Genomic DNA, 70,522 nt, shown 5'->3' with positions numbered 1-70,522 from the left:
GGAGGTACCGCTCCAGCATGCGCACAAGGTTCAACGGCAGGGCAATCTTGTTTGGTCCCCCGTGGTAGCACACGTTCCCACGCCATGAGTCCATGAGGTAGTCGGGGATCAGTGCGCGGCACAGCATGGCGGCATATGGCCCAGGCCTCTGCATGCATTCACGCAGCATCCTTCCCCTCTCGGTCTCCGAGATCCTCATGAGGGTTATGTCACACATGACGCCCTGCTTTAAATTAGGGAGGGGAATGTTAGTATTTGGACTGCTTTACAGCCACGCGGTGGAGGCGGCAGAGGGGCAGCATACAGGGATCTTTCCCGGGGACAGCCGCGAGGTGGTGGGACAGGGGCAGAGCTCATGCTTCCCTGATTGCTGCCAGCAGAGAGTGGCCTTGCATTCAGTGCGAAAGGAGCCCAGTGCTACTATTACATGTTTAAGCTGCCACAAGTCTACGGCTTACCATGTTTTCCCGCAGCAGAAGTAGAGGTGTCCTGCAACGCTTCTCTGATCGCAACTGCAGGACCCCAGACACATAAGGCGAGGGCCGAAAATTCGACCTTGTCCTGAGTGCGCATGTGAAAGGTGCAGTGCATGGTGTTGTTCACAGAGAAAGACTATGCTCTTTGTTAGCAACTTCATTTATCTGTCTCAGGAATTTACTCCCTTTTTCCCATTCCCACAGACACATCTGCGACTGTCTCCCAACCCAGCCTGGCATCACACTCCCAGAGGCTAGCGCAGATTAGAAGAAGGAAGAGAAAAACTCGTGAAGACATGTTTTATGAACTTATGGAGTGCTCACGAGAGCAGGCAGCCCAGACGACACAGTGGAGGGAGAACTTGTCACAAATGCACAGAGCAGTCATGGAACGGGAGGAGAGGTGGCGCCAGGAGGACCAGCAGGCTACTCAAACCCTGCTTGGACTAATGAGGGAGCAAACGGAGACGCTCCGGCGCCTAGTGGATGTTCTGCAAGACCGGAGGCAGGAGGACAGAGCACTGCTGCTGTCTATCTCTAACCGCCCTCCCCCGCCACCAAGTCCCACACCCCCCTCACCAAAAGTACAAAGAAGGAGGGGCGGCAAGGGCCGTTAAAACTGTCAGTCGGCCACTGCACACTGCTGCAGCAATGGAAGGCTCTCGTTCCAAACTTTGAAAAGTCCTTTCCTACCCATCTCACACTAGCCCATGTCCAAGTTTCCTTCCCCCCCCCCTTTTCATGTGCGGTTCGTAATAAAACATCTGTTTCTGTTAAGTACTGTTTCCGAGAGTGTCTTTTGGAGGGGATTCTGTCTGAAGGGGGGGAAGGGGTTTGTTACTTGGACAGGACAGTCACCTGTAGCAGGCTACAGAGGCGGGGGCAGGTCCAGCATCAGGACACATACACAGCACAGTCACCAGTTACCCTGGTCAGTCTGGGAGGCGGTTTTCTTGTTCTGGGGTGCGAGGGGGTTGATCTGTGACTTTGTGTCGGGGGAGGGCAGTTAGAGATCCTATGCCGCGGTCCTTATCCTGGATCACAGAGCCACGCAGCAGGGGATCTGTTACCCTCCGCCCCCTGCCAGAAAGTCACTTGGCAGACACATACATCCAGTCCCGCCCAGGACTGCTGGCAGGCTGCGTTGAAACAACCAATGCAGCACTGCGGAGCCTGTCATTCCCGGACTTTAGAAGCATCATTTGCATCAAAACAGTAAGCCCGCCCCCCGCCACAGTCTGCGTCCCCGGTTTAAAACATTCCCGCGAAAACAGTAAAAAAGAGAACCTTGTTCATTAACAGAACAGAACAGATTTTATTTGTTGGGAAGGTGGGGAAGGGGGTATGTAACTTGGAAGGATAGTCAACAGTAACTGGGTAAAGAAACGGGGGCAGGTTCAGCATCTGTGTCCACAAAGTAAAAAGTCACTGGAGACCCTGTTCAGTCAGGAACCTGGCTTTCAAAGCCTCCCTGATGCACAGTGCGTCCCGCTGTGATCTTCTAATCGCCCTGCTGTCTGGCTGGACGTAATCAGAAGCCAGGCTATTTGCCTCAACCTCCCACCCTGACATATAGGTCTCCCCCTTGCTCTCACACAAATTGTGGAGCACACAGCAAGCAGCTATCACAATGGGGATATTGGTCTCGCTGAGATCACAGCGAGTGAGTAGGCTTCTCCATCTGCCCTTGAGACGGCCAAAAGCACACTCCACCACCATTCTGCACTTGCTGAGCCGGTAGTTGAATAGTTCTTTCCCTGAGTCCAGTGCGCCAGTGTAGGGCTTCATGAGCCAGGGCATTAGCGGGTATGCAGGGTCCCCGAGGATGACTGTAGGCATCTCCACATCCCCAACAGTTACTTTGTGGTCCGGGAAGTAAAGACCTTCCTGCAGCCGTCTACACAGACCAGAGTTCCTGAACACCCTAGCGTCATGAACCTTGCCAGGCCATCCAACGTAGATATTGGTAAAACGTCCCCGATGGTCCACCAGTGCTTGCAGCACCATGGAAAAGTATCCCTTTCTGTTTATGTACTGGCTGGCCTGGTAGTCCGGTCCCAGGATAGGGATGTGAGTCCCATCTATAGCCCCACCGCAGTTTGGGAATCCCATCTCGGCAAAGCCATCTCTGATGAGCTCAACGTTTCCCAGGGTCACTACCTTAGATAGCAGTAGCTTGACGATTGCCCTGGCTACTTGCATAACAGCAACCCCCACGGTAGACTTGCCCACGCCAAACTGGTTAGCGACGGACCGGTAGCTGTCTGGCGTTGCGAGCTTCCAGAGGGCTATGGCCACTCGCTTCTGGACAGTCAGGGCTGCCCGCATCCGGGTGTCCTTTCGCTTCAGGGCAGGGGACAGCAACTCACACAGTTCGAGGAAAGTCCCCTTCCGCATGCGAAAGTTGCGCAGCCACTGGGATTCATCCCAGACCTGCAGCACTATGCGGTCCCACCATTCCGTGCTGGTTTCACGGGCCCAGAATCGCCGTTCAACAGTATCAACAAGACCCAGTGACAGCGAGATGTCCTGGGCGCTGGGTCTCATGTTCTCAGAGAGGTCGGAGCTAGTGTCCGACTTCATGCCGTCACGGTAGTGCCGTAGCCTCCTCTCATGATTGATCTGCAGCTGCCTCTGGTACAGGTGGAGGAGAAGCTGCGAGGCGTTGAGAACTGCCACAACTGCAGCGATGGTCGCAGCGGGATCCATGCTCGCACTGCTGTGGCGTCCGCGCTGTCAGTAATCAGAAAAGCGCGCGAAATTATTTCCCGCCGGCGCTTTCAGGGAGGGAGGGAGGGAGGGAGGGCTTGAGTGACGGACGGATGACGACAGGCGCCCAAAAGCACCCTCGACACATTTTTTTACCCAGAAGGCATTTGGGGCTCGACCCAGAATTCCAAAGGGCAGGGGGGACTGCGGGAACTGTGGGATAGCTGCCCACAGTGCACCGCTTCCAATGTCGACGCTTGCCCCGTTAGTGTGGACTCACAAAGTCTCACAAAGTCGAATTACTGTCCTTAGTGTGGACACACACGTTCGACTTAGTAATATCGATTCCACATAGTCGAATTAACTAAAATCGAAGTACTCTCGTAGTGTAGACAAGGCCTGAGTTATGTCCAGAAAAGAGGGGAATATTTGAGAATGTCAGTCTATCACGCATGACTGTACAGAGAAGAATAGCTGACATTTCTACTAATCTAAGTGATCAGTTAAAGCAGAGAGTCAGTGAATTCTGCTTTTACTCCCTAGCTATGGATGAAAGCACCGATTTAAAAGACACCGCCCAACTTCTTATTTTTATTAGAGGTATTGATAAAAACTTTGAAATTACTGAAGAACTTGTTGGCATGTGCTCCATGATGGGTCGCACAACTGGAAAAGATATCTCCAGTGAAGTGATAAAGTGCATGAATGATAAGTTGGGAGTAGATTTCACAAACTTGGTGGCCATTTGTACTGATGGTGCTCCAGCTATGTGTGGAAAAAATGTTGGAGCAGTTACTCTTCTTGAAGAATTTATCGGGAGACAAATAACCAAACATCACTGCATTATACATCAGCAGGTTTTGTGTAGCAAAGTCTTAAAATTTGAGCATGTAATGTCAGTGGTAGTTTCCATTGTAAACCTCATCCGTTCTAGAGGACTAAAACATAGGACATTTCGAGCCTTTCTTGAAGGGGAAGACGCCGAGTGCAGCGACTTAATCTACCATACGGAAGTGAGGTGGTTGAGTCGAGGAAGAGTGCTCCAGCGTTTCGTTGCTTTGAAAGAGGAGATAGCAAAATTCCTAGAAAATGGGCCAATAAAATTCCCGGAGCTTGAAAATGAGTCCTGGAATCAAGATCTCTTTTTCTTTTGTGACATTACAGCACACCTGAATGATCTCAACATTCAACTTCAGGGGAAAAATCAACTTATATTTCAAATGTGTGCAGCAGTGAAAGCTTTCAAAATGAAATTGAAACTTTTCAGAAGTCAGCTGTCAAAAGGTGAAATGTGTCACTTTCCCACTTGTGCACAGCGTATCCCTCAGAACAAACACGCCGAGTTAGGAGAAAAATACGCAAAGCACATCAATCTTTTGATTGAAGAATTTGACAGAAGACTTACTTTGTCTAAAGATGATGACATCCAGTTGAAGCTGATTGAAGATCCCTTTTCTGTGGATCCAGAGGAAGTGACACAAGATTTGCAGTTGGAGGTTATTGAACTTCAATGTTCGGCAGTTTACCGAAATAAGCACAGAGAAAGCAGCCTGTGGGACTTCTACAAAAGTCTGGACGATGAAAAATACAAGAATCTTATTAACGTTGCACTGAAAACGTTCAGCATTTTTGGAAACACTTACATATGTGAACAAACATTTTCCATCATGAACATGAATAAAAACAAGCAACGTTCTTCTCTGACTGATGACCATTTGGAAGACATTATGAAAATATCCACTTCAAATATGACCCCCGAATATGACAAGCTTGTTGCCGAAAAGAGATGTAATATCTCTCATTAAATTTGCAAGATAATTATGAAAAGTACAAATGTTTTCTTTCAACGGAACAGGTGTTTTTCATTTTTCCATGATTCATAAAAAAAATTAAAATAATTTAAAAAATTGTTTGCTTTAATTGAAAAATTCTTAATAAAGTATCACACTCTCTCCCCCCCCCCCCCAAAAACCCCTTCCTTTTCGGCCCACAGCTGTTTCGGCAGGGCGGCGCTGGGGAAGGAGGGTTTGTTTCCGCGGTGCGGGCGGCGCTGGGGTGGGGGATGTGTTTCGGGGGGTGTAGCAGGGTGGTTACCCCGCTCCTGCCCTGAAGGGCTTAAAACAGCCTTGGGGGAGGGCTGTGGCAGGGGAAAAGCTGAGCTGATTGGGGAAGCCGCTGCAGCTGGGCCATGCCACAATCAGGCCCCAGCTGGCCTGTATAAAAAGGCTGTGAGCCAGAGGCCCAGAGGCAGTCTCTCTCTGCTTGTAAAGAGAGAAGGGTCTGGCTGCTAGGGAGTTGAGCAGGGTACTGGGAGTGGAGCAGGGCTGGGGAAGGCTAGAGGAGCTGGGGAACTCCAGCCTGGAAAACCCCCAAGCTGCGGGCCTAGCTAAGGGCCTAAGACCAGTACCAGGGCTGCAGAGGGGCAGCCCAGCTATAGAGGGAGGCAGCAGGTCCAAACCCAACCTTGCCTGTGATGAGTGGCTGATATACTGCAGTCTACCCCAGAGCGCGGGGGCTAGTTGGTGACTGGCAGTAGCCTTATACTGAGGTGAGGTGGGGATTAGAGGATTGGGGGTTCCCCAGCGAGAGGAGACCAAGAGCCAGAGTGTGGGGGTATTGCCAGGGGGCAGCACCCCAGATCAAAGGGCACCAGGGTCCAGGAGGGACACAGAGCCAGCGGCAGTGGGACACCGGCCTGCAGAGGTCGCTCCAACGGCTGGATGAGCTAATTCCCAAGAAGACCAGCAGGAGGCGCCGCCGGGGTGAGTCCTGCTTGCTTACATGGGGGCTGGGCGGCGCTGGGGGGGGGATGGGGTTCGGCAGGGCTGGGTGGCGCTGGGGGGGGCGTGTTTCAGTACGGCCGGGGGGTTTCGGCCCTCGGCTATTTTCTTTGGAGTAATATGGCCCTCGCCGCTTTACGAGTTGTGCAGGCCTGCTCTATAGGCAGGGAGCTAACCAAGGAACTACAGCTCCCAGGGCTCCCTGTTGGGTCTCAGCTCCCATGCTGGATTCTTGTGCCCCTTGCAAATCTGCCGCCCCAAGCAACTGCTTGCTTTGCTGGTGCCTAGAGCCGGCCCTGGCTCTGGGAACTGACTGAGGAGGCCAGATGGAGAGAGAGGCAGAGCCTGAACATGGAGTCACTACAGCGTGGCTGGGCGCTGGGCTGGCCAGACTGGAGGACGCTCCAACCGTCAGTTCTCTGGGCTCCCCTAAGGGCTCCCTGTGCTGTGTCCAGGTGACGGATAGACCCGACTGTTCTGGCAGCGCTGGGTGAGGGTCACAGATCCACAGGGTCGGTGCTACAGCCCCAGCTTTGGAACGGTCTCTAGGAGGAACCTGCCAGTGGGCCGGACCCCTCACTCTTCCTCCACCGCCTCCCCAGACTGAGCCTCTGGGCCTGCAGCCCCCCTGCTTCACCCCGTGAGCTCTGCCCAGTGAGTCCCACTGAGACTGACACTGATGTAGACTTGTCCACTCCTCAGGGATTAATGCACCTCTCCCAGCATCTGCAGTGACGCTCACCCAGCGCTGCCGGAACAGTCGGGTCTGTCAGTCACCTGGACACAGCACAGGGAGCCCTTAGGGTAGCCCAGAGAACTGACGGTTGGAGCATCCTCCAGTCTGGCCAGCCCAGCGCCCAGCCACGCTGTAGGGAACCCCTTGGGTCAAGCTCTGTCTGTCTCTGTCTGATCTTGTAGGTCAGACTCCAGGTGAGAGCCTGTGATTAAGTGGGAATGTTCTTAATGTTTCCTCTGAATACTGTAGGGGTGCCTCAGTTTCCCCTATGCATTTCTTAAGTCTCTAGGTGGTGGGATAAAGGCCAGTGTGCATAAATCACTGACACTCTGTCTCCCTGGCAACAAATGGCCAGGGCCCTGCCCCCCTGCAAGGAAATAGCTAAAGGTGAACAAAGAGATCAGGTGACCTCCTGGCCCAGGAAAGGGACAAACCCCAGAGGAGGAGGGGCTGGAGGGGGTTTGAGTTTGGAGCTGGCTGGGGACGAGGAGTGAGGACAGCCGGGGGTGTCTCACTCACGGGGCCCCAGAATGGACCCGGCAGAGGGGTCCCGTTCGCTGGACCGACAAGCTCTGTTTTAGACCGTGTTCCTGTCATCTAATAAACCTCTGTTTTACTGGCTGGCCGAGAGTCACGTCTGACTGTGAAGTGGGGGGTGCAGGACCCTGTGGCTTCCCCAGGACCCCGCCTGGGCGGACTCGCTGTGGGAAGCGCATGGAGGGGCATATGCTGAATGCTCCCAGGAGAGACCCAGGAGGTGAAGCCGTGTGAGCTTCTTGCCCTGAAGACGGTCTGCTCCGAGGGAGAGGAGGCTCCCCAAAGTCCTGACTGGCTTTGTGGGGAGCAGTTCCAGAGCATCGCCCGTGGACTCCGTGACAGAGCCCGACTCCTCCCAGCTGCCAGCTCTGATCCTCCATTTCACACCTCCCAGTCCTTTGATCTCGAGCTGGGGATGGTTCCGTTTCCCTAAGGAGAGGTGGGACAGTCCATATCCCCTGGGTCGTTGGGTGCTAGGCTCCAATGTCTTGGCGATTGGATCTGCCCGTGTCTTCTCAGATGCTCCATTGATGTGGGGATTAAGGCCCAGACAGCTAGTCCCACCCCTATGTCTGTTCACCTGCCCTGAGAGCAAACAGTCCCCTTCCACGCACCAGGTAACAATGCAGCAGATAGGGGAAACTGAGGCACGCACAGGCTTCATACAAATATTACAAACTATTCCCAATTTGTCAGTCTCACTGCAGACACTGGCTGGGTGCGTCAGTCACTAAAGAGTGGATACATCTCTCCTGGGGTCTGTCTCAGTTGGACTTGCTGGGCAGAGCTCACAGCGCAAAGCAGGGGGGCTGCAGCCCCAGAGACTCAGTCTAGGAGGTGGTGAGACCACGTGGCTTACTCTGGAGGAAGAGTGAGACCCCCAGGGGGTCTGGCCCACTGACGGGCTCCTCCTAGAGACCAATCCAAGGCTGGGGGTGTAGCACCGATCCTGTGGGCCTGGGACCGCATGGCTTGAGACAGTTCTCCAGTCCAGACTGGGTGGGAGACACCTCCAGGGTGGACCATTGTGCATTGCACGTCCTACAATAGGTGTCTGTTAGCATTCGAAGTCAGATGCTACTGACGAGCTGGCAGAGACTGCAGAAGGACACTAACCGGAAGAGGTAAATAGCGGGGTGGGGCTGGGGACCCTAGGTGAACATCACAAGTCTGGTCTGGTGCATTTGGGGGTGCAGATACCCCAGCACTCTTCACCTAGGCAGTGGAGTCCTTTTCTTCATGAAAAAGGGACTTCAGGCAGGCTTGGTTGGAAAGACCAGGGTGGATTTAGAGGCAGGACACCCAGGTGACCTTTGGGTTAGAAACTTCGTTAGACAGGAGGAGAACTTGGTAGTTCGGTTCATGAGAACACCTCTTCTGATGTTGTGTACGGAACCGTTTGCTCCCATCTCTCCTGCTGGTTTCTATTTGAATCACTGTTCTCTTAAATACTTTCCCTTTTTGTGTAACTGAACTCAGCGCTATGTGTGGTACAGGGGTGGGAGCGAAGGTAAAGCTCCTTTGGGCACAGGGGATCTTGGATTTCTCGGGGGATGCAGCGATTGGGGCTGGATCACAGAGCAGAGGCGACACTGCAGGGCCTTGGGGGCTGGGTGGATCTGTGGGCAGCCTGCAAGGCAAAGGCAGGGCTGGTACAGCCCGGCGGAGAGGGCTGGAGGGCTGCCAGGCTGGGGGTGGCAGCGGGTTGGCAGCGGTAGGGATAACAAGGCGACTCTCAGCCCTGGGTGCCCTGAGAGGCGTCACAATGTTTGCACCTGTCTGGGCCGAACCCCTCAATTGTCCCTGTCTGCCTAGGGCTCTAGTCTGCGCCTGCCTTGCAGGGGCACATTTCTCCCAGGGACACCAGGACCCTCAGTTTTCTCCATTGCTCTCACTTCGCGTTGGCCTTTCTCCTGGCCAGGGCAGCCTCAATCCTCAGCCACGTGTCTTCCGACTGCTCGTCCCGGATTCACCAGGGCTGCATCCCTGGCTCCCCCCGGCACTGCAGGTACAGCTCTCCGCCCTGGCTCTGCCGGCAGCTCCGGCCATGGCACCGGTGGCGGGGAGACTGGGGGCTGACACAGGGATGCTGCAGTGCAGCCTGGCTCTGCTCTGCCTCAGTTGCTGCAGCTTGCAGCTGCCTCTGGGTGGGACTGCAAGTCAGCCGGACGCCCACACCCACACCCACCCGCCAGCGCCTCGCCCTGCCCAGCACAAGCCCAGCGCCCACAGCCGCTGCTATCCAGCCTCTGCTGGCCCACGGGCAATGGAACGTCCCTTGCATGAGTGAGGCAGGGCCCCTCGTCTGCTACCCAGGAGCCTCTCTGGTGCAGGCTCCTGCCCATCCCGGCAGCGCGGGGCGAGTCCAGTGAGCCCAGCAGCCCCAGCCAGCAGGGGCCTGCCCCAGAAAAGGCCTGGGACAGGGGGCTCAGCTACTGCCCGGCTCTGTGCTGTCCTGGGGGGAGCCCCCGGCCCGGGGCCTGTCGCTCACCCTCTGCTGAGAGGTGGGTGCGGGACTGATGCTCCATGCGGGGCTACCCCAGGCCTTGTGTGGCTGGGCTCTGAGCCCCAGTGGCTGGGTGGGGGATGTGCATGGATACGCTCAATGGAATCGATGCAGGGGTCCCCCCTCCCCCGACACACTGGCTCCCCAGAGAAGGTGATGGGAACATTTTAAGGGTTTATTGGTGAGTTGTACAGAGGTGGGGGAAAGAGTCCTTCTCTCCCCCCCTCCCCCCCCCAGGCTGCTGCTGCCCATCACCATTGCATCTGGGTGCCTTCTCCATCAAACAGACAGTATTTGGTCCTGCCATGCGGGCAGGGGACTGGACTCAATGACCTCTCGAGGTCCCTTCCAGTCCTAGAATCTATGAATCTATGAAAATCTAGAGCAACAGCGCGGTCCCTAGGGGGCTTCATGGAGCCTCTGGCACTCTTCCCCTTTGGGGATAAAATCTGTGCTTGGGGCAGGGCCAGGGGTTGGGGGATGCAGTGGGGGCCGGGGGGAGGGCTCAGATTGTGAGGGGTTTTCGTATGGGGAAAGCCTTGTTGAAGAGGAAGGTGGTGCAGAGTTCCCTAGAGAGGCTCTGACTCCGGAAGCTCATGCCGCAGCCGGTCCCCTCGCCCGGGCATGGGAGCCCAGACCCTGGGGCGGGCGGCAGCCGCAGTCTGGGCCACTGGAGCCTGGGCAGCTTCTGCACAACTGGGCTAAGGCCGGGATGTGCCAGGAGCTGCTGCTGTTCGTGTGTCGATGCCGTGCCGTGCCCGGCCTTGCCCTGCGCTCCAGCCCGGGATCAGACACAGCCAGCGCTGGCATGGGCTGTGTGCGGCAGAGCACACGCTGCAGGGCATGTCCTGGGCAGCTGGGGACTTGGGGAGGCAGGAGTTTAGGGGGGTCAGGCTTCCTGGTGGGGGCAGTCTGGGGAGGGGAGACAGTGCAGCAGACTCCTGGGGGGTGGGGGTGTATGGGTCACCGGGGTCCTGGGAGGGGAGGAGGAGGACTGGGAGTAGAGGGGAGCAGGTCACCAGGTGCAGGGTCCCGGGGCTGGGCCCTCAGCCGCTCTCACTGGGGATCGATGCAGGTGTAGGTCGTGTTCCCCCACAGGAAAGTGGGAGGGGCAGAGCCGTGGCCCCACTGCAAGGTGAGGGCACTCTGCTCACAGATCCAGCGGCAGGGGTCTGTGCACAACCCGTCCGACAGCCCACGGCCCGACACCCTCCCACAAGCCAGGTAGGAGGCGGTGGAGCGCGTCACTGGGAAGAGCCTGGGCAGAGAGAACACAACAGGCAGCGTCAGCGACTGCTCCATCAGGACGTGTCCTGGGGCCTCCTTCATGGAGATCCCTGGGGGCAACTCCCAACCCTCCACCCCACAGGGGCTTGACAGTACCACCTTCAAACCCACAGCTCCCCTGTCCCCATGTGCCCAGTTCCCCCAACACTGCCCTGCAACCCCCCACGCCCCTGCCCCCTGTGTGCCATGCCCCCCCAGCCCCTCCCCACAAACCCCACATGCCTCTGCCCCCGTGCGCTCTGCCCCCCCAGCCCCGCCCAGAAAACCCACCACTGTCCTGCTCCCCCAGCCCCCCCGCAAACCCACCGCTCCCCTGCCCCCATGTGCCCTGCCCCTACAGCATCGCCCTGCAACCCCCCCGCTCCCCTCCTCCCATGTGCCCTGCCCCCCCAGCACCACCCTGCAAACCCACCACTCCCCTGCCCCCGGTGTGCCCAGTTCCCCCAGCACCGCCCCTCAAACCTGAACCTCGCCTGGGATGTCCCCAGTACGGGGATTGTGTCCAGACTTACAGGAGTGTCCTGTAGGGCTCTCACTGATTGTGGTCTCGGCTGGGTTGGCTGGGTGCCTTCTCACAGATCCATGGCTTTTGAGAGTAGCACGTGTCACTGTATATGTAGACACCTTTCATTGTTCCACACGGCATATAGGTGTTACCCTGAAATCGCCAATCTCTGGAAAGAAAAGGGGCATTACTGAGACAGCACGTCCCACACTGGACTGGCTGTCAGCTGTGCCACCCTAGCGTTCCAGCGGGCGCACTAATGCCAGCTCCCCGTCGATTTCAAGGCCAGAGTCACTTCACCCAGTGGCACCTGCAGCCCACCCAGGAGCTTCTGCTTCAGCTGGACTGGAGCTTTGCAAAGCGACCCCCACTCGGCACTGAAACCCCATGGGATGGAGCCTCCACCGCGTGCCTGGGTGAGCTGTTCCATGGCTTAACTCCCCTCCCGGGTCTCTCCCTTTTATTTTAAGTGCCTTATTTCCAGTCTGGTTTTTGTCTCACTTCATCTTCCAGCCACTGGGGCTTGTTCTGCTTTCGTCTGCAGCTAGATTGAGGAGCCGCCTGCTCTCAGAAATCTGCTCTGGACGTAGGTGCGTGGGCCCAGATCCACAAAGACACACAAGCCCCAGGCTTAGGCACCCGGCGATCCAGAAAATCCCCTCGGCTGCTGCTGAGACCTGCAGGCGCCTAAACTCACTCAGCACCGAAACTGTGGCTGTAAAGGTTTCCGCGCCCAGCTGCTGTTGTCACAGCTGAGCTTCTGCCTTGGAATCCGCCCCCCCACCCCCCGGGCATTCACACCTCCCCCTGCCCTGCCGCTCCTGCCAGGCTCCCTTCAGCCGCTCCTGCCCCTCTGCCCCCTCACGGGGCTCGTCTCCCTGTGCACCCTGTTCCAGCCATGCTGCTTCTGCTCCCGGCTCTGCCGCTCCATACTCAGCTTCATGGAGTCCAGGGCCAGAAGGGACCAGTGTGATCATCTAGTCCGACCCCCTGCCCGGCACAGGCCCCGGGACCGGTCCGACCCCCTGCCCGGCACAGGGCCTAGGACCGGTCCGACCCCTGCACGGCACAGGCTAGGGACCTGCCCCCAAATAATTCCTAGGGCGGATCTCTTAGAAAAAGATCACATCTTGATTTATACATGGTCAATGATGGAGAATCCACCGTGGCCCTTGTAAAAAAAATTTTTGTCAGCGTAAAAATTATTTATTTATTTATTTATGTAATAGACCAACAGACAATAAATTATACATATTATGTATACATAATAATAACTATTCATAAAATTGTCCAATTACAGGCCTATATTATTTAACTAAAATAAAATATTAACAATCTTCATTTTTGATTGACTATAAAACCAGAATAAAGGTATAACATAAAGTACAATAATAATAAAAATACAACTATAAATAAAAGTATATAACTGCAATGTTTTCAAATTTCATACCACGAAATGTGAATTTTTTTTTTTTTTTTGCCTTTCAACGTGTAGGAGTGCCATTTCGGTCGGTGGGGAGGCCGAAGAATGATGTAGAAAGCGATGGAACTTTAAAAAACTTCCTAGCTCGCTTGCGAGAGTGTTTGCGCCAGTTCTATCGTGGGAGTGGTTACCTCCACCACTCACCGCGCAAGACCGGCTACTTGCCGGACTGGTGGTGGGGTATATATAGGGCAGCACGTGTCCGTATGTAATAGTAGTAGTAAATAAACGTTCGCAATAACTCCAATTAACTTGCATCTGTTATTATTCACGAATCAGGAAAATTATTTTTATAGATTTTTTTTATTAGTATATTATGGCCGCAATTAAGAAAAGGAAGTATGATGAAGACTACATTAAGTATGGTTTCACCATCATGGAAAAAAACAGGATCGATCATCCTCAATGCATAGTATGCCATGCAGTTCTCAGCAATGATGCCTTGAGACCTAGTCATCTTGAGCAACACTTGACAAAGAACCATAGCGCTTTGAAAGACAAACCCAAAGATTTTTTGCTGCTAAATTTCAAAATTTAAAACGCATGAAGCTGGACACTACTGGAGCTTTTCATCAAGCGTCGGCCAAAGTGGTATAAGCATCTTATGAACTGTCATTGCTCATCGCTAAAGCCAAGAAAGCGCACGTAATAGGAGAAACTCTTGTGAAGCCTTGCTTGTTGAAAGCAGCTGATATTGTGCTTGGTGCCGAAAGCAAGAAAAAAATATCGGAACTTTCGCTTTCCAACAATTCCGTGAAACATCGCATTGATGACATGGTGAAAGATCTAAAACTTCAAGTTGTGGAGGCAGTGAAAGCTTCTTTTTTTGCAATTCAGAGTGACGATACCACTGATGGTCCTGTGGCACCTTTAAGACTAACAGAAGTATTGGGAGCATAAGCTTTCGTGGGTAAGAACCTCACTTCTTCAGATGCAAGTAATGGAAATTTCCAGAGGCAGGAATAAATCAGTATGGAGATAACGAGGTTAGTTCAATCAGGGAGGGTGAGGTGCTCTGCTAGCAGTTGAGGTGTGAACACCAAGGGAGGAGAAACTGCTTCTGTAGTTGGATAGCCATTCACAGTCTTTGTTTAATCCTGATCTGATGGTGTCAAATTTGCAAATGAACTGGAGCTCAGCAGTTTCTCTTTGGAGTCTGGTCCTGAAGTTTTTTTGCTGTAAGATGGCTACCTTTACATCTGCTATTGTGTGGCCAGGGAGGTTGAAGTGTTCTCCTACAGGTTTTTGTATATTGCCATTCCTGATATCTGACTTGTGTCCATTTATCCTCTTGCGTAGTGACTGTCCAGTTTGGCCAATGTACATAGCAGAGGGGCATTGCTGGCACATGATGGCATATATAACATTGGTGGACGTGCAGGTGAATGAGCCGGTGATGTTGTAGCTGATCTGGTTAGGTCCTGTGATGGTGTTGTTGGTGTAGCTATGTGGGCAGAGTTGGCATCGAGGTTTGTTGCATGGGTTGGTTCCTGAGTTAGAGTTGTTATGGTGCGGTGCGTGGTTGCTGGTGAGAATATGCTTAAGGTTGGCGGGTTGTCTGTGGGTGAGGACTGGCCTGCCTCCCAAGGTCTGTGAAAGTGAGGGGTCATTGTCCAGGATGGGTTGTAGATCACTAATGATGCGTTGGAGAGGTTTAAGCTGAGGACTGTAGGTGATGGCCAGTGGAGTTCTGTTTATTTCTTTCTTGGGCTTGTCTTGTAGCAGGAGGCTTCTGGGTACACGTCTGGCTCTGTTGATTTGTTTCCTTATTTCCTTGTGCGGGTATCGTAGTTTTGAGAATGCTTGGTGAAGATCTTGTAGGTGTTGGTCTCTGTCTGAGGGATTGGAGCAGATACGGTTGTACCTCAGCGCTTGGCTGTAGACGATGGATCGTGTGGTGTGTCCGGGGTGGAAGCTGGAGGCATGAAGGTAGGCGTAGCGGTCGGTGGGTTTTCGGTATAGGGTGGTGTTAACATGGCCATCGCTTATTTGTACTGTGGTGTCTAGGAAGTGGACCTCCCGTGTAGATTGGTCCAGGCTGAGGTTGATGGTGGGGTGGAAGCTGTTGAAATCGTGGTGGAATTCTTCCAGGCTCTCCTTCCCATGGGTCCAGATGATGAAGATGTCATCAATGTAGTGTAGGTAGAGAAGGGGCGTGAGTGGACGAGAGCTGAGGAAGCGTTGCTCCAGGTCAGCCATAAAAATGTTGGCATATTGTGGGGCCATGCGGGTGCCCATGGCGGTGCCACTGGTCTGGAGGTACATATTGTCACCAAATTTGAAATAATTGTGCCTGAGGATAAAGTCACAGAGCTCAGCAACAAGTTGTGCTGTGGCATCATCAGGGATACTGTTCCTGACAGCTTGTATTCCATCTGTGTGTGGGATGTTTGTGTAGAGAGCCTCTACATCCATGGTGGCTAGGATGGTGTTTTCTGGGAGGTCACCAATGCATTGTAGTTTTCTCAGGAAATCAGTGGTGTCACGGAGATAGCTGGGAGTGCTGGTGGCGTAGGGTCTGAGTAGGGAGTCCACATATCCAGACAGTCCTTCAGTGAGAGTGCCAATGCCCGAGATGATGGGGCGTCCAGGATTTCCAGGTTTGTGGATCTTGGGTAGTAGATAGAATAACCCCGGTCGGGGCTCCAAGGGTATGTTGAATTGTTCCTGTGTTAGTGTAGGGAGTGTCCTGAGTAGATGGTGCAGTTGCTTAGTATATTCCTCAGTGTGATCTGAGGAAAGTGGCCTGTAGAATTTGGTATTGGAGAGTTGTCTGGCAGCCTCCTTCTGGTAGTCAGACCTGTTCATGATGACAACAGCACCTCCTTTATCAGCCTCTTTGAGATAATGTCAGGGTGGTTTCTGAGGCTGTGGATGGCACTGCGTTCTGCACGATTTAGGTTATGAGGCAAGTGATGTTGTTTTTCCACAATTTCTGCCTGTGCACGTTGGTGGAAGCATTCTATGTATAGGTCCAGACTGTCATTTCGACCCTCAGGAGGAGTCCATGTGGAGTTCTTCTTCCTGTGTTGTTGGTGGGAGGCTATCAGTGTATCAGTGCGCTGTTCAGTGTTATCTTGAAAGTATTCTAAGCTCAGACGCCTAACTTTTTGTCTTTTTCAACATTTTCATCACTCGCTGAAAATGAAGGTTTCCAAGAACTTTGTAAAGAGGATGCGAAGAACAAAACTGTGTTTCATCTGGACTGCCTTGCTGATGAATTCATCTATTTTCCAGACAACTTTTCTGGCAACCCCGTTTATAAATTAGCACGTAATCCGTTCAGTGTTGATGTTGATTCATTGCCAGAAGTATTGCAAGAACAAGCACTCCAAATGAAATACGATTCAAGTGCAAAAGATATTTTCGAAAACTTAAGCCTGGCGGAATTTTGTATAAAATATTTCCCAATTTACCCAAAAGTTGGAGAAGAAGCGCTACGTATTATTCTTCCGTTTTTGTCAATGTACCTCTGTGAAAAAAGCTTTTCAAGTTTAGTCATAATAAAAATGAAACAAAGAAATTATCGGGAGAGCCACCGTGGTCCTTGTCCCAGCCAGGCTAACGTGTCCGTGCCACTGTGCCGTGAGGGGCAGGGGGACCATTGCTGCACACAGGCAAGCTGCATATGGGCCAGGGCGGAAGCCGCATTGCAGTAGAAGACCCTCCCTTGCTTCCCAGGTCACCCTCAGCAGCGAGATATTGTCCAGGACGAACTCCTGTGGAAAATGTTGGGACAGTGTTCAGTGTAGGTGCCCCCTGAAGCTGTTGGCTCTCCCCAAGGCACAGAAACCCAGAGGACAGTGCAGCCCTGAAACAATCAGTCCCCCTTACTCACTATTTTGAGGCTCCCGTGGGATATGTGTGCTCTGTTTCGGACGGGAAAATTATGCTATTGTGTAGACCCTGTGTGTTTTCTACTCCTTAAGTGCGGGGGGAATCATTACTCTGTCTGGTGTAAACAATGCTGCCTCTGTTAAATGTTGCATTTTGCCTATACAGCTGCATCAACCTTGAGACCTCAGCCGTCCCTCTTATTGCCTGCTCAAAGACTGCAAAGACTCAGGAAGAGACTGCGAAAAGGCAAAGAAGACATGCTGCAAGAAGTGATGCAGCAATCTATTAAAGAGAATGAGAAAGCACAGAACTGGAGGGAGAGAGAAAGCAGGATCCGCCAGGAAAACGCAGCGCACCGGCGGCAAAGCACTGATAGGCTCATAAGCATCCTGGAGCGCCAAGCAGATGCCATCCAGGAGCTGGTAGCCATGCAGAAAGAGGAGCAGTACCGCAAACGCCACCCCCCCCCCACAGCCCTTGTCCCAAAACTCTTTCCGTTGTGCCCCACTGTCACCTCCAACCCACTTTCCCCAACTTCCGTGTTCTTCACGCCACCCGCTGCCTCCAACACCAGTATCTTCACCACCCAGCCCTGAAAACCACGACCCTTACCCTCTGCACTCAACCCCCATCACCATGCAGTATAGCTGTCCTGAAGTGCAGCACTCACTGCACAGCACACCAGACAGGACATACGCGAATCTGTGATTGTACTATTCCCCACTCCACCCCCTTGTTTCTTTTCAATAAATGGATTCTTTGGCTTTGAAAACATTCTTTATTATTGCATAAAGTAAAAGACTCCTTAGCCCAGGAACTAAACAGGCACTGCAAGTCTGCTTGTCTGCTAAGCAGACACTGATTAAGATTGGAACTACTGCACTTCACTCCCGTGCAGGGCACCAGATATCACTGCTGGTTTTCAGCCTCAAATTGCTCCCTCAAGGCATCCCTAATCCTTGCAGCCCCGCGCTGGGCCTCTGTAATAGCCCTGCTCTCTGGCTGTGCAAATTCAGCCTCCAGGTGTTGAACCTCAGAGGTCCATGCCTGAGTGAAGCTTTCACCCTTCCCTTCACAAATATTATGGAGGGCACAGCACGCGGATATAACCACGGGGATGCTGTTTTTGGCCAAGTCCAGCTTCCCATACAGAGATCGCCAGCGGCCCTTTAAACGACCAAAGGCACACTCCACAGTCATTCGGCACCGGTTCAGCCTGTAGTTGAACCGTTCCTTGCTGCTGTCAAGGGTCCCTGTGTAGGGTTTCATGAGCCATGGCATTAACGGGTAAGCGGGATCTCCAAGGATCACAATGGGCATTTCAACTTCCCCTACCGTGATCTTCCACTCTGGGAAAAAAGTCCCGGCCTGCATCTTCCTGAACAGCCAAGTGTTTCGAAAGATGCGTGCGTCATGCACCTTTCCGGGCCAGCCTGTGTTAATGTCAATGAAACACCCACGGTGATCCACAAGCGCCTGGAGAACCATAGAGAAATACCCCTTCCGATTAATGTACTCGGATCCTAGGTGGGGTGGTGCCAGAATAGGAATGTGCGTCCCATCTATCGCCCCTCCACAGTTAGGGAACCCCATTTGTGAAAAGCCATCCACTATGTCCTGCATGTTACCCAGAGTCACGGTTCTTCTGAGTAGGATGCGATTAATGGCCTTGCAAACTTGCATCAACACGATTCCAACTGTCGACTTTCCCACTCCAAACTGGTTTGCGACCGACCGGTAGCTGTTTGGAGTTGCCAGCTTCCAGATTGCAATAGCCACCCGCTTCTCCACTGGCAGGGCAGCTCTCAATCTCATGTCCTTGCGCCGCAGGGTGGGGGCAAGCTCCTCACACAGTCCCATGAAAGTGGCTTTTCTCATCCGAAAGTTCTGCAGCCACTGCTCATCATCCCAGACTTCCATGACGATGTGATCCCACCACTCAGTGCTTGTTTCCCGAGCCCAAAAGCAGCGTTCCACGGTGCTGAGCATGTCCGTGAATGCCACAAGCAATTTTGTGTCGTACGCGTTACGCGGCTCGATAGCATCGTCGGACTCCTCACTCTCACTGTCACTTTGGATCTTAAGGAATAGTTCGACAGCCAAACGTGACGTGCTGGCGAGACTCGTCAGCATACGCCTCAGCAGTTCGGACTCCATTTCCCGCAGACATATTGCGCTGCACAGAAACTGTTGAAATATGGCGCCAAAGGTGGACGGAAACAAAGGGATTTCTGGGATGCGAAGCGATGCATCACGGGGCGTTGGGACAGGACCCAGAATGCCCCGCACCCATGCCCCCTTCCCACAACCCACGGCACCAGAATGGGAAGAGGTGATCTGTGGGATAGCTGCCCATAATGCACCACTCCCAATAGCGCTGCAATTGCCGCAAATGTGGCCAGGACAGTGTGCTGGGCAGCTGTCAGTGTGGACAGACTGCAGCGCTTTCCCTACTCCGCTGCACGAAGTCAGGTTTAACTCACAGCGCTGTACAGCTGCAAGTGTAGCCAAGGCCTAAGTCCATGAATGGCTATTAGCCAGGATGGGTAAGGAATGGTGTCCCTAGACTCTGTTTATCAGAGGGTGGAGATGTATGGCCGGAGAGAGATCCCTTGATCATTGCCTGTTGGGTTCACTCCCTCTGGGGCACCTGGAATTGGCCACTGTTGGTAGACCGGATACTGGGCTAGATGGACCTTTTGGTCTGACCCGGTACGGTCGTTCTTATGTCCTTATGTTCTGTGCTGTATTATTTTAGTAAAATCTATGGAGCCAAAACAAACACAGGAGCTTGTACCTGTGCCTCAGCGCACAGGTTGCAAACATTTAAAAACAAAGACATTCTGATAATACAACAGAAAAATTCATACTTCAATCTAAAAGTGCTAAGAAAATGCAAGCTTAATATAACTTTCACATGGATTTGTTAAAAAGTGGGGAGGAAAATAAATTTCTCTCTGATCCACAGGATTACAGAAGAAGGGGAATATAAACTAGCTGTTACTAAGGTTCTGTGGTTTTCACTCGGGTGTTTCTCCATGCTCTCTTTTTTTTATTGAAACACACATGTAAAAATGTTAAATAAAGGGGTCTGTCTTCATATAGGTTTGTCTTTTAAAGTGTTTATTCCTTTACAAATCTTAATATAACTTTCACTTGTATTTGTTAAAAAGTGCGGGAAGAAGCAATCTTCTTCTCTCTGATCTACTGGTATAAGGGGAATGTAAACTGGCTGTTATTAAGGACCTGTGGTTTTAAACCTGGGGTGTTTCTGCCTGCTCTATTTTATTGAAACACACCTGTAAAAATGTTAAAAAAAGGGGTCTGTCTTCAGATAGGCTTGTCTTTTAAAGTGTTTATTCCTTTACAAATCTTAATATAACTTTTGCTTGGTTTTGTTAAAAAGTGGGGGAAGAAGCAGCCTTCTTCTCTCTGATCCATTGACTCACAGATGCTGTTTTTGCTGCAGCTTCAAATTGTCCTCACTAAAAAATGACCAATGCTAGTCTAAAACATAGGGGGGAAACTTTTAAAAACTGTTTGTTACTAAGAGCTTATGGTTTTAAGCTTTATTAAAGCACCTATGTAAAAGTGCTTCATGGCGGGAAAGATGCTGGGGGTCTGTTTTTTTAGATTAGAATAAGGGAATTAAAGGGGGGGAAGGAGTAGTGAGGGGAGGGGAGGGAGATGGCTCTTGTTTAAAAATCTTGGGACTATAGGATTGGTTCAGGAAAATGTATTCTATGATGCAGCTGTAGAACAGCATCTGATTGGTCCGATCTGTCTTTCTATTCTTTAATAACATGCCAAATTAGGCCTTTTAAATCATCTCTCCTTACTAAACCTAACCAGAAGTCTCTCTTTTCTTTAATAACCTTTCTTTCCCTTTTTCCTCTTAACCTTACCAGAGCTTTCTTTTTTAATCTTTAAGCTCTCTCACTCGATTCTTTCAACCTTTTTCTCTAAACAATCAACCAAATGTATCAAAGCACAAGCATGCAACATTCCCCCATAAAAAATAATTAAAAAAAAAAAATTCAAAATGGCCAACAGCACCAAACTTCGACACCAACGGAAACGGGAATGGAAGGCGGGACATGAGGCCAAAAGGAGGCATGGAAACCTATCAAAAACTACATGGTGATGAACACTATCAAGCCGTATACTACTCAGGGGGACCAAAACGGTGTTATCAATGTTACCTTTATTTTATGAATAAAGGGCAGTTGAACTGTGCTGAGCCTATCCTGATTGAGGGGGTCACCCTCAATTGAAAGGAGCTTGCTAAGCTGGGGGCTCAAATACCAGACCCCTCCACTGTGAAAGTAAGAGTGGTGGGGTCCCTACTAAGAGGTGTGGCCTATACTTAAGGGTCTCAGGCACAGTTTAACCTGCCCCTCCCCACTGTTCACAGATAGAGCTAAGTGCAGCTCCATGAGGAGTCTTTTGTTAAGTGCTCCCTAGAGCTGACATCACTTGGGGGGCAGCGTTTCTGCCCAGCCTGGTTCAGCAAGGCAGGTCCCCCGCTAAGAGCTGACAGTCACTGAGAGCTGGGGGAACCTCCAGAGACCGACCCACAGAGGTCACAGCAGAGAGGCAGGTGGCAGTGGCAGATGACACTGTGCAGTGGAGCAGCGAGTGGCTGGCAGAGCAGCGAGCGGGTTGTCCAGAGGAACAGTGGCTGGCAGGCCAGCCAAACAGAGCAAGTGCTAAGAGGCCAGAGCAAGCCAGGTGCCTTCTCCCCCGGGTGGGAGGTGAACTCACACAGCTGCGCCTCTGAACCCTGGGTCCTCAAGGACCCAGGACAACCCCTGTGAGTGGGGTGTGGTGAGGGAGCAAAGAGCGGCACAGAAAAGGAACTGTTGGTTGTAGAACGGAAGAACGCAAGGCAGAAGGCTCTGCCCTGCACACTCCGGGGTGGGCGTCGTGCTCACAGTTTTATGATTATGAATCCTGCTTGTGGCATTTTCCCTAATTAATGTCAGGTGAGTTCCCTCCTTTCATTAAAAGTTTCTTTCCTACACTCAGACTCTGTGCTTGCGAGAGGGGAAGTTTGGCCTTTCGAGGTGCCCAGGGGTGGGGTGTAATTGTGCCAGGTCACTGGGTGGGGGCTGGAGCCGGCTCTGTGTTGGATCGATGGAAAGGATCCCCCAGATACTGAACCCAGCCCTGGTTGCTGCTGGCTCCACCTGGCAGGAGGGTTACAAATGGAACTAACAGGGCACATGTTAGATGGATTAAAAACTGGCTCATTGGGAGGTTGCGAAATGTCTTTGCTCACAATGAGCGGGGCCATTTCTAGCGGGGTCTCCCAAAGATCCGTTCCTGGTCGAACACTTCAATATTATCAACAATCTAGATCATGATATAAAATTTTGGCTGGTAAATATGCCGGTGACACAAAGATTGGTGGGGTGGTAAGTAATGAAGAAGACAGGAGACTGTCACAGTCGTCTGTATTGTCTGGTTAAATGGTCACTATCCAACAAAACGTGATTTAATACAGCCAAATGCATGGCAGTGCTTCTGGGAACCAAGAACAGAGGTTATTTCTACAGGACATGTGTGATGTTATTGACATGAACTGTGACCATATAGATCATTGTTGCAACAGTTATATATTGTACAAAGGTTGTTGTGTGAGGTGTCTATGCAACGGTTATGATTTGCTGATTATGATTGTGCTATCTGTATGTGTGTATCATTTTGTAGTTGAAGTTATGAATATTGGCTATGTACTTGTTTCTTAATGTGTTTTGATTCTCAGTAGACTCAGTGAAGCATTTGGTCAGTTTCTTGAGAAAGGACTATTCTCAGTAAGTGCCCAATCAGGAAACTTAACTGACAATGAACTTTGAGAGACACCAGTCCGCATCTGAGCTTTCCTGGGAACATTCAAACTAACATGCAAACAATGCCATCAGCCTGTAAAGAACTGAGTCATTCATGGACATGTGACTTGCCCATGTGACTCCAAACTCCATCTTGCTGCTGTGTCCTTCCACAGGCAGAGAATATAAAATGCCCTGAAAACACCTCCATCTTGTCTTCAGTCCTGTTTCTTACTTCTGGAGGAACCTTGCTGCAAACTGAAGCTCTGAACAAAGGACTGAATGACCCATCCCAGCTGGGGATGTTCCAGAGACTTGATTTGAACCTGCAGTTTATTCCATCACTGCTACAAGCCTGAACCAAGAACTTCGCCATTACTGTATGTAATTGATTCCATTTAACCAGTTCTAGCTCTCATCTCTATTTCTTTCTTTTTATGAATAAACCTTTAGATTTTAGATTCTAAAGGATTGGCAACAGCGTGATTTGTGGGTAAGATCTGATTTGTATATTGACCTGGGTCTGGGGCTTGGTCCTTTGGGATCGGGAGAACCATTTTTCTTTTACTGGGGTATTGGTTTTCATAACCATTTATCCCCATAACGAGTGGCACGAGTGGTGATACTGGGAAACTGGAGTGTCTAAGGGAATTGCTTGTGTGACTTCTGGTTAGCCAGTGAAGCAAAACCAAAGTCCTCTCTATTTGGCTGGTTTGGTTTGCCTTAGAAGGGGAAAAACCCCAGCCTTGGGCTGTAACTGCCCTGCTCTAAGCAATTTGTCCTGAACTGGTACTCTCAGAAGTGTTCCACCAAGGGCAGCATTGTTAGAACATGAGACTTTGTCTTGGAAAGCAGTGACTCACAAAAGGACTTTGTGTGGCCTCAACGTGAGCCGTGAGTGCAAGGCTGTGGCAAAAAGGGCTAACGTGCTCCACGGATGTATAAAAAAGGGACTTTCCAGTAGAAATAGGGAAGTGATCTTGCCTCTGTACACAGCATGATCAGGCTGATACTAGAATACTGTGTCTAGTCCTGGTGTCCGCACCTCAAGAAGAATGTGGAAATACCAAAGAATGTTCAGAGGAGGGTCACAAAAATGATCCAGAGAATGGAAAACAAGATGTATGATGTGAGGTTTGAGGAGCCCAATCTAATCCCCTTATCAAAGCCAAGGTTGAGAGGCGACGTCATCTAGGTTCTGACACATGGAAAAGAGAGCTGACACCAAGGGGCTTTTCAGGCTAGCAGACAAAGCCATAACAAGGTCCAATGGCTGGAAGTTAGAGCTGGACAAATTCAACCTTGAAATAAGATGCCGTTTCCTAGCTGCGAGGGTGATTAACCACTAGAACAGCTCACCGTGGGAGGTGGTCGTGTCTCCATGGCTTGGAGTCATTAAATCGAGGTCAGATCGCTTTCTAGAAGATACGTTTTAATGCATCTTCGGGCAGCAGTGCTCTGGCCTATGTGTGACAGACGTCAGGCTAGATGAACATTGTGGTCCCTTCTGGTCTATGAATAAATTATTAGTTGAGACTGTCCTCTGTGTGCCCACACTGAATGTGATCAGGTCATGATCACTGGTCTCTAGACAACCACCAGCTTCCAGTCTAGTGATGAATTCATCTGTATCCATCAGAATGAGGGCCAAAATAGCTACCTCGTGTTGGGGGTAAGAACATCAGAACGGCCACACTGGGTCAGACCAATGGTCCATCTAGCCCAGTATCCTGTCTTCCAACAGTGGCCAGTGCCAGGTGCCCCAGAGGGAATGAACAGAACAGGGAATCATCAAGTGATCCATCCCGTCGCTCATTTCAAGCTTCTGGCAAACAGAGGCTAGGGACACCATCCCTGCCCATTCTGGCTAATAGCCATTGATGGACCTATCCTTCTATCAATTTATCTAGTTCTTTTTTGAACCTGTTATAGTCTTGGCCCTTCACAACATCCTCTGGCAAAGAGTTCCACAGGTTGTGCGTTGTGTGAAAAAAATACTTCCTTTTGTTTGTTTTAAACCTGCTGCCTATTAAACACCCCTTGTGTTAGAATATTATCGCTAATGTTTAGAAACTTAAATGAGGTTTTACTACTGGCTGCAGGAGACCTCCCAAACTTCTCCCAGACTGAAGTCCCCCATAACACAGTTTTTCTTCCCACGTCACAGACAAGTGGTTAGTGAGTATCCCATTCTGTTCTCTGGTTTGATTTGGTGTCTGTAACAGACCCGCCAGTACACCCACTGGGCTTTGTTAGTACATTCATCCATAGGCATGATCCTGCACTTCTGAGTTAGCAATACCTCTAAAACAGGTGATGCTGCCTTTAACGCAGAGTGCCCCCCAAACCTTCCTAAAGAGGCTGTAACCAGTGAGTTTAACATTCCTGTCCTGCGACTCATCCCGCTAGGCCTCAGTGATGACAATAATACGTAATTTCTTCTCATTAATGAGAATTTCCAATTGTTACTCAGATTCCCAGCATTGGGTCAGAGACAATTAAGAAAAGTCTCTGTCACGGAGTGTGGGGGACTCAGGGCCCTGTACCCCCGGCTTCCTGCGATTCACCACGACTCTCAGCCAGCCAGTAAAACGGAAGGTTTATTGGAGGACAGGAACACAGTCCCAAACAGAGCTTGTAGGTACAACCAGGACCCCTCAGCCAGGTCCCTCTGGGGGGCGGGGAGCTTAGACCCCAGATTTGGGGTTCCCTTCATTTCCCCAGCCAGCTCCAAACTGAAAAAAACCCTCTAGCTGTCCCACCCTGCCTCCTCCTGGTCCCTCCTCCAGCCTTTGTTCAGATTCCCGGGCAGAAGGTGTCACCTGGCCTCTAACCCCCCTTCTGGGCTCTCATGTTACATGCTCAGGTATCTTCCCTTAAGGAAAGTCTCCCATCTCCAATGCAGACCATCCCAGCCAAACTGCCCTGCAGCATTCCCAGGTCAATACTCCCCACTCCCTGCTGTGTCACAGTCTCCTCTTCATGTTCGCTGCCAGCGCTGTTCAGTACGTTCCTGAAATCTGGATCTGTGTTTTACACTCATTTGTTCTGTGGTTTTGCCCCTTGGCCTCCCAGTAAATCACCTGACTTACTCTTGGGCACTACTATAAAGAATTTACTCAGAGGACTTGGAACTGCTTAGAACTCGTTTTTTTCGCAGCTTTCAAGTACACGGTGTTGCTTTAAATATTCCCCTCTGGCAAAGGGTCCACATGAGGAGCTGTCGGCCGGTTGGTTCCATTACGGGGAAGCCACTTCTAACCCTTCCAGCGCACTTTAGTCAGTGGCTTTAGCTCCAATTACTAACGTGCATGTTTCTTTTGGATGGTGCCACTGGTTAGCAAATGGAGCATCTATCTTAAGAAATAAATATTGTACTTACTTTTCAAAGGGCGAGTTATCAACCCACTTCCACTGTGATCCCCTTTGCCAGTCTCTCCAGAGTCCAATCCAATACTGCACATTAGTATTTTTCAGAAAATTCTAGGAAGAAAAGAGTTACATAATGACACCCCTGCATTCAAGTGACTGCTGTGAAGAAGCAGAGCACTGCAGGGAAAGGATTAGCTGGTGGAGAAAAGGATGTTCCCATGAGCACCATCATATTGCTCCAGAAGTGGGGTTACCCAGCTAGCCAGGTGTGGGGCAGCTAACAGCATCCTCCCAGCGCATCCTGCTATTGGTTATCCATCGTACTGGATCTCACTCAGCCCAGCCCACCAGAAATGAGAGGCCGAAGTGTGAGCTCAGCTGTGAAAAGTGAGTGACGGTTCCTAAGATGCAACAGAGAGTCCTGTGGCACCTGTTAGTCTTAAAGGTGCCACAGGACTCTCTGTTGCTTTTTACAGATCCAGACTAACACGGCTACCCCTCTGATACTTGGTTCCTAAGATGTCACAATACCCCTAGGACAACAAATGTGATGGGAAACGGTGCAAAAAGGAGACAAACTGAATTAGTTCAAACAAAAAGGCCCCTGGTGTAACTCAAGGACTGTGTTAAGGCCTTGACTGAGAAACAAGAGACATGTGGGACCAAAGTCAAGGAGCCGAAATTGGTGTGTCAGAAATTAGGCCTAATTGGTAGACAAAACAAGGAGGGGAGGGGCTGTTCCACCCACTGCTCCCTTCGGCATCCTTAAAGAGACTTTGGGAGACAAGTTGCCTAGTGGAGCCAGCTTCACCGTCCTGACTGCCCCCCACCCTGTCTCCTGGGACTGTCGTCCGGACCCTGAGAGATGTCCTGGCCTGACCAGACTGGGCCAGAGAGAGAGACCCAGATGACACCAGCTCTGGCTGAGTCCTAAACACCATTTGGGATGTGAGACTTCATCTTCCCATCGCCCTTGGGTGTCCCTTTCCTTCCCCACCTTGTTTCTTCCCTCCCCATCCTTGTCCATTTGCCTTCTGTCTAATAAGAGTCTGGGCAGCCGGCCAAGACTGTACACGTTGTAACACAGCTGTGAGCCTGTGACCAGGGAGGCAGGGGAATGCAAGGCCCTAACCAGCCCAATGCTGGTACGAGTTTGTCAGGTCTCAGAGTGGCCGATCAGATCTTGTGCTGGGCCTGAGACAGAAGCTGCGTTTTCTCTTTGCTGTTCTCTTCTCTCCCCTTGTGGGTGTTTGTCTTGTTTTGCCTTTTAGGAAACAGGATTGGACGATAACAGCAGCACTAGCCCATCTCAGCTAACGTCTTCTCCTCTCCCCAGGACAGTTATCACCGTCTTTGATACAATCTAGGACAGTGGTTCTCAAGCAGGGGTACACGTACCCCTGGGGGTACCCAGAGCTCTTCCGGGGGTACATCAACTCCTCTAGATATTTGTCTAGTTTTACAACGGACTACATAAAAACCACTAGCAAAGTCATCACAAACTAAAATTTCATACAGACAATTACTTGTTTGTACTGCTCTATATACGATACACTGAAATGTAAGTACAATATTTATATTCCAATTGAATTATTTCATAATTATGTAAGCAGAGTCAGGATGAGCTCTACCCTGACATCTGGTGGTGAATTGTGACGAGAATGCCCCTGTTAACAGGGGCTGCTAACAGGGAGTTTCGCAAGGGAGTTCTCCAGGTGAAGGAGGAGCTAATACAGCATCTGTGGGGTAAGTGACTGTCTGTAGTGTGTGTTTGTTTGAGTTTGGGGGTTACTTGCTGTGTGCTGAGCTTGTGTTTGTTTGGTTGGTTGTTTGAGGGACCGTGTGCTCTGGCTGGCAGTTGGAGGCAGGTTTGAAAGCTCGAAGCCTCTGGTAATTGGCTGAGCCTTACTCAGTGGGCGGGGCATTCACTCAGGCCAGGGCTTTATAAAGCCGCGCACAAGCGACCAGGGAGCTTTGCGACCAGGGGCTGCTAACAGGGAGTTTCGCAAGGGAGTTCTCCAGGTGAAGGAGGAGCTAATACAGCATCTGTGGGGTAAGTGACTGTCTGTAGTGTGTGTTTGTTTGAGTTTGGGGGTTACTTGCTGTGTGCTGAGCTTGTGTTTGTTTGGTTGGTTGTTTGAGGGACCGTGTGCTCTGGCTGGCAGTTGGAGGCAGGTTTGAAAGCTCGAAGCCTCTGGTAATTGGCTGAGCCTTACTCAGTGGGCGGGGCATTCACTCAGGCCAGGGCTTTATAAAGCCGCGCACAAGCGACCAGGGAGCTTTGCGAACAGGGGCTGCTAACAGGGAGTTTCGCAAGGGAGTTCTCCAGGTGAAGGAGGAGCTAATACAGCATCTGTGGGGTAAGTGACTGTCTGTAGTGTGTTTGTTTGAGTTTGGGGGTTACTTGCTGTGTGCTGAGCTTGTGTTTGTTTGGTTGGTTGGTTGAGGGACCGTGTGCTCTGGCTGGCAGTTGGAGGCAGGTTTGAAAGCTCGAAGCCTCTGGTAATTGGCTGAGCCTTACTCAGTGGGCGGGGCATTCACTCAAGCCAGGGCTTTATAAAGCCGCGCACAAGCGACCAGGGAGCTTTGCGACCAGGGGCTGCTAACAGGGAGTTTCGCAAGGGAGTTTAGAAGGGGAGTGGGAAGGGAGTGGGAGTCCCTCGCCAGCCGTAACTCCATCCCCGTGGCCCCCCCCTAAAACCTATAAACCAAACCACATTCCAAAACTTCCTTCTGTAAACCACCCTTTCACTAACTAGGATAAAATGCAGGCAGAAGCCCAGCAGCAGAGTGGGGGCTATCCAGTTTATTGCACCGACTGTTGCATGTATGATTACCTGCCCTGTGGGCGGGTGGCGTATGTGTGCAGTCGGTGCAAGGAGCTCCTGGCCCTCAGAGACCATGTACGGACTTTGGAGGCCAGGGTGGCGGAACTGGAGGAGCTGAGAGAGGCAGAGAGGTATGTTGATGAGGCTTTCCGGGACACTGTAGAATTGTCCCACCTCCGCTTAGACAGCACCTGTGCTGTTAAGGAGGAAGAAGGGCCCAGGGAAGTAGAGCAGTCAATGGAAGCAGAGGGAAACTTTCCCATAGTTGGGACCCTCCTTCCAGATGGTTCTGGGGTTGCCTCTCGCACTGAGGTTGCCTCTCCGGGGGAGGGAACTCCAGTTTCTAGGAAAAGGCAGGTGTTAGTAATGGGAGATTCGATTATTAGAAATGTAGATAGCTGGGTCTGTGATGACCGGGAGAACCGTATGGTGACTTGCCTGCCTGGTGCGAAGGTTGCGGATCTCTCGAGGCATCTAGATAGACTTATGTGTAGTGCTGGGGAGGAGCCGGTGGTCGTGGTACATGTAGGTACCAATGACATAGGGAAGGGTAGGAGAGATGTCCTGGAAGCCAAATTTAGGCTGCTAGGGAAGAGACTGAAATCCAGGACCTCTATGGTGGCATTTTCAGAAATGCTCCCAGTTCCACGCGCAGGGCCAGGTAGGCAGGCAGAGCTTCAGAGTCTCAATGCGTGGATGAGACGATGGTGTAGAGAGGAGGGGTTCACGTTCATTAGGAACTGGGGAAACTTCTGGGATGGGAGGAGCCTATACAGGAGAGATGGGCTCCACCTAAACCAAAGTGGAACCAGACTGCTGGCACTAAACATTAAAAAGGTTGTAGAGCAGTTTTTAAACTAGGAGATGGGGGAAAGCCGACTGCTGCAGAGGAGCGTGTGGATCGGACACAGACTTCTCTTAGGGGAGAGTCTGATGATAGAGAATCTCCAGGTTATAGTCAGGAGCAGAGGACTGAAAAGTATAATGTAAGGGCCGGATCAAATGATAAACAGCCACATAAAAAAGAATCTGGCACATCAGAAAAAGGCAGGCTAATAAACAGGGACAAGTTTTTAAAGTGCTTGTACACAAATGCCAGAAGTCTAAATAATAAGATGGGTGAACTAGAGTGCCTTGTGATAAAGGAGGATATAGATATAATAGGCATCACAGAAACCTGGTGGACTGAGAGCAATCAATGGGACACAATCATTCCGGGGTACAAAATATATCGGAAGGACAGAACAGGCCGTGCAGGGGGAGGAGTGGCACTATATGTTAAAGAAAGTGTAGATTCAAATGAAGTAAAAATCTTAAGCGAATCCACAGGTTCCATAGAGTCTCTATGGATAGAAATTTCATGCTCTAGTAAAAATATAACATTAGGGATCTATTATCGACCACCTGACCAGGACAGTAATAGTGATGATGAAATGCTAAGGGAAATTAGAGAGGCTATCAAAATTAAGAACCCAATAATAGTGGGGGATTTCAATTATCCCCATATTGACTGGGAACATTTCACTTCAGGACGAAATGCAGAGATAAAATTTCTCGATACTTTAAATGACTGCTTCATGGAGCAGCTGGTACGGGAACCCACAAGGGGAGAGGTGACTCTAGATTTAATCCTGAGTGGAGCGCAGGAGCTGGTCCAAGAGGTAACTATAGCGGGACCGCTTGGAAATAGTGACCATAATACAATAGCATTCAACATGCCTGTGGTGGGAAGAACACCTCAACTGCCCAACACTGTGGCCTTTAATTTCAAAAGGGGGAACTATACAAAAATGAGGGGGTTAGTTAGACAAAAGTTAAAAGGTTCAGTGACTAAAGTGAAATCCCTGCAAGTTGCGTGGGCCCTTTTTAAAGACACCATAATAGAGGCTCAACTTCAATGTATACCCCAAATTAAGAAAAACAGTAAAAGAACTAAAAAAGAGCCACCGTGGCTTAACAACCATGTAAAAGAAGCAGTGAGAGATAAAAAGACTTCCTTTAAAAAGTGGAAGTCAAATCCTAGTGAGGCAAATAGAAAGGAGCACAAACACTGCCAACTTAAGTGCAAGAGTGTAATAAGAAAAGCCAAAGAGGAGTTTGAAGAACGGCTAGCCAAAAACTCCAAAGGTAATAACAAAATGTTTTTTAAGTACATCAGAAGCAGGAAGCCTGCTAAACAACCAGTGGGGCCCCTTGACGATGAAAATACAAAAGGAGCGCTTAAAGATGATAAAGTCATTGCGGAGAAACTAAATGGATTCTTTGCTTCAGTCTTCACGGCTGAGGATGTTAGGGAGATTCCCAAACCTGAGCTGGCTTTTGTAGGTGACAAATCTGAGGAACTGTCACAGATTGAAGTATCACTAGAGGAGGTTTTGGAATTAATTGATAAACTCAACATTAACAAGTCACCGGGACCAGATGGCATTCACCCAAGAGTTCTGAAAGAACTCAAATGTGAAGTTGCGGAACTATTAACTAAGGTTTGTAACCTGTCCTTTAAATCGGCTTCGGTACCCAATGACTGGAAGTTAGCTAATGTAACGCCAATATTTAAAAAGGGCTCTAGGGGTGATCCCGGCAATTACAGACCGGTAAGTCTAACGTCGGTACCGGGCAAATTAGTTGAAACAATAGTAAAGAACAAAATTGTCAGACACATAGAAAAACATAAACTCTTGAGCAATAGTCAACATGGTTTCTGTAAAGGGAAATCGTGTCTTACTAATCTATTAGAGTTCTTTGAAGGGGTCAACAAACATGTGGACAAGGGGGATCCGGTGGACATAGTGTACTTAGATTTCCAGAAAGCCTTTGACAAGGTCCCTCACCAAAGGCTCTTACGTAAATTAAGCTGTCATGGGATAAAAGGGAAGGTCCTTTCATGGATTGAGAACTGGTTAAAGGACAGGGAACAAAGGGTAGGAATTAATGGTAAATTCTCAGAATGGAGAGGGGTAACTAGTGGTGTTCCCCAAGGGTCAGTCCTAGGACCTATCCTATTCAATTTATTCATAAATGATCTGGAGAAAGGGGTAAACAGTGAGGTGGCAAAGTTTGCAGATGATACTAAACTACTCAAGATAGTTAAGACCAAAGCAGATTGCGAAGAACTTCAAAAAGATCTCACAAAACTAAGTGATTGGGCAACAAAATGGCAAATGAAATTTAATGTGGATAAATGTAAAGTAATGCACATTGGAAAAAATAACCCCAACTATACATACAACATGATGGGGGCTAATTTAGCTACAACGAGTCAGGAAAAAGATCTTGGCGTCATCGTGGATAGTTCTCTAAAGATGTCCACGCAGTGTGCAGAGGCGGTCAAAAAAGCAAACAGGATGTTAGGAATCATTAAAAAGGGGATAGAGAATAAGACTGAGAATATATTATTGCCCTTATATAAATCCATGGTTCGCCCACATCTCGAATACTGTGTACAGATGTGGTCTCCTCACCTCAAAAAAGATATTCTAGCACTAGAAAAGGTTCAGAAAAGAGCAACTAAAATGATTAAGGGTTTAGAGAGGGTCCCATATGAGGAAAGATTAAAGAGGCTAGGACTCTTCAGTTTGGAAAAGAGAAGACTAAGGGGGGACATGATAGAGGTGTATAAAATCATGAGTGATGTTGAGAAAGTGGATAAGGAAAAGTTATTTACTTATTCCCATAATACAAGAACTAGGGGTCACCAAAAGAAATTAATAGGCAGCAGGTTTAAAACAAATAAAAGGAAGTTCTTCTTCACGCAGCGCACAGTCAACTTGTGGAACTCCTTACCTGAGGAGGTTGTGAAGGCTAGGACTATAACAATGTTTAAAAGGGGACTGGATAAATTCATGGTGGCTAAGTCCATAAATGGCTATTAGCCAGGATGGGTAAGAATGGTGTCCCTAGCCTCTGTTCGTCAGAGGATGGAGATGGATGGCAGGAGAGAGATCACTTGATCATTGCCTGTCAGGTTCACTCCCTCTGGGGCACCTGGCATTGGCCACTGTCGGTAGACAGATACTGGGCTAGATGGACCTTTGGTCTGACCCAGTACGGCCTTTCTTATGTTCTTATGTTCTTGTGGAAAAGAATTTCAGGGGCTAGTCTTATTTGCATAGGCACACCCACCCCGCCTAGCATGAGCCCACAGCCGCCCAAATCGTCACTTTTGCTGCTGTGGGATCCCCAGTTTCTCTGTTATTGGGGCAGGAAGAATAAAGTGTTACCCTGATTATGTGAATCAAGGCCAGTGGAACTGTTTTATGACAGAGGGACTCACCATCAACTAAGTAGCACTCGCTAGACGAGGAACATGGGTTCCAAAACCCAGTGAATTAAGAGAGGCTGAGGATGGGTATTTGTACCTGATGGTATGGGCCCCTTTTGAGGGCCTGAGGCACTGATTGCACCGCCTCCCCTCTCCACTATGGAATAGCAGAGCTAATTTTGATTCTATTAAGAGTCTAGTTACAGGCTGCTGAGCTGAATTCACTTTGGGCCAATGGTGCACCAGCATTGGGGCTCCCCTACTACAAGCTGAAATCACTAAAGAGCTAAAATTACTAAGAGCTGAGTGCCGTGTTAACTAGTCGGGGAGCCTGAAGACATATTGCTAAGCGACTGGCAGAGCTGAGCAGTTTGTGGGATGGCTGGAGCGGCTCACGGGATGGCTGGAGGAGTGGAGCAGCTCGTGGTGAAGGCTGCAGCAGAACCCCATGGAGAGGCGGGGCAGTCGGCCTCAGATCACGTAAGGTGCCCCTTAACACCCCGCATGCCCTTCCCCCCCCCATTTCCACCCAGGCTGGGGGGTGGGGGAGAAGACTCTGCAGATAAACTTTTGAACTCTGGGGCTGCACTGACCAAGGGACAGAGACTTTTGGGTTGTTGGACTTTTGGGTGATTTTTGGGTTGCTGGACTCAAGAGACTTTTGGAGTGTTGGACTTTGGGACTTTGGGGTGATGTTTGGGTTGTTGGACTTAAGACCCTGAGGGGAAGAGGACACTGCCAAACTTACTTGGGGGGGGTGGATCTTTTGCTCATGGTTTGTGTTATGAATCCTGTTTGTGATGTTTCCCCAACATAATGCTGCATTGTTTCCCTCCTTTATTAAAAGGCTTTTGCTACACTCAGACTCCGTGCTTGCGAGAGGGGCAGTATTGCCTCCTAGAGGTGCCCGGGGGGTGGTATGTAATTGTTCCAGGTCACTGGGTGGGGCTCAAGCAGGTGTTGGGTGGGGGCTCAAGCCGGTGTTGGATTGAGTTATTGAAACGGAACCCCTAGGTACTGCACCCGGCCCTTGTTGCTGCCAACTCAGACGGGCAGAAGGGTTACATTTTTATGGTAAAAATGAGGAAGTCAGCCATTTGTCAGTAGCAGTGTGGCTGTGACACTTCTGTATTTTTATGTCTGATTTTGTAAGCAAGTAGATTTTAAGTGAGGTGTAACTTGGGGGTACGCAAGACAAATCAGACTCCTGAACGGGTTACAGCAGTCTGGAAATGCTGAGAGCCGCTCATCTAAGAGACTGTCAAAAGGGGGGAAGGTTCTTTTTAAAAACTTTCTAGCTGAAGGGAAAGGGAACAAGGGATGTTGGTCAAATGCAAGCCTTCCTTAATACTTTACATTCCAAAGTAACTGTTTTTCCTTCTTTTCTGTATGTTTAATGAAAGGTTAAGAGGCTGTTGAATGGTGTGTTTGCCGTGGCACTCAGCAGGCCGAGGTCTCTGTAGACCAAACCCCGAACATTGTTTAAAACTCTTCAGTGCTGGACAGTGACAGGGTCGTGTTAACACCTTTGACTCTTTGGGCCGCTACATTCCCTCTAAATTAATACAACAGACCTCCAGGCCCGGAGCAGCCCAGTGCTCCAGGGCTCCAGCAGAGGCGTTTGCTACTGCAGAAGTCGGGAGAGCTGCATTTACCCTGCCTGGCCCGGGCTGCCCCCGTCAGAGTGTACATGCCCCACTGCGCGGGGAGGGGCTGCTTCTCCCCAACGTAATGAGCCCTTTCTCCCTGCTCGTCAGCCCAGATGCACCATCAGCCATGGGCTCTGGCAGGTCCCCCAAGGCTCAGCCACCTCTTCTCCCTCCACTGAACTCCTGATCATCCCATGGGGAAGCGCACGGGGAAAGCAATAATTCGGTGTTCAGAGACGGGTTTGAATAGTGTGCAGTGAATAAGGCAGGGGCCACACCCTGAATGAGGAGGATAAAAGCCACGTCCCCAGAGCGGGTCCATGTGGTGCCCTGAATGATCCTGTAGGGATCCTGGGGGAACAACGGTCTGTGGCCATATGAACAAATGCTGGATCATAACGCATACACGCCGGGGGCGAAGTAAGGCAGCACCCTTTGACTTTGCATCCACCACTGGGCATCGTACTCATAAAGGAGAGCTTTGAACTCAGTCTCATGGGGAATGGTGACAAAACTCCAGCCAGCGTCCATCTAGGCTCTAGTAATGAAGCCGGGGGAAGGGACTAGAAACCACAACTGCATTAAAAGGCAAGAAGAAAAGCAGCAGGGCAGCCTGCCCGAATCTGGGAACAAGCAGGAGGACCTAGAGGCAGGGCTGGATTAAGGCAGGGGCTTGAGGGGCTGCAGCCCAGGGCCCTGGCTCAAGGGGGGCCTGCAAAAATAAATCACAGGCTGGGATCTCCAATTCCGGGCTGCTAAAAGTCCCGCGGCGCAGCGGGGCTCAGGCTGCCTGCCATAGCCCCACACCGCTCCCGGAAGTGGCTGGCTGCTAGCACGTCTCTGCAGCCCCTGGCGGGGGTGGGAGAGGCGGCTCCGTGCGCTGCCCCTGCCCCCAGCACCATCCCCTCAGCTCCCATTGGCCAGGAACTGGCCAATGGCAGCTACAGGGGCAGCGCTTGCGGGCGCGGGCAGTGCACGTAGACACCCTGTCCCCCTCCCCCCAGGGGCCTCAGAGACGTGCTAGCAGCTGGCCACTTCTGGGAGTGCCATGGGGCCACCGCATGCAGGCAGCCTGCCTGAGCCCTGCTGCGCCGCCGGCCGGGAGCTGCCTGTGGTAAGTGCCTGCTGGCCGGAGCCTGGACCTCGCATCCCCTCCTGCCCTGCCCCAGGTCAGAAACCCCGTCCTGCACCCAAAGTCCCTCCCAGGCTCCACACCTCCTCCTGCACCCAAAGTCCCTCCCTGCCCCTGCACCCCCTACTGCACCCCAATCTCCTGCCCCAGCCCCCTCCTGCACCCAAACTCCCTCCCAGGAAAAAAGCATTGAGGGCTACAGCTTGTTCCAGAAGGACAGGGATGGGGACAGAGGAGGAGGTCTTTGCTATACGTCAGGAATGTGCACACTTGCTGCGAGGTGAAGTGCGCGGCAGAGCTACTGAGAGTCCCTGGGTGAGGATAACAAGGGAAAAGAACAGCAGCGATGTTATGGATGGGGGTCGTCTGTTAGAGACACCACATCAGGAGGAGGAAATGGACGAGTCATTCTACAAGCAGGTAACAGGATTAGGTTACACACATGAGCTAGTATGAATGGGGGTGTGACGAAGTGGGAATGTTCTTAATGTTTTCTTTGAACACTGGGTGGGTGCCTGTGATGCAGCAGGGAGTGGGGAGTATTGACCAGGGAAGGTTGCAGGGGAGTTTTGCTGGGACTTTCTGCATTGGGGATGGGAGACTTTCCTTGAGGGAAGATACCTGAGCATGTGTGACGTTATTGACATAAACTGGGACCATATAGATCATGGTTGCCACCAAGGTCCTGTAGTGGCACCCAAATCTTGTATAAAGGGGGTCAAATGGGGTGTCTAAGACAAGGTTATGGTTTACTGATTATAATTATGCTGTCTATATGTCTGTATCAGTTTTGTAGTTGAAGTTATGAATATTGGCTCTATACTGTCTGTATTTCAAACTTATGCTATGCTGCTGGGTGACATCCCAGACAAACTGGTGTTAGCTCTGCCTAGCCTGCTTGATGGCCCATTAAGGACCATCAGCTATACAATGGACCCATTGAGAGAAGGCAAATATGCCTTGAGACTCAGCAAAGTATGCAGGAACTTGCCCATGTGACTCCAGACTCCATTTTGCTGTAATTTTCCACAGTAAGAACAAAGAGGTGTTCTTACACCTGGAAAAGACTATAAAAGGCTGATGCCTCATCTCCATCTTGTCTTCAATCCTGCTTCATACCTCTGGAGGAACTTTGCTACAAGCTGAAGCTCTGAACAAAGGACTGAGGACCCATCCCAGCTGGGGATGTATTCCAGAGACTTGATTTGAACCTGCAGTTTATTCTATCGCTGCTGCAAGCCTGAACCAAGAACTTTGCCATTACTGTATGTAATTGATTCCATTTAACCAATTCTAACTCTCATCTCTATCTTTTTCCTTTTATGAATAAACCTTTAGATTTTAGATTCTAAAGGATTGGCAACAGCGTGATTTGTGGGTAAGATCTGATTTGTATATTGACCTGGGTCTGGGGCTTGGTCCTTTGGGATCAGGAGAACCTTTTTCTTTTACTGGGGTCTTGGTTTTCATAACCATTTGTCCCCATAACGAGTGGCACTGGTGGTAATCTGGGAAACTGGAGTGTCCAAGGAGATTGCTTATGAGACTTGCGGTTAGCCAGTGGGGTGAGACCGAAGTCCTCCTAGTCTGGCTGGTTTGGTTTGCCTTAGAGGTGGAAAAACCCCAGCCTTGGGCTGTAACTGCCCTGTTTGAGCAATTTGTCCTGAGTTGGCACTCTCCGTTGGGTTCCGCCAGAACCGCATTGTCACAGCATGTAACATGAGAACCCAGGAGGGGGGTTGGAGCCAGGTAACACCTGGGTGAGTCGGCTGGAGGGAGTTTCAGTTTGGAGCTGGCTGGGAAAATGGAGGGGAGCCCAGATGGGGCTCTGACTCCCTGGGGCCCCCCAAGATGGACCTAACTGAGGGGGTCCTGTTGTCTGTACCTGCAAGACCTGTCTTGGACTGTGTTCCTGTCATCTAAATAAACCTTCTGTTTTACTGGCTGGCTGAGAGTCACGGTGAATCTCCCACAGTCTGTGACAACTGGTAGCAGTGGTGGGATCTACTGCACCCCATGGATGGCGCTTCCTGCAGTAAGTGACTGGGGAGCAGTAAAACGAAAGGGGATTAACGAGGACCAGGCATGCTGAAGATTCAGAGAGGAGCGGTTTCGTGGGGCGGAGGAGCTACGCTTAATCCCTGGGGGTGTGTGACCAGCAAGAAGGACTGTTGCAGTAACGGGGTCCCCCTGGGGCCTGCGGTGAGCAGGCTCAGGGGCGGAGGACCGGCTTGACCCTGGGAAAGAGGTGGTGACCTGGAGAAGGGCTGGCACACTAGAGGTCCCCCTGGAAACTGTGGGGAGCGGTGAGCACCCAGGCCTGTGAGTGGCCAGCAGGAAGATGGATGCCAAGCACCTTAAGAGTGACCTGGTGGAGCTGTGCAGGCAGAGGGGGCTGCGCAGTGGGAGGCTCACCAAAGAACAGCTCATTGCCCAGCTAGAGGAGGGGGATCGATCGGATGAACTGATCCCTGTCTCTGAGGGACGCAGCCCGGCAGATGCAGCCCATGCACCAGTGTCTGTTCCAGCTGGGAGTGGTCGGACGGCTGCTGAGGGCTTCCCAAGGCCCCTCCTACCTATGCCTAGGGGAGGGGCTGGAAGGAACCCGGCGAACACCGAGGGCACCCTGACCCCTGCAGCTAACAGGGGATCCTCACTGTGGAGCTCCCCATCCCTGGAGCTGAGGCGGCTGGAATGGGAGAGGGAACTAAAATTGAAAGAGTTGGAGCTGAGGCAGCAGGAACTGCCGGAGGAGCGGGAAGAATGCAAAGAGCAGCGTCAGCATGAACTGGAGGAGAAGGAGAAACAGAGGCAGCATGAACTGGAGCTGGCGAGGCTGAGGAGCAGCGAGCCCCTGGCTGCGGTGAGTGAGGGGGGACCCAGGACTGCATGGAGCTTTGATAAGCGCTTCCTGTCCCAGCATAAGGAAGAGGAGGACATAGATGAATTCCTGGATGCCTTTGAGAATACCTGCGAGTTGCACAGGGTTGACCCTGCAGACAGGCTCTGGTTTCTCACCCCCTGACTGGACCCCAAAGCCGTGGCGATGTACAGTCGAATGAAAGGGGCGGAGAGAGGGGACTATGAACTGTTCAAACAGGCCCTGCTCCGCGGGTTGGGGCTGACTCCCAAGGCGTACTGGAAAAAGTTCCGGAGTCTGCGTAAAACCCCTGAGGTCACATATCTGTAACTGATCCTCCGAATGCAGGGATACGTTCACAAGTGGGCGAATGGGGCCCAGACTAAGGAGGACCTGGTTAAACTGATTGTACTGGAGCAACTGTATGAACACTGCCCAACGGACCTGATGATGTGGTTGGGGGACAAAAAGCCAGAGGACCTACGGCACACAGGGCAGCTGGGCGATGAGTTCATGGACCGCGGGGCAGGGCAGGGAAAGGAGGAGTCCCAAAGGAATAGGTCCACCGTGATGCAGAGAGAGGGTCACCCTGGGATTCCTCAAAGGGGGAATGTAGAGAACACCTTACCAAGGGGAACATCCGACGTCAGGACCAACCGACCGGCTTGAGGGGACCAACGGGACATGAGCTGCTACTACTGTGGCCAGAGAGACCACATACGGACCCAGTGCCCCAAACTCAAGGACAGACTGAGCAGATCGAACCCATACAGGGTTAACTGGGTAGGGACCCAGCCGGACGAGGGGCAAGCTTCCCCAGCCTCAGGAGAGAGGAGTGCCCCAGGCCAGCTTCTCTGGGGGGCTGGATGCTACGGACTCAAGGTTCTCTGTTTACAGGGTGGGCGCAGGGCGGTCCCTGCGGAGCGAGTGCCTTGTTCCCCTGGAGGTGGATGGAAGGAAGGTCAATGGATACTGGGACACAGGCGCTGAGGTGACGCTGGCCCGGCCCGAGGTGGTAGCTCCAGTTCGGGTGTTGCCTAACACCTTCCTGACCCTGATGGGGGTGGGCGGGACCCCATACAAGGTGCCTGTGGCGAGGGTACGCCTGAAATGGGGGGCCAAGGAGGGCCCCAAGGATGTGGGGGTGCACCACCATTTGCCCACTGAGGTGTTAATGGGGGGGGGACCTGGAGGACTGGTCAAGCAACCCCCAGAACGCCCTGGTCGTGACTCAGAGCCGGCGAGGGGCACTACGCCCTGACCTCGGGGATGGTACCTTGCCAGAGGTGCAGGACCCTAACCCGGTGGGGAGGGAGTGCCCAGGGACAAGATTCGGGGAGGCTGCAGCTTCAGACCCAGCCAGTGAGAGAGAGCAGGTCCCCATCCCTGTCCCAGCCGCTGAGTTTCAGGCCGAGTTGCAGAAAGCTAGGGTACCTGGCCGACCTCGGTGCGGTACAGACCATGGGGAGAGGTGGCCGGAAAAGGTTCCAGTGGGAGAAGGGGTTCCTGTACCGAGAATGGGCTCCCCCAGGGAAAATGGAGTCATGGGGGAGCAGGAGGCAGCTGGTGGTACCCCAGAAGTATCGCCGCCAGCTGCTGTACCGGGCCCATGACACCCCCCTCTCAGGGCACCAGGGAACCTGGCGTACCCAGCAGAGGCTGCTACGGAGCTTTTACTGGCCTGGGGTCTTTGTTACTGTCCGACAGTACTGCCGATCCTGTGACCCCTGCCAGAGGGTGAGGAAGGCCCGGTACAAGGGGAAAACGGCTTTAGGACCCTTGCCCATCATAGAGGAGCCTTTCCAGAGGGTGGCCAAGGTCAAAAGGGGGGCTCTGAACCAAGAGAGCCCGAATTACCGACCTCCAGACTGGAACGCTGGGAGAAGACCCCAGCCCACTTTGAACCCCAGGGGTATTGGAGTGGCAAAAGGGCATGGGCTGCATAAGCCTTCCCACATGCGGACTATGAGTGCCATCGAGCGCACTCGACCTAAAGGGGGGCGTGAAACTGGAAGGACTTGGGGTAACTCCAACCAAGGAAGAGGAGGGATGCTGGGGCATCCATGGGAACGTGGGTAGGTTCGAACTTCGTGGGTAGGTCTCGAAGGGGGGAGAGATGTGATGAACTGGGACGGTTCTTACTGTGGGCTTTGAATACTGTGGGTGCCTGTGACGCAGCAGGGAAGGGGAGTGTTGACCTGGGAAGGTTGCAGGGGAGTTTGGCTGGGACTGTCTGCATTGGGGATGGGAGACTTTCCTTGAGGGAGAATACCTGAGCATGTAACATGAGAACCCAGGATGGGGGTTGGAGGCCAGGTGACACCTCTGCCCAGGAAACTGGACAAAGGCTGGGGGAAGATCCGGGGGGAGGCTGGGTGAGACAGCTGGAGGGAGTTTCAGTTTGGAGATGGCTGGGAAAATGGAGGGGAGCCCAGATGGGCCTCTGGCCTCCCTGGGCCCACCAAGATGGACCTAACTGAGGGGGTCCTGTTGTCTGTACCTGCAAGACCTGTCTTGGACTGTGTTCCAGTCGTCTAAATAAACCTTCTGTTTTACTGGCTGGCTGAGAGTCATGGTGAATCGCAGGAAGCTGGGGGTGCAGGGCCTTGTGTCCCCCCACACTCTGTGACGGGGATTTTAACTTCCCTGGTATCTGTTCAAAGACTATTACAGCAAAACATAACGTCCTGCAAGTTCTTAGCATGTGTAGGGGACAGCTTTCTGATTCAGGAAGTTGAGGAACCAAGTAGGGGGTCCATCTATTTTGGATCTGGTTTTGACCAATAAGGATGAATTAGTTGCGAAGGTGAAGGTGGGCGGGAGCTTGGGAGGAAGGGACCATGATCCGATGGAATTCAAGATCCGAAGGAAAGGAGAACACGAGAACAGCAAAACGAGGACACTGCACTTCAGAAAGCCGGATTTCAATGGACTCAGAGAATAGCAGGGTCCCGTGGAAGGAAGAGAAGGAGTCCAAGGGGCCTGGCAGTGCCTAAAAGCTGTAATACTAGGGGCTATTCCCATGCAGAGGAGAGAGAAGAGGAGCCGCAGGAGGCCAATGTGGCTGCATAAGGAGTTTTTAGCTCTCTACAAACCCCATAGGGACAAATACAGGGACTGGAGGGCGGGTCACGGCCCCAAGGGAGTACACAGGGGAATAGTGCGAGCATGTAGGGACAAAATCAGGAAAGCCAAGGCAAGGAACGCGGTACAGCTGGCGAGGAATGTTAGAGGTAGCAGGAAGGGGGTTCTTCAAATCTGTCAGACAAAAAGGAACAATCAGAGACAGGGTGGGCCCGCGGCTCAGTGAAGAAGGTGAGCTGGTAACGCTCCTCCAGCCCCTGGATCAATGCCGTTGCTCTGCTCTGAGCCCCCGCCTATTTGCCAACACCCCCCCCCCCCCAGCCTGGAGACACCCCCCCTTTACGCAGTGTTCTGGCTGCGGTCACACTGGCCATGCATGTACCGTACCGGCGTTGTCTCCGAGTCCCAGGATTTGGCAATAAGAAGCCGAGCACATTTCTGTTCACAGTCTTTTTTGCTTTCTTCCCAAGTCTTCTTCTCCTTCGAGACGAACAAGCACTTTCCTCTGTACAACACCCAGTCTGCCGGGCAGCACCCTGGAGGGAAGAGAGGGTGAGATGCTCAGAGGTGCTCCTGGCCCTGAGTGCAGCTAACGGGCTCATGCCCTGGGCTGTACAAAGAAGGCCTGGTCCCTCCCCAGGGGCTCCCACTCCCCCAGACTCACGGCTGCCCCAGGAGCTGCTCCGAGCTGTGTGTGTGGGGGGGGGGAGAGGGGGTTTCTCGAGGGTTTGGGGCAGGCTGGGAGCTGAGTCCAGGACTCAGATACAAGTGTAACTGTTCATGGGGTTCAACATTTCACTGGTGGGGAAAATGAGCTTCATCTCATTGACACTAAACTGGGAGGGGTGGTAGATACGCTGGAGGGTAGGGATAGGATACAGAGGGACCTAGACAAATTGGAGGATTGGGCCAAAAGAAATCTGATGAAGTTCAACAAGGACAAGTGCAGGGTCCTGCACTTAGGACGGAAGAATCCCACGCACTGCTACAGGCTGGGGACCGACTGGCTAAGCATCAGTTGTGCAGAAAAGGACCTAGGGGTTACAGTGGACGAGAAGCTGGATATGAGTCAGCAGTGTGCCCTTGTTGCCAAGAAGGCTAACGGCATTTTGGGCTGTATAAGTAGGGTCTGTCACGGAGTCCCCGGGCGATGCTCTGGAACTGCTCCCCACAAAGCCAGTCAGGACTTTGGGGAGCCTCCTCTCCCTCGGAGCAGACCGTCTTCAGGGAAAGAAGCTCACACGGCTTCACCTCCTGGGTCTGATCTTGGAGCATTCAGCATATGCCCCTCCGTGCGCTTCCCACAGCGAGTCCGCTCAGGCGGGGTCCTGGGGAAGCCAGAGGTCCTGCACCCCCACTTTGCAGTCAGACGTGACTCTCAGCCAGCCAGTAAAACAGAGGTTTATTAGATGACAGGAACACGGTCTAAAACAGAGCTTGTAGGTACAGAGAACGGGATCCCTCAGCCGGGTCCATTCTGGGGCCCAGCGAGCCAGACACCCCTGTCTGCCCTCACTCCTCTTCCCCAGCCAACTCCAAACTGAAACCCCCTCCAGCCCCTCCTTTCTGGCCTTTGTCTCTTTCCCAGGCCAGGAGGTCACCTGATCTCTTTGTTCACCTTTAGCTATTCCCTTGCAGGGGGGAAGGGCCCCAGCCATTTGTTGCCAGGATACAGTGTCGGCCATTTATGCACACTGGAGACTTAAGAAATGCATAGGGGAAACGGAGGCACCCATACAGTATTCAGAGGAAACATTAAGAACAGTCCCACTTCGTCACAGGGGCATTGCCAGCAGATCAAGGGACGTGATCATTCCCCTCTATTCAACATTGGTGAGGCCTCATCTGGAGTACTGTATCCAGTTTTGGGCCTGTGACGGAGCAGGGAGCGGGGCGGATTTGACCTGGGAATTTTGCAGGGGACTTACATTGGGGATGGGAAGGAAGCTACCTGAGCTGTAACCTGAGCCAGGAGGGGGGTTGGGAGAAGTGACACCTTCTGCCCGGGAGACTGAACAAAGGAGAGGAGGAGCAGAGGGGAAGGGGGAGAGACCTGCTGGAGGAGTTTTGAGTTTCAGTTTGGTGCTGGGCGGTGGAACGCAGGGAACCCCCAGGCTGGGGTCTAAGCTCCCTAAACCCCCCAGAAGGACTTGACTGAGGGGTTCTGGTTGTACCTACACGTTCTGCTTGGGGCTGTGTTCCTGTCATCTAATAAACCTTCTGTTTTACTGGCTGGCTGAGAGTCACGGTGAATCTCAAGAAGAGGGGTGCAGGGCCCTGACTCCCCCACACTCCGTGACAGGGCCCCGCACTACAAGAAGGATGTGGAAATATTGGAAAGAGTCCAGCGGAGGGCAACAAAAATGATTAGGGGGCTGGAGCACATGACTTATGAGGAGAGGCTGAGGGAACTGGGATTGTTTAGTCTCCAGAAGAGAAGAATGAGGGGGGATTTGATAGCTGCTTTCAACTACCTGAGGGGGGTTCCAAAGAGGATGGAGCTCGGCTGTTCTCAGTGGTGGCAGATGACAGAACAAGGAGCAATGGTCTCAAGTTGCAGTGGGGGAGGTTTAGGTTGGTGTAACGGAGTGTGGGGGAGACCAGGCCCTGCACCCCCGGCTTCCTGTGGTTCACCATGACTCTCAGCCAGCCAGTAAAACAGAAGGTTTATTTAGACGACAGGAACACAGTCCAAAACAGGTCTTGCCGATACAGACAACAGGACCCCCCTTTAGTTAGGTCCATCTGAGGGCCCCAGGGAAGCCACAGCCCTGTTGGTCGGGGCACCCCTCTTTATTTCCCAGCCAGCTCCAAAACTGAAACTCCCTTCCGCCATCTCCTTTCTCCCCCTTTCCCGGCTCCTCCCCCAGCCTTTGTGTCCTTTGTCCAGTTTCCCGGGCAGAGGTGTTACCTGGCCTCCAACCCCCCTCCTGGGTTCTCAGGTTACATGCTCAGGTATGCTCCCTTCCCCAATGCAGGCAGTCCCAGCAAAACTCCCCTGCAACCTTCCCAGGTTAATACTCCCCACTAAGCATTCAAATAACACATCAAGAACATTGCCACTTCATCACAGTTGCATACTAGGAAACACTATTTCACTCGGAGGGTGGTGAAGCACTGGAATGGGTTCCCTAGGGAGATGGTGGAATCTCCTTCCTTGGAGGTTTTTAAGGCCCAGCTTGACAAAGCCCTGGCTGGGATGATTTAGTTGGGGGTTGGTCCTGCTTTGAGCAGGGGGTTGGACTAGATACCTCCTGAGGTCCCTTCGAACCCTGATAGTCTGTGATTCTATGACATGGGCACTGCTCCGTTACAGCTCTGGCCGGAGGGCTGGGCAGTGATGCGCAAACAGACTGAGCCGTTTCCCTCATTCTGACAGAGCTCCTTGTTCAGTGTGAGCAGACAGCGACTCGCTGCCCTTGTCACCTGGCACCACCTCCTCCCCGTGCCCGTCTCTGCCCGGTTGGGAGGCCCCAGGCTGTCTGCGATGGCGCGTCGTCCTCGGGGCTGGGATTCTGCCCTTGGCGAGGGGGCAGGGCCCCGGCTGGAGAGTCGCCAGCTCGCCTGCCAGGGAGCCGGGGCAGGACTGGCAGGGGCAGTGCCACCCTCGGGGAAGCTGATCTCATTTTTTAAGGCCTGGGATAGTTTATTTGCCTGGGGTGGGCGAAGCACCGAGAGCGTCACGGGCACAAACTGTGACTCAACCTGCCCTGCGTGTGAGCGTCTGCTGCGAAAAATCCCAAAGGCGAAGGGACCCATTGTGTGCTGGGCCCCAGGGGCTGTTTACACGCGTCGACCAGTTCTGAACACGTGGGAGAGAGGCCTGGACCTGCATTGTGGGGCTGCAGGTCGGGTCTGAGGAGCACCAGCAGATCGGGGCAGGGGGCAGGGAGAGCAGGGGGGGTGCAAGCGGAGCTCAGTGGTGGAGAAGCAGCACTCTGTTAGCTCTTAGCCAGACTGAATCGTGGGATCTCGGCTGACTAATGATCACGTTCATAGTTTGTATTTAGCCAGCACCTTTTCTCCAAGGCTCTAGCTTGGTTCTACACATAAACCGTTAGACCAGCCACATGTAGGTATTGCTTCAGGCACCCCTGAAATGCAGCCACCTCTGGAGTGGGATGCAGCGTGTTTAACAGCTGAAACAGCAGGGGGATTTAAGGGAGCCGGTGAGAACTGGGCTAGGACAGCGAGTTCATGTCCCAATTCTTATTCCATGGAACCGGCCAGTGCCCACCACCCGGGGTTTCCTGTCTCGTCTCCAGCAGTGCCCCCCCACTCCCCAACACACACACACTCCCCTGCACCATGCAGACCTGGGGGCCAGCGCAGCCTGGGGGAAGAGCTGCCCCTCCTGAATGACCAGAGCTGCTTGCTGCAGTATGGCCCTGGTGCTGGGTGCTCCCTCCCTTCCCCACCAAGGCTCAGCTGTCCCTGCCAGGGGTGGGGCACCCCAGCGACCCCCACCCCGGGAAGTCAGTACCTGTCTGCTCGCAGGGGCAGATGCTGGACAGGGCGCTCTCCATTTTCTTCAACTCCTCTTTCATTTCTGTCTTCTCCTTCTGTACCCTCGCCAGCTCCTCCTTCGATCCCTCTAATGCGGCCTCCCGCTGTCGCAGCTGCTCCTGGGTGCTGTTCTCCTCCAGCCGCATCTTCTCCAGCTCCTGCCTGGTCTGCTCCAGCTCCCCCCTGGTCTGCTCCAGCTCCCCCCTGGCCTGCTCCAGCTCCCCCCTGGCCTGCTCCAGCTCCCTCGCCATCTGCTCCAGGGTGGTCCCCTTGGTGCTGACTTGCTGGGAGAGGTGGCTGCTCTCTGCCTCGTGCGCTCGGGACGCCTGCTGCAGATGCTGGGAAACCTGCCAGTCTGCAGGGGACAGACAGCGTGAGCCTGGGCCGGACGCAGGGACGCACGAGATCCGGCACAGGCCAACGGGCACGTGCCAGCAGGTGCCAGCAGGGGAGGGCGGGGCCGGGAGGGCGACTCGAGAACTGGGCTCACTCATCCACCCCAGCAGGGCCCCAGGGGGACGGGGACCCTCCCGACCGTGGAGAACAGCCCCGTAATGCCAGAGCCTCAAGCAGCGGGACGGAGACTCAGGAACGCTGGGCCGGGGCTGTTCAAACAGCTGGGAGGCGAGTGGGTGCTACAGCCAGCGGGCAGCCTCCGAACCCACCGCGATGGGCCGGGCACAGTGCCCTGCAGGCAGCCAGGCCCGGGCCAGCCCCAGCAGCCTTACCTGGCCCTGCCAGGGAGCCGGCCGTGCCGTACAGCCCTTTGGCCAGCAGAGCCGGGAAACCCCCCAGTGCGCTGACTGGCCCCAGCAACGTCTGTGCCGGTGGGCGGGTGCCAGGCGGGCGGCGGGTAGGGGGCCCAAGTAACAGGGCCCCGCCCCTCCCCCCATGGGCCCCTCCACAGAGAGGATTCCCTGACAGGGCCCCCCATGGCTCCCTAGTGACAGGGCCCCCCCCCCCCCCCGACTACCCGGGACAGGGCGCCCCACATCTCCCTGGTAACAGGGCCCCCGCCTGCCCGGGACAGGCCCCCCACATCTCCCTGGTAACAGGGCCCCCGCCTGCCCCGGGACAGAGCCCGCCGTGGCTCCCCAGCTGGATCCGTGTTGCTGCTGGGGAGGTTTCCTGAGCTGCAGCCTGAAATCTCCTTTGCTCGGGTTCACCCCCCCCACTGCGCCCTGAGCCCCCCTCACTCTCCATGGGTCCCCGGCCCCCACATCATCACTCCCCACATGCAGCCCCTTCCCTCTCTCCCCTGGCCGGGCGTTTCGTCCCCGCAGCCCCCCGTTGGCAGGTGCCCACAGCCCGAGGCCCCTACTCACAGCGAACCCCCAGGCCGATGGTGGTGGCCAGGAGGAAGAGGCAGGTCCCCAGCAGGCCGAGGGGCAGGTACCACGTGCTCCACCCGGGCTCTGCGGGAGAGAACCGGCTGCGTTAACGAGGGGAGCCCGAGAGGGCAACATGCCTTGGAACCCAACCCCACGGCCCAGCTCCCCCCTCAGGCTACCCAGGCAATGGGGCTCAGCCCCCCAGGAGGGCAGTGGGAGCCAGGGGAGAGCTCCCAGTGCCGTGGGGCCCGCAGGGACACGACCAGGGCTTAGGCTACCAGCTCCGGTTCCCCACAGTGCGTGGCTGGCAGCCTGGTGGGGTGGGCGCTGGAGCCCTGCCCGTGCAGTGGGCCACGCACCCAGGCTTTGCCCCGTGCTCCTGCCAGCCCAGCTGGGGCCTCCTCCCTCCCCCAGCCACGCTCCCCCACTCAGTGCCCATCCCCACCAGGAACAGGGACACCCTGCCCTGGGGCCGGGACAGGCTCCTGGGGGCATGGCCAGCCCAGCTGCTGGAGTGCAGGGGACGCCCCGTGCGCAGGTCTGGGCTAGCCCCAGGCGCTGGGTCATTCCGACCTGATCCCTGAGCCAGCCGGGAATGGACCCCGCAGACAACAGAGCCCCAGCAGCCCCGCAAGCCTCCCCGGGGCCGGGTGAGGTATTACCCACCCACCCCACCCCCGCCGCCTGGGGCCTGGCCCAGCCTCCTGGGGACAGGGGCCAGTTCGCTCTAGTGCCCGTGTCACGGAGTGTGGGGGGACACAAGGCCCTGCACCCCCGGCTTCCTGCGATTCACTAGGACTCTCAGCCAGCCAGTAAAGCCGAAGGTTTATTTAGACGACAGGAACACAGTCCAAGACAGGTCTTGCAGGTACAGACAACAGGACCCCCCCTCGGTTGGGTCCATCTTGGGGTCCCAGGGGCACCACAGCCCCATTGGGGGGGGCAGAGCCCCATCTGGGCTCCCTCCATTACCAGCCAGCTCCTGAAACTTTCCCCCTACCAGCGTCTACTGCCCCCGCCTTTGTTCAGTTTCCCGGGCAAAGGTGTCACCTGGCCTCTAACCCCTTCCTGGGTTCTCATGTTACATGCTCAGGTATTCTCCCTCGGCCAGTCTCCCATCCCCCCATGCAGACTATCCTAGCCACACTCCCCTGCCTTCCCAGCCAACACTCCCCACTCAGGATTCAAAGACCACATTAAGAACAGTCCAAGTTCGTCACATCTCTCCCCCCTCCGAGACCGAACTGAGCGGGGTCACTTTAGCCAGTGACCCGGGGAAGTTCGAACCTACCCACGTTCCCATGGATGCCCCCGCATCCCTCCCATTCCTTGGTGAGAATTACACCAGGCCCTTCCAGTTTCACGCCCCCCCTTAGGTCGGGGGTGCTCGATGGCACTCGTAGTTCGCACGTGGGAAGGGTTATGCGGCCTGTGCCCTTTTCCCACCCCAATACCCCTGGGGTTCCAACTGGGCTGTGGTCTTCTCCCAGCGCTCCAGTCTGGAGGTCTGTGCTTCGGGCTCTCTTGGATCAGAGCCCCCCTTTTGACCTTGGCCACCCTCTGGAAAGGCTCCTCTATGCTGGGCAAGGGTCCTAAAGCCGTTTTCCCCTTGTCCTGGGCCTTCCTTCCCCTCTGACAGGGGTCACAGGATCGGCAGTACTGTCGGACTGTAACAAAGGCCCCAGGCCAGTAAAAGCTCCGTAGCCGCCTCTGCTGGGTACGCCAGGTTCCCTGGTGCCCTGAGAGGGGAATGTCATGGGCCCGGTACAGCAGCTGGCGGCGATACTTCTGGGGGACCACCAGCTGCCTCCTGATCCCCCCTGACTCCATTTTCCCTGGGGGAGCCCATTCTCGGTACAGGAACCCCTTCTCCCACAGGAACCTTTTCCGGCCGCCTCTCCCCATGGTCTGTACCGCACCGAGGTCGGCCAGGTCCCTTATCTTCCGTAAGGAGGGATCTTTCTGCACCTCGGCCTGGAACTCAGCAGCTGGGACAGGGATGGCCACCTGCTCTCTCTCGCCGGCTGGGTCTGAAGCCGCAGCCTCCCTGAGCCGTGTCCCTGGGTGTTCCCTCCCCACCAGGTTAGGGTCCTGCGCCTCGGGCAAGGCCCCCCTCCCCAAGGTCAGGGCGCAGTGCCCCTCGCCGGCTCTGACTGTGGGTCACAACCAGTGCACTTTGGGGGTTGCTTGGCCAGTCCTCCAGGTCCCCCCCCATCAACACCTCAGTGGGCAAATACGGGTGTACCCCCACATCCTTGGGGCCCTCCTTGGCCCCCCACTTCACGTGTACCCTCGCCATGGGCACCTTGAATGGGGTTCTGCCCACCCCCGTCAGGGTCAGGTAGGTGTTGGGCACCACCCGATCTGGGGCCACCACCTCGAGCCGGGCCAGCGTCACCTCTGCGCCCATATCCCAGTATCCATTGACCTTCCTCCCATCCACCTCCAGGGGAACAAGGTACTCGCTCCGCAGGGACCACCCCGCGCCCACCGTATAAACCAAAAACCCTGAGTCTGGAGCATCCAGCCCCCCAGAGGAGCTGGCCTGGAGCTCTCCTCCCTCCTTAGCAGGTGGTACGCTGCCAGCCCCGCTTGCCTGGGAACGCTGCCTCTCGCCCGGCTGGGTCTCTACCCAGTCAACCCTCTGTGGGTTGGGTCCGCTCAGTCTATCCCTGAGCCTGAGGCACTGGGCCCTTATGTGGCCTCTTTGGCCACAGTGATAGCAGCCCATGTCCCGTGGGTCCCCTCGAGTGGGTCGGATGGCCCTGACGCCGGATGTTCCCCTTTGATGGGGGTTTTCCGTATTTTCCCGCTGGGAGGTCCCATGGTGACTCTCTCTCTGCGTTGTGGCGGGCCTGTTCCTTTGGGACTCCTCCCGGTTATCCCCTGCCCGACTGTTCACAAACTCGTCGGCCAGCTGGCCTGCGTGCTGCGGGTTCTCTGGCTTTTGGTCCATCAACCATCGCTTCAGGTCGGATGGGCACTGCTCATACAGGTGCTCCAGTACGAATAGGTCAAGCAGATCTTCTTTAGTTTGGGCCCCAGCCGTCCACTTGCGGGCATACCCCTGCGCCCGGTTGGCTAGTTGTAGGTATGTGACCTCACGGGTTTTACGCTGATTCCGGAACCTTTGCCGGTACATCTCAGGGGTCAGCCCAAACTCGTGGAGCAGGGCCTTTTTGAACAGTTCGTAGTCCCCTGTCTCCACCCCGTTCATTCGGCTGTACACCTCCCTGGCTGTGGGGTCCAGTGAGGGGATGAGAAACTGGAGCCTGTCTGCAGGGTCAACCTGGAGCAGCTCGCAGGTATTCTCAAAGGCCGTCAGGAAGGTATCCATGTCCTCCCCCTCCTTACGCTGGGCCAGGAAGCCCTTATCAAAGCTCCTTGCAGTCTTGGGTCCCCCCTCGCTCACCGCAGCTGGGGCCCCACTGCTCCTCAGCCTGGCCAGTTCCAGCTCATGCTGACGCTGTCTTTCCCGTTCTACCCGCTCTTCCCGCTCATGCTGACGTTGTTTCTCCTTCTCTTCCCGCTCCTGCTTCAGTTCTTGCTGCCTTAACTCGAGCTCTTTCAGTCTCGTTTCCCTGTCACATTCCAGTTGCATCCGCTCCCGGGACGGGGAGCTCCGCCAGGACGATCCCCTGCTGGCCGCCGGGGTCAGGGTGCCCTCGGTATTCGCTGGGCTTCCCCCAACCCCTCCCCGAGGCATAGGTAGGTAGGGTCTCGGGATGTCCTCGGCAGCAGTCTGACCCCTCCCAGCCATGTCAGGCCCCGGGGCCCACGCTGCATCCGCCGGGCGGCTTCCCTCAGGGACAGGGCTCGGTTCATCCAAGCGATCCCTCTCCTCCAGCTGGGCAATGAGCTGTTCTTTGGTGGACCTCCCAATGCGCAGCCCCCTCTGCCTGCACAGCTCCACCAGGTCGCTCTTAAGGCGTTTAGAATACATCCTCCTGCTGGCCACTCGCTGGCCTGTGCTCTCCGCTTTCCACCGTTCCAGGGGGACCCCTAGTGTGCCAGCCCTTCTTCAGGTCACCCCCTCTCTGCCAGGGTCGAGCTGCAGATTCCTCCGCCCCTGGGACCGCTCGCTGCAATCCCCAGGGGAACCCTGTTAGTGCAAAAGACCTCGCTGGTCACACACTCCCAGGGGTTAATTGCCCAACCCGTCTCCCTCAATCCCCCTTCGGTTTACTCCTCTCCAGTCACTTACTGCAGGAAGCACCATTCACGGGGTGCAGTACATCCCACTTCTGCCACCAGTTGTCACGGAGTGTGGGGGGAGACAAGGCCTTGCACACCCGGCTTCCTGCGATTCACCATGACTCTCAGCCAGCCAGTAAAGCAGAAGGTTTATTTAGATGACAGGAACACGGTCCAAGACAGGTCTTGCAGGTACAGACAACAGGACCCCCTTAGTTTGGTCCATCTAGGGGTCCCAGGGGCACCACAGCCCCATTGGGGGGTCAGAGCCCCATCTGGGCTCCCCTCCATTACCAGCCAGCTCCTGAAACTCTCCCTCTCCCCAGCGTCTCCTCCCCCAGCCTTTGTTCAGTGTCCCGGGCAAGGCGTCACCTGGCCTCTAACCCCTTCCTGGGTTCTCACGTTACATGCTCAGGTATCTTCCCTCAAGGCCAGTCTCCCATCCCCCAATGCAGACCGTCCCAGTCAAACCCCCCTGCCTTCCCAGCCAACACTCCCCACTCAGCATTCAAAGACCACATTAAGAACAGTCCCAGTTCGTCACAGCACCCGTCTCTGCCCAAGAGGTCTGTTCTCCCTCGCTCGGAGCCTGATGGGGGCCGTGTCAGAGGGGCCTGCGTGGGGGTCTGAGGCCCTGTGAGTGGCTCCATGCTCCTCGTGCGGGCTGTCCCCACGCACACCCCACCAGCCACTGGATTTCCTCTCTGTGGCCAGGCCAGCCTGCTGCAGGCACTGGGCCTGGGGCCTGGTCCCTGGCTGGCTACACTGGGCGCTCGCAGCTCCACTCAGAGCCCAGGCCCCAGCCCCTCCGAGCGGCAGGGGGAGGCAGCTTCAGCCGGGCCCCCACCAAAGGAGGCTCCAGCGAGCGTCAGCCGCAGCAGCTCTGTAGGGCTCCACGCCCCAGGGCTGTTACACAGGGGCTCTGCAGCCAGTGGGGACACAGGACACAGCCCTTATTATCATATACGACAATTCGCTACCATGGCCGCTTGTGTTTAGGTGTCTGCGGATGTAGCTCATGTACCTGTTATAGATGTCAGTTCATTGCCATGACACTCTGGTGGTTGGTTGTCCCTGTGGTCAGAATTTCCCTTTAAACCCTCTATTTTCAGCTCCCCAATACTTGGGTTTCCGTTGGGCTGTTCATAGGCCTCAAGCTGTACGCGAACTGCTGAAGCTAATGTCTTCCAGGAGACGGGCCTGCAGGCTCCTCGCGTTACCGCTGACTATAATAACAGTGTGACGTTATTAACATAAACTGTAACCGTATAGATCACTGTTGCAACCACTGCTATATATTTGCAGCAAATATCTGGTCTCCCATGTTTAAAAAGGATGAATTCAAACTGGAACAGGTACAGAGAAGGGCTACTAGGATGATCCGAGGAATGGAAAACCTGTCTTATGAAAGGAGACTCAAAGAGCTTGGCTTGTTTAGCCTAACCAAAAGAAGGCTGAGGGGATTGCTCTTTATAAATATATCAGAGGGATAAATACCAGGGAGGGAGAGGAATTATTTAAGCTCAGTACCAATGTGGACATAAATTTGTTAGTCTCTAAGGTGCCACAAGTACTCCTGTTATTAATGTGGACACAAGAACAAATGGATATAAACTGGCCATCAGGAAGTTTAGAGTTGAAATTAGACGAAGGTTTCTAACCATCAGAGGAGTGAAGTTCTGGAACAGCCTTCCGAGGGAAACAGTGGGGGCAAAAGACATATCTGGCTTCAAGACTAAGCTTGATAAGTTTATGGAGGGGATGGTATAATGATAGTATAATGGCAACTAATTCGTCTTTGACTACTAGCGGTAAATATGCCCAATGGTCTGTGATGGGATGTTAGATGGGGTGGGATCTGAGTTACTACAGAGAATTCTTTTCTGGGTGCTGGCTGGTGAGTCTTGCCCACATGTTCAGGGTTTCACTGATCGCCATATTTGGGGTCGGGAAGGAATTTTCCTCTAGGGCAGATTGGCAGAAGCCCTGGGGGGGTTTCGCCTTCTGTGACAAACTGGGACTGTTGTTAATGTGGTCTTTAAATGCTGAGTGGGGAGTGTTGGCCGGGAAAGGTTGCAGGGGAGTTCGGCTGGGACGGTCTGCAGTGGGGGATGGGAGACTGGCCTTGAGGGAAGATACCTGAGCATGTAATGTGAGAACCCAGGAGGGGGGTTGGGGCCAGGTGACACCTCTGCCTGGGAAACTGGACAAAGGCTGGGGGAGGAGCCGGGGGGAGGCTGGGTGAGAGACGCTGGAGGGAGTGAGAGTCAGGAGCTGGCTGGTGTAATGGAGAGGAGCCCAGATGGGGCTCTGACACCCCCCCCCCCAACGGGGCTGTGGAGTCCCTGGGGCCCCAAGATGGACCAAACTAAGAGGGTCCTATTGTCTGTACCTGCAAGACCTGTCTTGGACTGTGTTCCTGTCGTCTAAATAAACCTTCGGCTTTACTGGCTGGCTGAGAGTCATGGTGAATCGCAGGAAGCCGGGGGTGCAGGGCCTTGTGTCCCCCCACACTCCGTGACACCTTCCTCTGCGGCGTGGGGCACGGGTCGCTTGCTGGAGGATTCTCTGCACCTTGAAGTCTTTAAACCACTATTTGAGGACTTCAATGGCTCAGACACAGGTTTGATACAGGAGTGGGTGGGTGAGATTCTGTGGCCTGCGTTGTGCAGGTCAGACTAGATGATCATAATGGTCCCTTCTGACCTTAAAGTCTATGAGTCTAAGATTCTATCGAACAAACGTTGTCGTGTAAGGTGTCTAAGACAAGGTTATCATTTGCTGGTTATGATTATGCTATCTGTATGCATGTATCATTTTTGTTTTTAAAGTTATAAGTATTGGCTGTATACTGTCTGTATTTCAAACTTGTGTTATGCTTCTGGGTGACACCCTAGACAATTTGGCATCAGCTCTGCCTAGCCTGCTTGATGGCCCATTAAGGACCATCAGATATTGCCTATGGACAGAACTCAGGTTTTTCCATGCCATGTGCTGGATAGTTTGTGGTTGGAACAAAGAAAGCACAAGCCACATGGCAAGAGACTATGAAAGGCAGCTGCATCTTCTCCATCTTGTCTTCAATCCTGCTTCATACCGCTGGAGGAACTTTGCTGCAAACTGAAGCTCTGAACAAAGGACTGAAGGACCCATCCTAGCTGGGGATGTTCCAGAGACTTGATTTGAACCTGCAGTTTATTCCATCACTGCTATAAGCCTGAACCAAGAACTTTGCCATTTACTGTATGTAATTGATTCCATTTAGTCAATTTTAACTGTCATCTATATATTTTTCTTTTTATGAATAAACTTTTAGATTCTAAAGGATTGGCAACAGTGTGATTTGTGGGTAAGATCTGATTTGTATATTGACCTGGGTCTGGGGCTCGGTCCTATGGGATCAGATGAACCTTTTTTCTTTTACTGGGGTCTCGGTTTTCATAACCATTTGTCCCCGCAACGAGTGGCACTGGTGGTGATACTGGGAAACTGGAGTGAGCAGTTTTCTGTATTTAACCCATTATGCTACGACCAGGTGGAGGGGGGCTCTAACCGGTGGGGAAATAGCTGTTTGGCTGTGAATGAAGTGTCTGAATGTCTGTCTAACATCTCAGAAGCAAATCTGGAATTAGATCAAGCGCAGAAAGAACTCATTGGTCGGGAAAATGTTTCTCAGGAGTAGTGTAGCAGGGTAGTTGCCCTGCTCCTGAAAAACGCTGGGCTGATTGGGGAAGCAGCCCCAGCTGGCCCTATAAAAGGGCTGTGAGCCAGGAGCACAGTCAGTCTCTCTCTAGGTGTGGAGGGAGAGAAGGACCTGAACTGGAGCAGAGCTGGGCAGCTCCCCAGGCTGAGGCCTTGGTGAAGGCCCAAAGCAGGTATTGGGGCTGCAGAGGTGCCGCCCAGGGTTAGACAAAGGCAGCAGGTCCAAACCCCCCCCCCCCCCCGCCAGTGATGAGTGGCCGTGACAGACTGTGTCTGCCCCAGGGAGCGGGGACTAGATGGTGACTGGCAGTAGCTACTGAGGCAAGGTGGGTTTAGAGGGTTGGGGGTTCCCCTAGGAGGGGAGACCCAGAGTGTGGGGGCACTGCCAGGGGGCAGCACCCCAAGGTAAGGGGCACTGGGGTCCAGGATGGACAAGGGGGCCAGTGGCAGGTGAGACACCAGCCTGCAGAGGGTGCTGTGGGCTGGAAGAGCTAATTCCTGAGACAACCAGCAGGAGGTGCCGCACTGGTGAGTCATTACCTGGCTACAAGCAGATTAAAGTGGCTGGTCAGGTGGAAGCCCTAACTGAGGAAGGAAAGGGTAGATTTTGGATGGGTGATGGATTAGGGGCAAGTACAGCTTGTAAAAGTGAACCTGGACAGGGTAACTGTGATTTGCTGGAAGTAGCTCAGTGTAGTGAGAAGAGCAGCAGTTTATCCATTGGGAGTGGCCATGTGCCTCGTAAGGAAGGTTTGGAGGCGCCCAGGCAGCCTTGTGAGCTGATGGCTTTGTCTAGTCAGCAGTTTGGGAAGGCAAGGTTAGTGGAAGATGAGTGTCCCTATCCCTTACATGTTTCCTGTGCGGAGAATTGGGGACAGTGAAGGAAATGTGCCTGTGTCTGTCAGGGGTATTGACTTGGCCCTTGGGGGAGCTACCCCAGTCTCCAAGCAGTTGTCTGCGAACAGCCGTGTGCTGGGACATGGAAAATGAGGTCCCAAACTGTGTGTCTGCTAAAGGAGAAGGTTTATCCGGCTCTTCTTTGTCTGTGGAGCAGACAGAAGGTGCCTTTCAGCCTGTGATGGTTGAGGGTAGTGCAGTTGTCTCAGAGTTGGTTTTGGATTCAACTAAACCCCAGGAAGGGAATGGTCCTAAGTTTGTGTCTGCTGGGGAGAATGGCATTGTAACTAGGTTGCATCCAGTTAGTGTCCTAGCAAAATCCCAGGAATCAAATGATTCCTGGTACTGTTGCTTTGCCTGTTGCTAGTGTGTTTCTGGGAAAGGGTGTAGCAACTCTGCCTAATCAGGGTGATACCCTAGCCAGGGCCCAGGGAGAGCAGAATGGTGATCTGATTGTTACCCACTGACCGTTTGGAGACTTGCAACAAGGAGGAAATGATTCCTAAGCTTGCATGTGCTGAGCCTGGTAACCTGCATGCTGCCAGTGACTGTGAGGAAAGTTGCAGAGGGAAGGAGAGTACCTCTAACCTTTCATCTAGTGAGTCTAGGAGTTTGCCTAAAAGGGGATTGTGTAGGAATCTGCCTGATGGGCCAAAGGTGATCCTGGATGTAAGTAAGACCCAGAAAAAGTCTGTTGTTGCTCAGGGAAGTGTTCCTTTAGAGCAAGCCCTAGGTGAAGAGGGTAAGGGCAGAATTTCTGAAAGGGATGAATTGTTACTTAGAAAAGCTGCTGGGGAAAGGAATCCTCATGGAAATCTGTGCAAGCAGTTTGCTACAACTGAGGCATGTGAAAGTGATTCAATCAAGAAAGTTTCAGTTCCTAACAGCCAGAAATTTTCTGTGGTGAATGGATCCACTGACTTTCCTTTTGAAAGATCCAGTGTGGGTAGCTTTGAGACGGTCTCAAATGGAATGAAAATTGTTAAGAAAGTTGAACAGCCCTATGACCAAGTGGCTGTGCTTGCCCAGTTTGTTGGGAAGACAATGTTGTGGGGACAGAAATGTCTCCATGCAGATTCTGTGAGTGAACAGTCTGTGTCTCCGGTTCAGAGGGAAGGCTGGGTAGCTGACTCTGCAGAGCTGGGCAATTAATCTCTGGAGAATGCAGGGGAGGGCAGGTAAACTCATCTCTGGACACCTGGGATCTGACTTGTAGGCTCTCAGTGGAATTAACATCTGATTCCATGTAGCAGTTAAGAATCTGAAACTGGTGAACAGGCTCCTGTCTGTGTTGATGCAAATTACCTGGCTGACAGGGAGAAGAAAGACTTGCCAATAGCTGTTAGCACAGAGAGCCCGGCCAATCAGCCAGTGAATTCTGTTAAGCAAGAGAAATCAGGGTTTGATCCTTCAGGACAAGGAGGAAAGAGAACTTAATTTTACAAAAGAAAGCCACAGGGTAACCCTAAAATGCCAAAACCCCAATGGTATTGAGCCAAAGGTGTGGCATAGAAAACATGATTGTAGATGGACACTTGTAATGGATTTGTTGTTATTGCTAATGGTAATTTTTGTAACTGTGTTGCTCTTACCAAGAACTGTAAAAATGTACAATGTGCCTAAACTTTTGGAAAATCCCTTGAACATATTGAGAGTACTGCATAAAAACACACTTTATGTTAAAAAGCCTTGTTATACTGATGTTTCCCAGTTAATGCTTGTAAACAGTATTGGAACTTTTCACAGAAGAAAAGACATTCCAGACCTGATGTGCTGTATGAAAAGGGAAACTGAGGCACACCACCATATTGCTTTCATGGCTAAATGCCAAGATTCCTGTACTATGAACAATATTAACATCTACATTGTATTAATGTTAATTGAGTTCCAAACATTTTGCAGAGCTTGTATGGATAAAGTAGCTATGTTCTTTAGCTCTTGGCAAGATCACATGAGACATACAGGAATCCTGCTGCAAGAGCAGATCCAATCCACTATTGTTCTAACCAGGTTTTACCTTGAGTTTGTAAAGAGATTCAATCATGTTATTGAACATGACTCTGATAAACCATTTCTGTTATACAGATAATGTCCTGATACAGCTTTAGGGGGGAGGGATAGCTCAGTGGTTTGAGCATTGGCCTGCTAAACCCAGGGTTGTGAGTTCAATCCTTGAGAGGGCCACTTAAGGATCTGGGGTAAAATCAGTACTTGGTCCTGCTAGTGAAGGCAGGGGGGTGGACTTGATGACCTTTTGGGGTCCCTTCCAGTTCTAGGAGATAGGTATATCTCCATATATAAACCCAATACTAGCTGTAGTAAGACAGAACCCAGGATGGGGAGCTCTTGGGATGCAGTCAGTGATGTCTGTGTCATCCCTTCCTGCATCAATTTTGCATTGGGGTGTGACGTTAATGACAAACTCTAACCGTATAGATGATTGTTGCAACCACTGTTATATATTTGCATCAAATATTGTACAAAGGTTGTTGTGTGAGGTCTATGGGAAGGTTATGATTTGCTGGTTATGATTAATCATGGAGCAGGTCCTGAATGAATCAATTCTGAAGCACTTAGAGGAGAGGAAAGTGATCAGGAACAGTCAGCATGGATTCACCAAGGGCAAGTCATGCCTGACTAACCTAATTGCCTTCTATGAGGAGATAACTGGGTCTGTGGATGAGGGGAAAGCAGTGGATGTGTTATTCCTTGACATTAGTAAAGCCTTTGATACGATCTCCCACAATATTCTTGCCAGAAAGTTAAAGTAGTATGGGCTAGATGAATTGACTATATGGTGGATAGAAAGCTGGCTAGATCGTCGGGCTCAACAGGTACTGATCAATGACTCCTTGTCTAGTTGGCAGCCGGTATCAAGCAGCATGCCCCAAGGGTCGGTCCTGGGGCCGGTTTTGTTCAATATCTTCATTAATGATCTGGAGGATGGTGTGGACTGCACCCTCAGCAGATGACAGATGACACTAAACTGGGAGGAGTGGTAGATACGCTGGAGGGTAGGGATAGGATACAGAGGGACCGAGACAAATTAGAGGATTGGGCCAAAAGAAACCTGATGAGGTTCAACAGGGACAAGTGCAGAGTCCTGCACTTAAGAAGGAAGAATCCCATGCCCTGTTACAGACTAGGGACCGAATGGCTAGGCAGCAGTTCTGCAGAAAAGGACCTAGGGGTTACAGTGGACGAGATGCTGGATATGAGTCAACAGTGTGCCCTTGCCGCCAAGAAGGCTAACAGCATTTTGGGCAGTATAAGTAGGGGCATTGCCAGCAGATGGCGGGACGTGATTGTTCCCCTCTATTCGACATTGGTGAGGCCTCATCTGGAGTACTGTGTCCAGTTTTGGGCCCCACACTACAAGAAGGATGTGGAAAAATTGGAAGAGTACAGCAGAGGGCAACAAAAATGATTAGGGGGCTGGAGCACATGACTTATGAGGAGAGGCTGAGGGAACTGGGATTGTTTAGTCTGCAGAAGAGAAGAATGAGGGGGGATTTGATAGCTGCTTTCAACTACCTGAAGGGGGGTTCCAAAGAGGACGGATCTAGACTGTTCTCAGTGGTGGCAGATGACAGAACAAGGAGTAATGGTCTCAAGTCGCAGCGGGGGAGGTTTAGGTTGGATATTAGGAAAAACTTTTTCACTAGGGGGGTGGTGAAGCACTGGAATGGGTTCCCTAGGGAGGTGGTGGAATCTCCTTCCTTAGAGTTTTTAAGGTCAGGCTTGACGAAGCCCTGGCTGGGATGATTTAGTTGGGGATTCGTCCTGTTTTGAGCAGGGGGTTGTAGATGATCTCTTGAGGTCCCTTCCAACCCTGATATTCTATGATTATGCTATCTTTAGGCATGTATCATTTTTGTATTTAAAGTTATGAATATTGGCTCTGTACTATCTGTATTTCAAACTTGTGCTGTGCTTCTGGGTGACACCGCAGACAAACTGGTGTTAGCTCTGCCTAGCCTGCTTGATGGCCCATTAAGGACCATCAGCTAATGCAATTGACCCATTGAGAGAAGGCAGATTCACCTTGTGACAGGCCTATGGACAGGCCTATGGACAGAACTCTGAGGTTTTTCCAGGCCATGTGCTGGGCAGCTTGTAGTTGGAACAAAGGAAGCACAAGCCACATGGCAAGAGACTATAAAAGGCAGCTGCATCTCCTCCATCTTGTCTTCAATCCTGCTTCTGACCTCTGGAGGGACTTGACTACAAAGTGAAGCTCTGAACAAAGGACTGAATGACCCATCCCAGCTGGGGATGTTCCAGAGACTTGATTTGAACCTGCAGTTTATTCTATCGCTGCTGCAAGCCTGAACCAAGAACTTTGCCATTACTGTATGGAATTGATCCCATTTAACCAATTCTAACTCTCATCTCTATCTTTTTCCTTTTATGAATAAACTGCTCCAGTGGGGGGTGGGGAGTGGGACAGGCTGTGCAAACCTGTGCCTGGGGCCAGACCCCTAGTCGGCCATGGTGGTTCAGCGCTTTCCTGGCAGGGATCAGTTCACATAGGCACTGCTGCAGGATGTGATGGGGAGCGGCTCTCCTCCCCAGAACCCCCGGGGCCCAAGCTCTGCAGAGCTCGGCTGACGGCTTGGGGGTCAGGCTAAGCGGGGGGGCCCCCTCAGGGCACAGCCACCTGGGTAAGGTCCCCTCAGGGGGGGGGGGGGTGAGCCAGCACAGCAGGGGGGTCCTAGAGTTAGAGCCCAGGTCATGGGCTCGCACCCAGTCCCCTGGACTGAGCCCAGAGACGGGTCTGACTAACACATGCTCCAGACGGTCGCCAGGCTGGGGCTGAAGCCACCAGGAGACGGCGAACCCCCCACAGCCCCTGGCTGGCTGTGCCAAGGGTCAACGACCCTCAGCCTTAAACGTGGGATGGTTCCGAACTGGCATTTGTCTGGCTTCAGCTTCCAGCCCTGGGCTCTTGGCCTGCCTGTCCCGGCTAGACCGAGGAGCCCTTCAGCGCCGGGACTCTGGCGGGGCCGGTGTCAGACCCTGAGAACATCACCTGGCCAGCTGCTGCCGGACGGGGTCTTGCTCATTCCCCGGCGTTTCCTCCAGCCCTCCAGTCATTGCTGTGACGCTTCCCGGCCCCCAGCATCCTCTATCATAGAATATCAGGGTTGGAAGGGACCTCAGGAGGTATCTAGTCCAACCCCCTGCTCAAAGCAGGACCAATCCCCAACTAAATCATCCCAGCCAGGGCTTTGCCAAGCCGGGCCTTAAAAACCTCTAAGGAAGGAGATTCCACCACCTCCCTAGGGAACCCATTCCAGTGCTTCACCACCCTCCTAGTGAAATAGTGTTTCCTAATATCCAACCTAAACCTCCCCAACTGCAACTTGAGACCATTACTCCTTGTTCTGTCATCTGCCACCACTGAGAACAGCCGAGCTCCATTCTCTTTGGAACCCCCCTTCAGGTAGTTGAAGGCTGCTATCAAATCCCCCTCATTCTTCTCTTCTGCAGACTAAACAATCCCAGTTCCCTCAGCCTCTCCTCGTAAGTCATGTGCCCCAGCCCCCTAAGCATTTTTGTTGCCCTCCGCTAGACTCTTCCCATTTTTCCACATCCTTCTTGTAGTGTGGGGCCCAAAACTGGACTTCAGATGTGGCCTCACCAATGCCGAATAGAGGGGAATAATCACGTCCCTCGATCTGCTGGCAATGCTCCTATTAATGCAGCCCAATATGCTGTTAGCCTTCTTGGCAACAAGGGCACACTGCTGACTCATATCCAGCTTCTCGTCCACTGTAATCCCTAGGTCCTTCTCTGCACAACTGCTGCTTAGCCACTCGGTCCCTAGTCTGTAGCAGCGCATGGGATTCTTCCATCCTAAGTGCAGGACTCTGTACTTGTCCTTGTTGAATCTCATCAGGTTTCTTTTGGCCCAATCCTCCAATTTGTCTAGGTCCCTCTGTATCCTATCCCTACCCTCCAGCGTATCTACCACTCCTCCCAGTTTAGTGTCATCTGCAAACTTGCTGAGAGTGCAGTCCACGCCATCCTCCAGATCCTTAATGAAGATATTGAACAAAACCAGCCCCAGGACCAACCCTTGGGGCACTCTGCTTGAAACCGGCTGCCAACTAGACATGGAGCCGTTGAACACTACCCATTGAGCCCGACAATCTAGCTAGCTTTCTATCGAACGCAGTCCCCAGAGCTGGGCGCAAGATCCCGGGTCGGCCTCACCGACGCCATGTACAGAGGTTACCCCCTCCCACCTGCTCCCCTGTTTGTGCACCCCAGGGTCGCGTTAGCCCCTTGTGCCTCAGCATCACGCTGGGCACTCGTCTTCCGTCCATCCACTGTGACCCCCAACACCCCTCCCGAGTCGCTGCTCCCTGGACACAGCCCCGCTCTGCCCGCCGGTTGCGGTCCTGCTCCCCAAGGGGAGGGCTCTGCCGCTGTTTGCCTGGCCCCAGCTTACCAAGCGATCCCGCTCGCTCTGTGTGCCAGGCCTGGGGACGGGGCAGGGTCCCCGCAAAGGGAGCGGGAGGCCCTGGGTACCTGCCCGGCTTGCTCCCCCCAGGACCTCTGGGCTGGGGGTGGGGGGAACAGCCACACACTGACCTTTGCTCTGCTCCGCTCCTTGCCCCCGCTTCACCTCCCCAGTCTGGGCCAGCTGGATGTTCTCGTAGGTGAGCTCCGCATCGTCCTCGTCTGCGAGCGCTGCAGGGAGGGGCAGACAGGAGGGGGCGCTGGTTAGTCTACAGGCCTGGCTCAGGGCAGGGGTTGGCACCACGCAGGGGGCACGTCAACTCTTACCTGCCTCCTGAGACCTGGAGCACGTGCTGTTCCCCCGAGGGGCCTTCACGAACCTCAGGTCGGCATAAACGACGCTCTGGGCCATCTGGGAGCCGGCTGTGCCCGCAGGGCTCACTGGGGAGGGGCTGGCAGTGCCTCTGTGACGCTGGCTGGAGAGGGGGCCAGCTGTGCCCAGTCGGCGCTGGCTGGGGAGGGGCCGGCTGTGCCCAGTCGGCGCTGGCTGTGAAGGGGCCGGCTGTGCCCAGTCGGCGCTGGCTGTGGAGGGACCGGCTGTGCCCAGTCGGCGCTGGCTGTGGAGGGACCGGCTGTGCCCAGTCGGCGCTGGCAGAGGCGCTAGCTCACTCACTCTGTGGCAGAAGAAAAGTGATCTCTCAGATCGCAGGAAGCAGAAGTTTGCATAGGGCTCTGAGCAGCTGGGGCCGGCCAAGCGCAGATGGGATCTCGCCAGCAACAACTTCCCTTTTACTGTCTCCAAGCAGAGAAAGTCCTGATCCCTCCCCTGGATCTAATGAACTTACAGGAAAGGCCCCTGGCCCAGGCCAGGAGCAGGCTGGGGGGCTGGAGCGATTCACCCCATGATCTGTATGGAGATGCCCAGCCTGGCGGAGGCAGAGTCGCTCCAGACCCCACTGGGATTACTGGGGAGGGACCTATGACGTTGTGCAGTCTATATGGTTTTATAAAAACTTGATAATAAGTGAATATAATGCAACTGGGGTATGCTTTGTGCAAAAGGTCTCTTGTAAGGTATCATTACAAAGCTCATAATCTACTGAGTGTGATCATCCTATTTGTAGAAATGTACCACTCTTGTATCTAAAACTAGAAATATAAAACATAACTCTGAGGGCCTATTGTAATTATGTAAAGTGTGGGCCATTAATGATGGTTTGGAATCTTGATGACTCCCATTAACAAGGACCATTGTCTGCAGATGACTGTGTTTACCTGTGAGTCTTCCTGTATACATGTGTGCTGGTAAGTGAGTAATGAAGTCTTGCAGTGACATGTGATCATGTCACCTGAACTGGAATCCATCTTTAACCTGGTGCTTTTCCAGTGAGGGGGGGTGGAAACCCAGAGGGACAAAGGGTTCCCGCCTTATGCAAAAGATATATAAAGGGGTGGAAGAGAACAAAGAAGGGAGAGGAGCCATCATGGAGAATCCCCTAGCTACCACCTGAGCTGGAACAAGAGCTGAACCAGGGGAAAGAATTGTGCCCAGGCCTGGAAGGTGTCCAGTCTGAGAAAAAGCTTACTGAAGCATCTCTGAGGGTGAGACTATCTGTATTTAGTTTGATTAGACATAGATTTGCGCATTTTATTTTATTTTGCTTGGTGACTTACTTTGTTCTGTCTGTTACTACTTTGAACCACTTAAATCCTACTGTCTGTATTTAATAAAATCACTTTTTATTTAGTAATTTACTCAGAGTATGTATTAATACCTGAGGGAGCAAACAACTGTGCATATCTCTCTATCAGTGTTATAGAGGGCGAACAATTTAGGAGTTTACCCTGCATAAAGCTTATGCAGGGCAAAAACGGATTTATCTGGGTTTAGACCCCATTGGGAGTTGGGAATCTGAGTGCTAAAGACAAGCACACTTCTATGAGCTGTTTTCAGGTAAACTTGCAGCTTTGGGACAAGTGATTCAGACCCTGGGTCTGTGTCTGGAGCCAGATGGGAGTGTCTGGCTCAGCAAGACAGGGTGCTGGAGTCTTGAGCTGGCAGGGAAAACAGAAGCAGGGGTAGTCTTTGCACATTAGGTGGCAGCTCCCAAGGGGGATTCTGTGATCCAACCCGTCACAGGACCTTTGTGGCCGGGTGACTCTGGGGGAGAGCAGAGCAGCTTGTCTGCTGGCAAGAGCTGCAGCATTGATTTGCCACCCCTGGCCATGTGCAAGGTGCTGCTCAGACTGGGACGGAGACGCTGTCCCTGCCCTGGGAGCTACGCCCCGGCACTGGCTCCATGCAGAGGGCAGGGCGCTGGGAAGAGAAGCTTCTGGCTTGGTCTGTGGTTGAAGCTGGAGACTTTGTGAGTCGCTGCCATGGAGGGCTGGGGCCGACGCTGACTGTTCTGCCAGCCTGGATCTGTTGGCTCAGAGCACGAGGATGTCATCCCGACCGATGTCGCTGTGCTGGTGTGACAAAGTGGGACTGTTCTTACAGTTTCCTCTGAATACTGTAGGGGTGCCTCAGTTTCCCCTATGCATTTCTTAAGTCTCTAGGTGGTGGGATAAAGGCCAATGCACATAAATGGCCGACACTCTGTCTCCTGGCAACTAATGGCCGGGACCCTTTCCCCCTGCAAGGGGATGATAAAGGTGTTGGAGAACAGAGTCCAGGTGATCTCCTGGCCCTGGAAAGGAACAAAGCCAGAGGAGGAGGGGCTGGAGGGTGAGTCAGTTTGGGGCTGGCTGGGGACATGGAGTGAAGTGTAGCGGTCATTGTCTAGCATAGCTCAGTGGTTTGAGCATTGGTCTACTAAACCCAGGGTTGTGAGTTCAATCCTTAAGAGGGCCACTTAGGGATCTGGGGCAAAATCAGTACTTGGTCCTGCTAGTGAAGGCAGGGGGCTGGACTTGATGACCTTTCAAGGTCCCTTCCAGTTCTAGGAGATAGGATATCTCCATTAATTTAAAATGGACCTGGCTGAGGGGTCTTGTTCTCTGTACCTACAAGCTCTGTTTTAGACCGTGTTCCTGTGGTCTAATAAACCTCTGTTTTACTGGCTGGCTGAGAGTCACGTCTGACTGCGAAATGGGGGTGCAGGACCCCCTGGCTTCCCCAGGACCCCACCTGGGCGGACTCGCTGTGGGAAGCGCACGGAGGGGCATATGCTGAATGCTCCAAGGTCAGACCCAGGAGGTGAAGCCGTGTGAGCTCCTTCCCCTGAAGACCGTCTGCTCCAAGGGAGAGGAGGCTCCCCAAAGTCCTGACTGGCTTTGTGGGGAGCAGTTCCAGAGCATCGCCCGGGGACTCCGTGACAGCCGGCAAAGCCCCAGCATGGATGTGGTTATCCCGGCTCAAGGGGCCGTAGCGTGTTCCCTCCAGGGCACTGGTGTAAGGTACGCTGGCAGACGCACCCTCTGGTCAGCTCAGCGGCATCTCACGAGCAGGGTTAGCTAGTGAGGATTTCCCCTCTCTCCGTAGGGAAGCAGAGCTCAGACCCCAGCTCAGAACGGAGGAGCAGGAAGGTGGGAGGTGCGGGGGGATAACTCGTGGCCTTTGGAGGAAACTGGGGGCTCTGGGAACTGACTGAGGAGGCCAGATGGGGAGAGAGGCAGAGCCTGAACATGGAGTCACTACAGCGTGGCTGGGCTCTGGGCTGGCCAGACTGGAGGATGCTCCAACCGTCAGTTCTCTGGGCTCCCCTAAGGGCTCCCTGTGCTGTGTCCAGGTGCCGGATAGACCCGACTGTTCTGGCAGCACTGGGTGAGTGTCACAGATCCACAGGGTCGGTGCTACAGCCCCAGCTTTGGAACGGTCTCTAGGAGGAACCTGCCAGTGGGCCAAATCCCTCACTCTTCCTCCACCGCCTCCCCAGACTGGGCCTCTGGGCCTGCAGCCCCCGCTCCACCCCGTGAGCTCTGCCCAGTGAGTCCCACTGAGACGGACCCTGATGGAGACTTGTCCACTCCTCAGGGATTAATGCACCTCGCCCAGCATCTGCAGTGACCCTCACACAGCGCTGCCAGAACAGTCGGGTCTGTCCGTCACCTGGACACAGCACAGGGAGTCCTTAGGGTAGCCCAGAGAACTGACGGTTGGAGCATCCTCCAGTCTGGCCAGCCCAGCGCCCAGCCACGCTGTAGGGAACCCATTTCTTTTGATCTCTTTTGTCAGACTGCAGGTGAGAGTCCCGGCGCCTCCCAGCTGCCAGCTCTGATCCCCCACCTCATTCCTCCCCAGTCCCTTGTTCTCCAGCTGGGATTGTTCAGTTTCCCTGAGGAGAGGTGGGACAGTCCATATCCCCTGGGTCGTTGGGTGCTAGGTGCCAATGTCTTGGCAATCGGATCTGCCCGTGTCTTCTCAGATGCTCCACTGATGTGGGGATTAAGTCCCAGACAGCTAGTCCCACCCCTATGTCTGTTCACCTGCCCTTAGAGCAAACAGTCCCCTTCCATGCACCAGGTAACAATGCAGCAGATAGGGGAAACTGAGGCACACACAGGCTTCATACAAATATTACAAACTATTCCCACTTTGTCAGTCTCACTGCAGACACTGGCTGGGTGCGTCACTCACTAAAGAGTGGATACATCTCTCCCGGGGTCTGTCTCAGTTGGACTCGCTGGGCAGAGCTCACAGCACGAAGCAGGGGGGATGGAGCCCCAGAGACTCAGTCTAGGAGGTGGTGAGACCACGTGGCTGACTCTGGAGGAAGAGTGAGACCCCCAGGGGGTCTGGCCCACTGATGGGCTCCTCCTAGAGACCGGTCCAAGGCTGGGGGCGTAGCACCGTTCCTGTGGGCCTGGGACTGCATGGCTTGAGACAGTTCTTCAGTCCAGACTGGGTGGGAGTCACCTCCAGGGTGGACCATTGTGCATTGCATGTCCTACAATAGGTGTCTGTTAGCATTCGAAGTCAGATGCTAAAGACGAGCTGGCAGAGACTGCAGAAAGACACTAACCGGAAGAGGTAAATAGCGGGGTGGGGGTGGGGACCCTAGGTGAACAGCACAGGTCTGGTGCATTTGGGGGTGCAGACACCCCAGCACCCTTCACCTAGGCAGTGATCTGACAGCAGATTTTCTTCATGGTAGTTCGGTTCATGAGAACACCTCTTCTGATGTTGTGTACGGAACCGTTTGCTCCCATCTCTCCCGCTGGTTTCTATTTGAATTGCTGTTCTCTTAAATACTTTCCCTTTTTGTGTAACTGAACTCAGCGCTATGTGTGGTACAGGGGTGGGGGTGGGGGAGCGAAGGCAAAGCTGGGGTACACTGTGACTGTTTGGATCACAGAAACCCTCTTGGGAGCTACCACGTGATGTGCCAAGACTACTTCTATCCCTGTTTTCCCTGCCAGCTCAGGCCTCCAGCACCCTGTCTTGCTGAGCCAGACACTCCCGTCTGCTCCAACACAGACCCAGGGTCTGAATTACTTGCCCCAAAGCTGCAAGTTTACCTGAAAGCAGCTCACAGAAGTGTACTTGTCTTTAGCACTCAGATGCCCAACTCCCAATGGGGTCTAAACCCAAATAAATCCGTTTTACCCTGTATAAAGCTTATACAGGGTAAACTCATAAATTGTTCGCCCTCTATAACACTGATAGAGAGATATGCACAGCTGTTTGCTCCCCCAGGTATTAATATATACTCTGAGTTAATTAATAAGTAAAAAGTGATGTTATTAAATACAGAAAGTAGGATTGAAGTGGTTCCAAGTAGTAACAGACAGAACAAAGTAAAAGTCACCAAGCAAAATAAAATAAAATGCACAAATCTATGTCTAATCAAACACTGAATACAGATAAGATCCTCACCAGTTCCAGAATGCTCCCTTTTACAGACTAATCTCCTTTTAGCCTGGGTCCAGCAATCACTCACACCCCTTTGTTCCAGTTTCTTCCAAGTATCCTGGGGGGTGGGGAGGCTCCATCTTTGGCCAGCTGAAGACAAAATGGAGGGGTCTCCATGGGTTTAAACAGACTTTCTCTTGTGGGTGGAGACCCCCCTCCTCACTCCTATGCAAAGTCCAGCTCCAAGATGGAGTTCTGGAGTCACCTGGGCAAGTCCCATGTCCCTGCATGACTCACAGTCTTTAGAGACAGAAGCCATTGTCCACATGGTATCTTGTATGTCTCCAGGAAGACTTCTTATGTGGATTGGAGCATTCCAAGATGCATTGTTCCCCCAAGTGCTTCCTGATCAGGTACTTAACCTCGCGAATTCCTTCCTAAAGGATGAAGTGGGTATTCACCCACGAAAGCTCATGCTCCAATACATCTGTTAGTCTATAAGGTGCCACAGGACCCTCTGTTGCTTTTTACAGATCCAGACTAACACGGCTACCCCTCTGATTCCTAAAGAAGCTGACCAAATGCCTCACAAAGCTTACTTAGAAATCAAGCAAGTATACAGCCAATATTCTTAACCTCAAGTACAAAATGTGTACAAATAGGATGAATAGATATAATAGACCATAACCTTTACAGAGATATGTTACGTGGCACAGGCAGCACAAAACATATTCCTGTTATGTCATATTCCCATAAAGCCTTATAGGAGGTACCGTCACACACTGCTCCTTTGGGCACAGGGGATCTTGGATTTCTCGGGGGATGCAGCGATTGGGGCTGGATCACAGAGCAGAGGCGACACTGCAGGACCTTGGGGGCTGGGTGGATCTGTGGGCAGCCTGCAAGGCAAAGGCAGGGCTGGTACAGCCCGGCGGAGAGGGCTGGAGGGCTGCCAGGCTGGGGGCGGCAGCGGGCTGGCAACGGCAGGGATAACAAGGCAACTCTCAGCCCTGGGTGCCCTGAGAGGCGTCACAGTGTTTGCACCTGTCTGGGCCGAACCCCTCAATTGTCCCTGTCTGCCTGGGGCTCCAGTCTGCGTCTGCCTTGCAGGGGCACATTTCTCCCAGGGACACCAGGACCCTCAGTTTTCTCCATTGCTCTCACTTTGCGTTGGCCTTTCTCCTGGCCAGGGCAGCCTCAATCCCCAGCCACGTGTCTTCCAGGTGCTCATTCCGGATTCACCAGGGCTGCATCCCTGGCTCCCCCTGGCACTGCAGGTACAGCTCTCCGCCCTGGCTCTGCCGGCAGCTCAGGCCATGGCACCGGTGGCGGGGAGACTGGGGGCTATGTGACATTATGAGTGTAATATAATATCTCATTGAAAGGTGACAGGGCCAGAAAGAGTTAATTAACTCACTGACTGACCCATGGCCGAACTTTAGAGACTCGTAAGGAAGATCTGTAAATGAATAGAGCTTTGAAATGCAGGTCTGTATTGTTAGAGGTAGAAGGGTAGATGTTTGCTCAGGTCTTGTGATGTCAGCAAACAAGTCTTGTCTATTGCTGTAGCTTTAATTCAAAGATTAAAAAAGGAATATTAACATTTGTGATGATACTTGAGTGAAATAGTATTATTGTCTCTATGTCTCTTTGAAGGTTGTGGTAACTTGTATCTGAACTGTTTAATGGATAAATTACCCTGTGCTAATTGCCAGGATGTTTGGGAGAAGGAGAGTTAAGCCTATTATTTTCTCAGG

The 70,522-nt window shown here is 52.8% G+C and overlaps 1 protein-coding gene across 1 annotated transcript; it reads right to left on the bottom strand.

Annotated features, from left to right (window-relative positions):
• Nucleotides 1-26,065: 26,065 nt before the first annotated feature.
• On the bottom strand, nucleotides 26,066-63,383 carry LOC135879988 (B-cell differentiation antigen CD72-like). Its single transcript, XM_065406046.1, has 7 exons — nucleotides 63,299-63,383; nucleotides 63,104-63,202; nucleotides 47,705-47,794; nucleotides 46,589-46,734; nucleotides 46,357-46,546; nucleotides 42,261-42,409; nucleotides 26,066-26,170 (listed from the first exon to the last, which is right to left on the bottom strand). Exons 1-7 carry the CDS (start codon nucleotides 63,381-63,383, stop codon nucleotides 26,066-26,068), a joined length of 864 nt encoding a protein of 287 aa, XP_065262118.1.
• Nucleotides 63,384-70,522: the final 7,139 nt, after the last annotated feature.

Source organism: Emys orbicularis, chromosome 6 (assembly GCF_028017835.1).
Source record: "Emys orbicularis isolate rEmyOrb1 chromosome 6, rEmyOrb1.hap1, whole genome shotgun sequence".
NCBI lineage: Eukaryota > Metazoa > Chordata > Testudines > Emydidae > Emys > Emys orbicularis.
The sequence above is the reverse complement of the archived record's forward strand: the minus strand, read 5'-3'. Positions and strand labels throughout refer to the sequence as shown.

Bases quoted from the DNA above. Each gene is read 5' to 3' on its own strand.
- LOC135879988 (XM_065406046.1), bottom strand. From the start codon at position 63,383: ATGGCCCAGAGCGTCGTTTATGCCGACCTGAGGTTCGTGAAGGCCCCT. The intron at 63,203-63,298 runs GTAAGAGTTGAC...CCCTCCCTGCAG, and splicing joins CTCCAGGTCTCAGGAGGCAG to CGCTCGCAGACGAGGACGAT. The intron at 46,735-47,704 runs GTGAGTAGGGGC...TGTCCCCTGCAG, and splicing joins CATCGGCCTGGGGGTTCGCT to ACTGGCAGGTTTCCCAGCAT.